The following is a 72,089-nucleotide window of genomic DNA, read 5'->3' as shown; positions in this document are numbered from 1 at the left end:
TGCCTTTCGGTGAGGTGGGAGTTACTTTGGAGGATTACGGCATGATTTCAGGTCTGTCGTGCGGGACCGAGGAGGTGGTGTGGCCGGAGACTGCCATGAGGGTGGACTCGGCCGAGGCGAGGAGATTGATCGGATGGAACTTGTCGCCGAAGGCTGTTGTAGTGCCGGGTTTGGTACCCAGTTCTTACGTTCGAGACTACTTTGCGGGGAAGACCCCGGCGCTGGTGACGATTGACGGGAGGGAGACGGCTCCTCCTCCTCCCCGTCTGGTGAGCAGAGGACTCGTCTGTGGCTTTGGTGGTTCCCGTCTTCGATTTACCTCGGAGACAAGGGCGAGAGGTCACGACGAAGCTTCTTCCCTTCCTTTCGACCCGAGTTCCCTAGGGTCTTTGGGGCCGGGTTCTCGCTTGTTCCGCGGTCCTCATCCGCTTCATGAGGGCCATGGTTCGTCCGGAGTTGATGGAGAAGGGGACTTCTCCTGGTGCTGTCGGACCTGGACTACTGTTGGAGGTATGAACCTTCCTTTAGACCCAAGTAAATTCCTTTCTTTATCAAACCACGAAAGATCGTTATTGATTATTCTGCTTTACAGGCGTGGGTGTACTCCTACTTCTCGAGTCTCGCGCCCAAGAGGACGGAGCCGCTGGAGAGGGCCTATCCTGTGGTGAGGGATTGGGTGATGTGCCGAACGAAGAGCACGCGTTCTTCTCACAACGTCTACCGGCGGGACGTGAACGCTCTCCAGCTGAGCAGCGTGAGTATCCCATTCGTATTCATTTATACTTCTTATACTTTGCCTTTAATTGATCATAGGAATGATCTTTGCCTTATCTTGTCATAGTGGGTGCCCAGACCTTGGGCGGAGTACGCTGGAGCGCCTCCTTTTGTCGCTGAGGTCCTTCGACCTAGGAGCCCGAGCCGACTGCTGTTGAGGACGTCGATGGGTCCTGTGTGGTACTTGGGCGAGCGTTTGGCTCGTCAGTCCTCTCGGGACGCATTGACGGTTCCCGTCGATCCTCCGAGGACGATGTTTAGGGAGCCTTCTGAGGCTGAGAGAGAGGCGGACTTGGCTGGTGCCAGTGGCGACGACCTTCTTCTTCTTGGCGAGGACTACTCAGCGTTCCTCTATGGGAGGTTGGCGTACTGGCCGGTAGTGGTGAGTATTTTTTTACCTTTTCTTGATTTGATTTTGAGAATTACGACGAAAGATCATCGATTAATGAGAGTTATTTGTCTTTGCAGGAGGTCGAGGCGGCGGGCATCGAGCCCCCAGTGTACCCCGAGACCCTCGAGTACACTGACGCGACCGGGAGGACGACGATCTCCGAGCTGCGTGACTTTGACGTAGGCCGTGACGGACGGATCTTGGCCTAGACGATCGGCGATCTCGATTCGGAGGGTGAGCCTCTAGCTTGTATAACTTTCGTGTAGGAACACATTTAATTGAGCTTGTTCAATTTGCTGAGAATTTCCTTTGAAAATGCAGGTCGCGCCGTCCCGGTTCGTGGCACTATGGAGGGTGGCCAACCGGCTGCGAGCTACTGCCATCGAGGCACTCGTCGGTGGTCGAGGTCGTTAGGTATGAACCTTATTTGATTTTTTTGATTTTTGATTTCCAATTTTGCTTGAATCGATTGACATGAGCCAATTTATTGCTGTTTACAGGGTGACCGCGAGCTGGAGCGAGAGTTGACCCAGTCTCGGGAGGAGACAGCTCGCGTGTTGAGGGAGCTCGAGGTTCGGGATGCCGAGATCGCTGCTCTTGTGGCGAGAGTTGCCGAGTTGGAGGGCGCCCATCAGTAGTTTTGTGTAGTTTTGTAGACTTGTACATTTAGACATTTGATTTTGAACGTTTTGGACTTTGTTTGGGGCGCAAGCCCCCAGTTTGCTTGTACATTTGGTTTGTTTGGCGTATATACGACGGCCTGAGTGCCTTTGCTGCTGGGTTGTGTTGCTTGTATCTGCAGGTTAGTTCTGAACAAGTTTGGTAGATAACGGTTTGCGCCATCATGCTGCCGAAATTTACATAGAAATCACGCAAAACATACATTTTTATATACATATGGCCTTAATTAGCGCAAAATGAGACTCAAAAAGAACACAAAAATGCAAAAATTTTGCCGGAAATGACCGGACGGTAGGGAGGGTTACCCCCTAAAAAAAAAGAAAAAATAAATCTATAAGTTAGAAAATGTAGAAGTGAAATTAAGAAACTGAAGTGAATAAAAATGCTGAAATTTGTTAATAATGAAAACAAATGAAAATTATTTCCAAATGAATTAAGATGAAAGTTATTTCCTAAAAAAGAAAATGAATTAAGTGTGATGAAATGGCGAAGGTGTTGACGTCGCCTCGAAATGCGTGCCTGCGAATTTAGGAAACCTGAAACATGGTAATCTTCCCGTATTTACCAAAATAAAACTCCGTAGGAATAGGAAATCATTCGTTATAGAATTAGGAAAGATCCAACGCGGAAATCACAGAAGTGAGACTGGGGAAGAGGCGCAGCAAGAGCTGTGTTCCTTTGAAGAGGCGCAGCAGGTGCTGCGCCTGTTCCCAAGCTGGTCCGTTCTGACGGATTTTTGGAAACAGCAATTAGTATAAATAGAAGCGTCGACGGAGCTCTAATTCACATAAATCTTCCGTCTCTTCTTCGTCTATTCACATAAAACTCTCAAAATAAATCTTCAAAAGAAAATTGTCATCATGAATACTCTGGAGATCCGCATGAAGGAATGGACCAACGAATTTTCGAATATGGAGAAGCATGACATGGGTGCTTATAACCTTGGGTCTTTGTTGAGTTTTAAACTCATCAAGGTTGTAAAACCGTTCTTGGATGCTTGCCTTGACTATTGGGACCCGAATTATCATGTTTTCGCGTTCTCGGGAGGTGACATTTGCCCATTTCCTGAAGAAATTGCTGCTATTGGTGGGTGGGACCTCGAACATTTACCTGCCATTCCTTCCACTTCACAAGGGTATAAGAGCAAATTTAGAGACTTGCTTGGACTGACCAGACTTGAGGTGGATCGTCTAGTTACCCCGAAAGGTGTGAGAATGTTGGATTTTATAGACCGATTCATCAACAGGGCCGACCCTACTGTTTCTCATGTTGCTAGGAGGAGGGCATTTGGCTTTTGTTTGTTGCATGTGTATGTCTTCCAAGGACACGTTGATGAAGACTTGAGAGGTGATCCCCGTCTTTTGGGCCTTATTGAGCAAATGGAGTACAGAGCCCACTTGTTTATGCCTAGGAGAGATTATTTTGGGTTTGGATAATAGAAAATCCAACCGCGATCTGCCGTTCTTGGGGAGTCCCGTCATTTTGCAGGTAAAAGACATCTCTCTTTTTTTTTTTTTTTTTTTTTTTTTTTTTTTTGATGTCTAATACCTGCTTTTGGTAGGTTTGGCTTATGGAACGGCTCCGATTGATCGAGCCCCCAGTTCATGCACTTTCCTATCATTCTCGTTCGATTGCGATGAGGACGCGGTTGTACATGGTGGACTTCACTCGGGTCTGCGATTATTGGAAGAACAAGCTGAAGAATGATGATGGTCCGTTGATTAGGTGGGTTGTACTGTGGTGGCACCTCAAGTCTGTCACTGGAGTGTCTTCTTTGGATCCCACTAGGTCCGTGCGCATTCCTGGATTGGAGTTTATGGTTTGCATCTTTCCGGAAAGACTGATGAGGCAAGTTGGGCTGAAGCAGATGATCCCGAGGCTTGACACCGTCCCGCAGACTGCTATGGCGCTTACTACCGAGAGCCGAAGGGAGTGGGCTATTAAATGGGCCCAAAGAAACATGTGGTTCTTGAGCTTCTCCGCCAATGCTTTATGGGTGTCGGATTCTTATCTGAGGTGGAGAAAGGCTGCAACTCCGGAAGAGCGCGAGAGACTGAGGAAACGCGAGCCTGTTGACTACAAGGTGCGCGAGGGAGAGAAAGAGAAGGAGAAGCATCTGACGGAGGGAGAAGAAGAAGCCGGGTTTCAGGTCATTCATCCTTCGAAGAAATCAAAGACTACTCCTGTCGCAGAAATGGTGGTTGGCAAGAATGGAAGAGCCAGGCCTCGAGAAAGACCGTTGGTGATTAGGTCTGAAGTGGTGCAAGAGCGCCCAGCTCGAGGTCGTGACAAGAAATATGACAAGAATGACAAGGGCAAAGGGAAGATGGAGGAATAGCCCGAGTCTTTATTTATTATTATTTGGTTATTATTATTATTGTTGTTGTAATAAAAAGGAGGGATTTTTAGAATCCTAACCTATTCTATTTTTATTATGTAACGTACTATTATTATTTAGGAAATGAATGAAGTAAAAAGGTTAAATGGTTATGAAACCGTTGGGATTTTCTACTCATTATTCTTGTCGAATTTCAAATGCAATGCAAATGTCCTTCTATTTACATTTTAGATATAATGGGTTGAATCCTGTGAAGGATTGCCTACGTATTCACTTGAAAAGCGAAATCAAACCCTTGCGCGTAGTTCGAGTAAATGTAAAAGAATAATTGTTCGAAGCAAGAGCTTGTAATGAACATAGAAAATAAGCATGAGCTTTTGCTTACTCTGGAGGTGCGAATTTAGTTTATTTGATGATATGAGGATGACAATTTTGTCAAAATGCAAGAGCATAGTGACATTTAGCTTATTTCAGCTGGGCCAGGGGCCGTTTATTTAGTGCCACAAGAGCGACACGTGGGGTTACGCGAGGCGCGTTTTTGTTCCTATTCTAGGCATAGTACCGTTTCAGTTGGTCAAGGTTTGTGGGGTTTGAAAACTCATTCTCATCTAGGTCTGTGATCCTAACCGCACCCCCTGGGAGTATGGATTTGACTAGAAATGGTCCGGCCCAATTGGGTTTGAACTTTCCCCTTGGGTCGACAGGTAAAAGAGCTCTAACCGATTTGAGTACTAAGTCTCCTTCTTTGATGTTTCTTGGCCTAACCCTTTTGTTGAAAGCCCGTTTGATACGTGCTTGATATGTTTGGACATTATGTAAGGCGCGTAGCCTCCGTTCATCCAGGAGGATGAGTTCTTCATATCTATCCCTCTTCCAATCGGCTTCCGGGATTTGACTTTCTAGTAGGATACGCAGGGATGGTATTTCTAGCTCGACTGGTTGTACAGCTTCCATGCCGTAGGTCAAATAGAAAGGAGTAGCCCCAGTGGGCGTCCTGACAGATGTACGATACCCCCATAAGGCAAAGGGTATCTTGCTTGGCCAATCTCTATAGTTGTCGATCATTTTCTTGAGAATCATGACGACATTCTTGTTTGCCGCCTCTACCGCGCCGTTAGTCTGTGGTCTATAGGGCGAAGAGTGGTGATGTTTAATCTTGTATTTGGCTAGCAATTGCTCGGTTTCAGCTTGGAAGTGTGACCCATTATCGCTAATGATCTCATGTGGGCAACCATATCGACAGATGATGTTGTTTTGTATAAACTTTGCCACATTTTTAGCCGTAAGACCAGTGTAGGAAGCCGCTTCTACCCATTTGGTAAAATAGTCGATTGCCACTAGAATGAAACAGTGACCTCCTGTTCCGGCTGGGGTTATCTTTCCGATTATGTCAATTCCCCATGCAGAAAATGGCCAAGGGGATGTCATTGTATAGAGCAATGAAGGAGGGACATGTTGCACGTTCCCGAAGATTTGACAATTGTGGCAATGTCTTACGTATTTGATGCAATCGGATTCCATTGTGGTCCAATAATATCCCAGACGTGTGATTTTCTTTGCCATCATAGGCCCACTCATGTGAGGACCGCATTCTCCGTCGTGGACTTCTTCCATCACCTTTCGTGCCTGTGAATGATCAAGGCAATGTAGGACTACACCAAGAGGTGTTCTTTTGTATAATTCTCCTTGCATCAGAATGTATTGGGAAGCTAATAGGCGTATAGCACGTTGTCCCCTCTTGTCCATATCCGGTGGATAGGTGCCACTAAGCTTGAAATTCAGGATCGCTTGGAACCAGGGTTCCTGTGCGATTTCCTCTTCATCGGTGATTTGGTGGACATACGCCGGCTCTGACCGTCGTTCGATGCACAAAGGCATTTCCGTCATGTGATCTGGCATATTTATCAAAGATGCAAGTTTCGCAAGAGCGTCTGCAAATTGATTTTTCTCCCGAGGTAGGTGTAGGTAGGTTACGTGATCAAAGAATTGAGCGACTTGGTCTATCCTAGCCTGATAGGGTGCGAGGCTTTCGCTTCGGATTTTCCAAGATCCTGTAACTTGGTTGATGATCAGTGATGAATCCCCATGTACTCGGAGGTTTTTAATGCCTAAGCTTACTGCCGCTTGTAGCCCAATGAGACAAGCTTCGTATTCTGCAGCGTTGTTTGTCACCTCGAAGTCGAGTTTGACAGCAATTGGTGTATGCTCACCTTCAGGAGAAATGAGCAACACTCCTATTCCGAATCCTCTTAAGTTTGATGCTCCATCAAAGTATAGGACCCAGGAGTCTACATCAGTTTGAAGTATATCCTCGTCGGGAAATGACCAAGTATCTACGGTTTGTGCGTCGTTGATAGGATTTTCTGCGAAGAATTCGGCGACGGCGCGACCTTTTATAACTTTCAGTGGTACGTATTTAAGGTCGAATTCTGAGAGCATCAGAGTCCATCTTGCTAGACGTCCGTTGAGGACGGGTTTCTCGAAGAGGTATTTGACTGGATCCATTTTGGAGTATATCTTGACGGAGTAGCTAAGCATGTAGTGGCGTAGCTTCTTCGTTGCCCACACAAGAGCGAGGCATGTCTTTTCGAGTTGGGAGTATTTGCACTCGTACTCCAAAAACTTCTTGCTAAGATAGTAGATAGCTCTTTCTTCACTTCCTACGGTTTGAGCTAGCATGGCACCCATGGCGGTTTCAGTTACTGTGAGATATAAACCAAGAGGTTGATCTCGTTGTGGCGGCATGAGCACTGGTGGTTTAGCCAATATTTCTTTGATTCGGTCAAACGCCTTTTGACAATCATCATCCCACATGGTGTGGTCTGTTTTCTTGAGTTTCTTGAAGATAGGCTCGTAAATCATTGTAAGTTTCAATATGAATCGACTTATGTACTGTACTTTTCTCAGGAATCCTCTGACTTCTTTTTCTGTTTGAGGTTGTGGCATTTCGATCAGAGCTTTGATTTTGGAAGGATCTATTTCTATACCCCGTTGGCTAACAACGTATCCTAGGAGTTTTCCAGATGTTACCCCAAATGTGCATTTTCTGAGGATTGAGTCTCATGTTGTACTTTCGTAGCCTTGCGAAGAACTTGCGAAGGTTCGCAATGTGTCCCTCTCTTTCCTTAGATTTGACGATCATGTCATCTACGTATACCTCAACTTCTTTGTGCATCATGTCATGTAGGAGTGTAGTTGCGGTGCGTTGGTATGTAGCTCCGGCGTTGATCAATCCGAACGGCATTACTGTATAGCAATAGGTTCCCCATTGGGTGACGAATGCGGTCTTATGCATATCTTCCATGGCCATCTTGATTTGGTTATAACCCGCATATCCATCCATGAAGGATAGTAATGCGTGGTCGGCAGTATTGTCCACTAATATGTCAATGTGAGGTAGAGGAAAGTCATCTTTCGGACTTGCTTTGTTCAAGTCCCTAAAGTCGACGCAAACACGGATTCTCCCATCCTTTTTGGGTACGGGTACTATGTTAGCTACCCAGTCAGAATACTCGGAAACTTTGATGAACCCGGCTTTGAATTGCTTGTCAACTTCTTCCTTAATATTTAGAGCCCACTCTGTTCTCATTCGTCGAAGCTTCTGTTTCACAGGTTTGAAACCTGGCTTAATCGGAATCCTATGTTCGGCAATATCCCTGTCGATTCCTGGCATGACTTTGTAGGACCAAGTGAAAACGTCTTTGAATTCATTTAGGAGGTCTATGAAATCGGCCCTTTCGGTAGAGCTCAAGGTAGTCCCTATCCTAAGTTCTTTGGGTTCTAGTTCGGTTCCTACATTGATGGGTTCGGTGTCCTCTATTACTGGTCCCCCTTCCCCTTCCTGTAGTATTTCTTTGGCTACGTAGGGAGGTAGTTCGATTGAGTCTGGGTCTTGGTCATCCTCAGTATCATCGTAAACAGAATTGCACTCAAGATAACACAAAGAGTAAGCAGAACCTGATTTATTCATATTAAGATTTGAGTAAAGTTGAAACAAAGAAGCCAACTAATCCATGGTTAGTGGCGGCAAAGGGACAGTGGTTGGGGCATTTCCCGAACTACTGTGACTACTCGAGGCTAAGCTAGGACAAACGAAGGGAGTGGGGATGACAACAGGAGTAGACTCTCTAATGACTTCTCTAGACTCCGACTATGACTCCGACTCCGACTCGAACTCATCGTCTTCTGGTTCTCCTTTAAACATCTCTCCTTCTCCAGTGGTGAGCTTGAAGAGTCTTCCTTGATTGTTGGTCTATTTGATCGATTTTCTCCATCCTTTCTGCTGCTTTGTATCGGTTTTTGTGATCAACGCGGTGGGGTTGAAGCGATCGTCTTGAAGTATCATAGTAATGATCTCATCCTGCGCGGCCCTAACGAATCGATCTTCTCCAAACAATAGGCTAACAGCTTGTTCGTCTAAGCAAGGTGCTTGACGGGTTTTGACGGTAGGAACCGTTTCTAGAGGGATGAAGTAGCAATCGTGAAAGATCTCGATTCCGGCTAACTTCCTCTCAAGATAATGCCAAGGTTCGGGAAATTCGTGAAAGAGCTCTGAACTTCCTTCTTGAACAAAGTATCCATTTAAGGTAGGGAGATATGGCCTCATTTGGACTCCTACGTGCTTGCGGTTTTGGACTAGGGCAAGCATTTCGAGAACTTCTTCTTTTGTAGGTTTGTATCCTAGTCCAAGTGGTATTCTTCTTTAGACAAATGACAGTGATGTATAGAGCAAGGTTGTGACTAGCGCCAAAAGGTGGCAAGTCTTCGTCTGAGAAAGTAATAGGATTACTTAGCTTAGGTGATTCTTGGAAGACCAAGTTGACTACATCTTCAGGAGTGGAGTTATGTGCTACGTTTAGCTTGGCCAAAGCTTGCAGTAAAGCTTGGCGATGTGGGAATGAGCTTGCTACTTAGTTGCCGACCGAAAGATCACCTTTGTTTTCTGTAATTGCTTGAGCAAATGATCAGTGGGGTCATCTTCGTTGTCATTTGGTGTGATGACGTTGGTTGGACCGTTTTGAGTAGTGCTTTGATATGGGCGACCCGAACGAGTTAGGTGGTCCACATCTTGGTCTTCACCATTTTGGACTATTTCTTTGACTATGGAGTTTTCAATGAGATACTCGTCCTCATCGTCATCGGCCCAAACCCCATTGACTGCGGCTAGTTCCCTCATTCTCATGATATCACCTTCTAGTCGTATGATTTGATCGACTAGTTTATCAACCACGGTGACTACTTCTTGCATAGTGGCATTTTGAGAGAAGATCAATGGTACACGTTCTTTGGGTATTGCGTTGGGATTTCGTAAAGTTGTTACCATGTTTTCTAATTCCCAAACTTGTCTATCTACACTCCTTGCCCATGTGATGAAGTCGGAAATGGTAGGGGAAATAGTAGAGTAGAGTCCTTCATTCTCGATTGCATGAATTTCATTTTTGGTGGGAGAAATGAGGTGTGAGCAATCTAAGGTAGATTCATCACTTGTGATCACTAGAACTCCAAGAGGATTCTGAGTGTTGTTGGGCTTACCTCCTGGTGGTATTGGGAGTCGACCATCTTCAATCATATCTTGAAGCACGTGTTTCAACTTGTAGCATTTTTCTGTGTCGTGCCTTTTGCCCCTATGGTATTCACAGTATGAATTTTCGTCCCAAAACTTGGATTTCTTTTCGGGTTCGGGAGTAGGTCCAATGGGTTGGAGTTTACCTTGCTTCATTAACCTTTTTAGAGCGTTGGAGTAAGTATCCCCAAGGTTTGTGAATTTCCTTGGTGGGGTAGTTTTCTTGGATGGCTCGAGAAGATTAACCTCATCGGTCTTACTAGTAGAGCCGTATGAACGACTTGTGGACCCTTGATATCCTCGACCTACCGTTTTGGACAAGAGTCCTTTACGGATGTCATCTTCAATCCTTGTCCCCAGTACGGTTAAGTCTTTGAAGGTTTTGATGTTTTGGTATCTCAAATGATTGGCATAGATGGGTTTGAGATTATCCACAAACTTCTCCACAAGAGTAGCCTCATCCGGGCGTTCAACTAGTTGAGTGCTAGTCTTCCTCCACCTACTTAGGAAGTCGGTGAATCCTTCTTTGTCATTTTGGGTAAGGACCTCTAGAGTACGCATGTTGACTTGGATCTCGGCATTATCCGCATATTGTTTAGAGAACTCGATTGCGGCATCTTCCCAAGTAGCGACCTTCTTGTGATCTAAAGTGTAGAACCATTGCTTCGGGATGGTGTCAAGAGATGAAGGAAAGATCCTTAAGAACATCTCGGGTTTGATGCCTTTGATAGACATGTAATCCTTGAAGGCACGAATGTGGTTCAAAGGGTTCTCGTGTCCCTTGAACTTAGGGATATCCGTCATGTTAAAGTTAGTTGGCAATTTGGAATTGACGGCTTCATACTTGCGATTGTTCTCCCTATAAATGTCATCCCCCTTAAGGTACATCAATTGCTCCTCTAGGTATTGGAGTCTTTTCTCAGCTGCAGTCGTCCCCATGAGAGGATTCTCATCCCTAGATTCATCATCGGAGTTACGTAGCACTTCACTTTCAAGAGGAGGTAACCTTCCCTCTACGGCATAGATACGGCCTTCGATGAGCTCAAGGCGGTCATAGGTTTGTTCTTGAGAAGATTGCATTTGGGCTAGCGCGGCTAGGATTCGATCATTACTATTTTGGAGTTGGTTGAAGTTTGCTTCATCACTTGATCCGGGCATCTTGGAAACTGGATAAGAGATCGGCGACGAATCAAAACACGATCGACCATTCTATCACACTTGCTAAAAGAGGAAAAGTTTTGACTCGTGAAGTGGGTGTGTGCCACTTGTGTTGAGTGAGCTTTGAAAAAAGACAAGTTTTTTTGAAAATGTGTGTCCTAGCCAACTGTAGTGTAGTTGTAGGAGTGGACTCGAAGTGAGGTTTTGAAATGGGTTTGTGGCCCGAATTTTGACACGACAAACGGACAGAGTTTTGACCGGATTTTGCGCTAATTGGAAGCCCTATTTCGAAATTCTTGTTTGAAAAGGGTTTTGATTTTTGAAAATTCGTCATGGTTTTGTTTAGAAGTGGTGATCACGTAAGGTTTACACATTTATACAAGCATTATAATGGGATGCTGAGTGCATTTAGAAGGGTTTTGGTTTAAAGTGTGGGTTGCCATACCGAACCATCAAACCCGAAGTCTGTGGAGAGGCTCGTGCCAAACAAGAGTAAGGCCGATTCCTAGTCCATTTCCTCAAGTAGTGAAGGCCCTTGATACAAACAAGAGTAAGCATCATGGTATGGATGACGTCAATCGCTATCCATCCTTAGGCCCAAATAAGAATTAGGACCGTTTAGACGGGACGATTGGTCGAATGGGTTGGGTTGGGCCTAGGAAGGCCGAATTAAACGATCTAGGAAGACCGAGTTATGAAAACCGACAATTGTCTTGTACAAACTATTCCCTAACCTTGTTCAAGTTTCACCCTTGGCTACACGTAAGTGTATTATCCCCAATGAGTCGCCAAACTGTGGACATATGGGCCGCCCACGGGGGCGCTTGGTGAAAACGAAACAAGCGTTTGCATTTTGTATGGAGTCGCCACCAATTTTTATGGGAAATTGGAACCGTTCGAATACCTCGTGTCATGTCAAGACACAAAGTAGAGACATGAACACTAAGAAATCGTTACCCTTAGCATTCTATGTCTAGAATGACTCTCGTGGATGCCAATGAACACGTGTGCTCACAGATATCTGGAGTAAGGGGTGAGGGTACGTATTAGGAAGCTCTTTTGATCGAACACCTAATCCCGCCCGCCTCGATAGCGGCCTCTACTAATGATTAGGGATATCATTTATACTTGATATATCGTCGGCTATATGCATGCAATGCAACATCCAAGTTTTAATCCTAGCATGTGAAGATTTAACTAAGTCGGTGAACAACTAGTTTAGCAAACAATTGGGTCGAAGTAGGATTTAATGTTGATTTACATGTGAAAACATACAAACAATAAAACAAATACAATAACTATGAATTACAATAATGAAAATCACAATAATTACATTGGGATAGGCGATTTATGTCGAAAATACCTTTAAAACGGATAATTTGAGAAAAAGAATAAAAGAAAGAATTAGCGAACAGAAAAGAAGGCGATAATACGGATAATAGTTAGTTAATACGTAGTCTAATTAAACTAAGTCAAGGCAGAAACGGAGTTCAGGGACAGAGCTCAGCCAGGAACAGGCGCAGCAGAGCTGCGTCCCTTGGAATAGGCGCAGCAGACGCTGCGTCTGTTCCTTGGCTCAGTTCTGGCTATGAAGCCGTAATTGCAAGCCGTTAATGTTAATTGGTGGTTTTAATGGTCAATTAAATTATTTACTCGGATGAAAGTGATTAACATGTTATTTAACATATGAATGGATCATAAAAACGGTAAAACATGAATGAGACGGATGCAAACGGATTAATTACATGATGAAATAATGATAGAAGTGAAAAATATTAATGAGTCCTACGAATTAAGTCAATTAACTACGTTAAATATGATGGATTAATGACGAATATGAGATGAATACGACAAAGGACAGATTAAACTATATCAAGGACGAATTCCAGAAACCCAACATGAACAAATTGAATCTCTACAACCCGGAATTGAACTTAATGACGAAAACCCACAAATATTGGATTATTTGGGATTTAAGTCGGATTTATGACAAATTAAACATGAGAATGACGGTGATTATAACATATGTGAATTATTATGATACTACGACGAAGAATTAACAGACGAAGCAAGCAAAAGACAGAATTTGAATACGAATTACAGAGGACAAACGAATCAGAAAGGAAGCAGGAACTGCGGCAGCCTCACGAAGAGGCGCAGCAGGAACTGCGCTCCTTCGAAGAGGCGCAGCAGTTGCTGCGTCCTTTCTCGACGGTTATCTACTGGACATCCGCAAAAAACAGGTTTTAACAAAGGGTTTTAGAAATCGGTTTTAACGAGGTATTTTCGACATAAACCTTACAATTGATGATACAAAAGATAAATAACAATAAATAAAAGAGGAATTATACACCCTCAGACTTACATGTTGACGAAACGAGAAGGACTAAGATATCGATTAGTGATGCTCGACGCGAATGCAAAGAAAGTGCCCTTGTAAGAGGAAAACGATTGATTGATTAAGTTGATTAAGTGTAGTTGGTCAAATTGGTCGGTCATGCAACGGAGAGGCTGGTACCCGGAAAGATCCGAGCTTACATGGTCGAAGGTTCAAGCACGTAGGCGCCAATAAGTAAGAACAAAGTCTAGAATGCAAAGGGAGAAGAGAAGGGCGGACACTCGCGTGAGAAATATGAGGAACGAAAGCTCCTATTTATACTAATCACGTGAAGGAATTAGGGTTTCGGAGACTCTTTGGAAGTGAATCTCGGAAAGATATGAAAAAGATACGAAAAAACATGCAGAAAGGGCCTGGGAAGAGGCGCAGCAGCCACTGCGTCTCTTGGAAGAGGCGCAGCACCTGCTGCGTCTATTCCCAGGAGGTTTCCTCCTGCTGAAGAAAGATTTCCGTGTTTGAGTTACGGTAGGACGGAAATAATTCGATTTCCTTAATATCTTATATGAATATTACGGGATATTATTTACCAAAAGATAAAATTTGTGAAATATGGAATAGAAATATCCGGAACATTCCCGAACATTCTGACTCGGGATTTAACAGTTATCAGAAAATGGAGACGGTTTTAGGCCCGGACTCCGAATGTACTCTAATTACTGTCAAAACGACCGTATCGGGACGTAGATGACAACCATGAGGTAGACATTAATATTTGAGCAATCACTTGAAGATAATCTTACGAACCGTCACAAATCGTTCCGCGTATCAAACATGCGGCCCAATCATCACCGGGTGGTTTGCGGGAGGTGCAGAAATGAGGTATCTACAGATCATCAGGTAATTTTTGGTGGTCCAAGAAATCGATGATAGGTTGGCGCCAGTCATCCTCATCAGTCGTGTAGACGATAATCATATATGTTGTATCTATATCTTCTACTGTTTCAAGTAGAGGTATTGCCCAACGATTGCAGACTGGCACTTGCATAGATTCTTCTGCCCCCAGTGCCAAAGTGGCTGCAAAGTTAGCAAGCGCGTCAGCCAACTTATTGGCACTCCTCGGTACATGACCAATATTGATGGAGTCAAGTTGATTAAGCAGTTGCAGCGCCTGTCGATGGTAGGGAATCAAGTCTTCCTTTCTTACCTCATACTCATCGAGGACTTGGCTGATCACCAATTGTGAGTCTCCGTAAATATCCATGTCCCTTACGCTTACTTCAATTGCCATTTGAAGACCTAATATCAAAGCTTGGTATTCTGCCACGTTATTTGAGCAAAATTGTGTGAGTGTAAATGAGTATGGCATTACATGGTTTTGCGGAGATATGAACACGACTCCTGCTCCAGCTCCGTCTCGCCTTGCAGCACCGTCGAAGTACATTCTCCATGGGGGTAAAATGTCCACGTAAAAAATTTCTTCTCCTGGTAGTTCGTTTGAAAGTTCCCACTCTGCTGGGACTGGATGATCAGCGAAGAAATCTGCAATAACCTGACCTTTTACTGCTTTTTGAGACACAAACACTAAGTCATACTGTTTAAGTAGCACTGCCCATTTCGCAAGTCTTCCAGATAAGACTGGTCTTGAGAGTATGTACTTGATTGGGTCAGCTTTTGAGACCACGTGTATGGTATGCGCCTGCATGTAGTGCCTCAACTTCTGGATGGCGAACACCAAAGCAAGACATATCTTCTCTATGGGAGAGTAATTTAATTCAGCTCCAACCAAGGTACGACTCAAGTACTAGAGTGCTCTCTCCTTGCGGTCTTCAATTTCTTGCGCACACATTGCCCACAGCGATCGTTCTTGTGCGGCGATGTATAGAATGAGCGGTTTTCCTGGAATTGGTGCCCCTAGCACTGGTGCACTGGCCAAGTACTTCTTGATGTTATCAAAAGCATTTTTCCATTTTTCATCCCACTGAAATGGAGCATCCTTTTTCATGAGATGACTGAACGGCTGACAACGTCCTGCTAGGTTAGAGATGAACCTTCAAATGTATGCCAAACGTCCCTGCAACCCGCGCAGCTCCTTTAACGTCTTTGGTTCTGGCATTTCCTTGATAGCTTTGATTTTCATCTGGTCGATTTCAATGCCTCTATGCCTTACCACGAACCCCAAGAACTTCCCGGATGTGACGCCGAATGCACACTTGAGTGGGTTCATCTTGAGTTGACATGTTCTAAGTCTCTCAAAGACGGTCTGTAGGTCTTTAACATGGTCTTTTCTTTTCTTTGATTTGACAACCACGTCGTCGACATAACACTCTATCATTTTATGCAACATGTCATCAAAGATCTTTTGCATTGCTCGCTGATATGTGGCCCCAGCATTTTTTAGTCCAAACGACATGACCATGTAGCAGAAGATTCCTTTTGGGGTTCGAAAACTTGTTGCTTCTTGATCTTCAGGTGCCATATGTATTTGATTGTAACCAGCAGTACAATCCATAAATGAGAGTGCTTCGTGACCAGTGGTTGCGTCAATCATCAACTCTGTAACTGGCAAAGGGAAGCCGTCCTTTGGACATGCATCATTAAGATCTCTGAAGTCGACGCATACACGTAGTTGCCCATTTTTCTTCCTGACTGGAACAATGTTGGCTATCCAGGTAGGATATCTGACTTCACGGATAAATTCAGCCTCAATGAGTTTGTTAACCTCTTTTTCGATTTCAGGTATAAGCTCCGTCCTAAAGCGACGTTGAGATTGCTTTCTAGGACTGATTCCTTTTCTGATTGCTAATCGATGAACTGCAATTTTTGGGCTTAGTCCAGGCATTTCCTTGTAGCTCCAAGCGAAGACGTCCTTGTACTCAACCAACAATTTGTAGTATTCCTCTTCTTCCTCTTTAGTCAACAGAGCACTGACGTAGATTGGACGAGGATCCTCATCAGTTCCTAGGTTTAGTTCTTTTAAATCATCTACGGTTGATTGTACCTCGTCTTCAAGTGTTTCGTGCCTTGTCGCCTCTACCTCTTCGCTGTCATCAGGTATCTCTTCTGCAGTGATATGATAAGAAGTCACAATTTCCAAGTCTTTTGCATCACGGGAGTGTGAAGATGGAAGTTTACACTCTTCAACATTATTTGAGGAGAGACCAGTGAGAACTAGTACTCGTCTTCGTGCTTTTAGTGGCTCATGCTGGATGATGTCCACCACTTGCAAACGCTTCATGCGAGAGGGTATTGCGCTTCTCAAGTCATCACTTATGCTTACTTCTTCATCGTTTTCTTCCACGGAAGTTGAGCACAGAAGAGTCTTACCACTATCATTATTGGAGGCTTCTAAATGAGTGAAGACCGTATTTGAACGAACACCTAAACGATCACTTAATGCACCTTTCTTTCTTGTACATGGCAGAGGGGTTGACTTAACTTCACTTGCTTCTCATTTATCCAGTCGAGTGAAGACATACGGAGGATTTGTTGTAGAGCTCGGTCTCCCCAACCTGTCGAATACAGAAGGACGGGCTCTCTGTGCAGGTGGACTTATCCTGTTGAAGACTGAAGATGTTTATGGTCTTTTAATGTCTTATGTTTCATGTTGGGGTTGGTGTCCTTAACAGTTAGTGCAAGGACTTATAAACCTCTAAAAGGATCAAAGGGCATACTTTTGGTATTATTATCAGTTGATCCACGTTTATCAATAACGGTTGGCTTGCTAGATAAGTTTGACGTTATTGTCATACAGATGGCGGTGATCAACTGGTCCCTAAAAGTCACACCTATAGGATACGTTCGAGAGATGTGACGGTATGAAAATACTGTCATGTAGATGCCAAAATTGACTAACCAGTTAGTCCGAGTTATTTTGACTAGTAATTAGTCAAAATGTGATGTTGAGATATTATATTTAATACGGATTAAATATTATGGGCTAAGGCGAATTAACCAGTTAATTCGTAAAATTAAATATAAGCGTTTTATATTTGATTAATGTATATTGAATATAATTATACAATACTTTTTTTTTAGGACACGTATTAATAATTCAGCTAACCCGTATTATTAGTTGATGCCTTAATTTCCGATAACCGATAACAGTTTATAATCAGAACGTGTTATATACATTTAGCACTTCGGATCGTACCATGAGTTAAAAATAAGAGAAAGTGGAAAGCCCACTCTCCCCAAAAGAAGCTCACGGCCGAACCATACAAAGAGGGAGTCTCTCCTCTTTGTAACCTAATGGTCATTTGCGAAAATACATTAGGGTTTTGGAGATTAATTTTTCTCTGAAACTGAGATCTCACATCTCGAGAAAAACTCACAACAAGTTCTCCCTATATTGCAAGGCAATCGGAGAACACGTTCTAGCACAAGGGCATATCTCGGACAAATCTTGGGTGCAACAATTAGGAGGGAATCTCTGTTGATTTCTGTTCTTTACGCCGCACTATAAGGACCCGAGGTTGATTCTAATTCCTTATCGTTTCTATATTGTATTTATGTTTTATGACGATATTCGCATGTTAAATTTACGTTATAGTCCTAAATTTAAAGGGTATTATACGGATATTTACCCACAAGTGGTATCAGAGCGAGGCCACGTAAATTTTTCCATGTGTTTTTCATAAAACGGTTTTGAAACGATGATTTTGTGCATTGAAAACCGTGCGGCTGTTTTACACGGCTGTCTTGGGTTGTATTTTCGATTTGTTCTCTTACATGTTGTTATTTTATACGGAGATTATAGCAACATGTCAAGTTTTGTCAATTGTTCAATTGTTTTGATGCGTTTTTGATCAAAATTGCAATTGATTTTGTCTCGACAAACTGTTTTCACGAGGGTTTTGAATTTTCAGCCATGTTTGCATTCGATCGAGCGTATTTCTACTCGATCGAGTGCTATTTCTCTTGTTTTTGCTCGATCGAGTCCCCTTTGTACTCGATCGACCCCTTTTCAAAACCCTACTGCTCGATCGAGTTGTCCTCGTACTCGATCGAGTAAGATTTGCTGATAAAGGTACTCGATCGACCACCAGTTTAGTCGATCGAGCACTTTCTGTTTGGCAACCCTCTCGATCGACTTGCACTTCAGTCGATCGAGCCCTTTCGTTCCTCGATCGAGCACCTGTGTCCCTGGATCGAGGAATTTCTGTTTTAACAGCTTTGAAAATTTATTCCTTTTGCTTTAAATTTTCTTTTGGCTACAAGATGTACATTATACGGATATTGTACACTCGCTATGATTGTGAAACGGTTCACACACGTACCATTAAGTTATTTTAAAGCGTATTTAAAGTAACGGATTGTAATGGATTAAAATTAAATGATAGAAGCGGTTTTATCACATGAATTTTGATCATTAAGAGGTGGTTTGGATAAATTTAACATAATTACGGAATTATGTCACGAATGAATTTGTTTTTAGTTGATGCATTTTTATTTATCGTTAATTATGAATGCCGTGAATGCCTTTTATTAAGTATTTATTTTTACAATCAGTTGTAACTTAGTGTGGCCTTAGTAGAACGTGTTACCGTAATGATGGAACACGGTCTTGGTTGTATTTTGAGATCTCGTATCTCCGTCTTGGATTTTTCACTTGTAATTACAGTTTTAATTAGAATGTAAATAGGTTTATATTTTGTAATTTCGATTGTAATTTTGAGAAGACCAAAGATGGAGACCGGATGCTCACTCCCGCTACTTGGATCAAGATGGAACATCAAGACAAGCCTTTCGGGTCCAACGGTGGATTCCAAAGTTGTATTATGTTCTTATACTAGGATAGGCCACACTAGGACCTTTTTATTTACGTATTGCATTCTTTTATTTATTTTTTCGCAACGATAATATGCATCATTTTCCGCCTAAAAACCAAACCACCTATTTATTGCATGAAAACTGACACATATAGAGGTCACGAGTTAGTTTTCATTGACATTCTCATGTCACACGTTTTAAAGCCATCATCTGAATTAATTCATTCACGACAGACGCTAGTTATTCGTTCACTTAAAATGAATTAAAACTTAGTTGATGGGATCTTCCTCGTATAAACCAAAATTGAGAACGGTCTTTATAGGTCAAACTCCAATGAGTCCCTTCTTCGTCGGTAGGCATAATATGACCCCCTCTACGTCGGGTAAGTTGGAACCGATTGACCTATTTTATCTCAACACTATGGTCACTCGTACGATCCTGTGACTATGGTGGACTATAGATAGGATTTACGGAAATCTATCGACCAAGAGTTCTTCCTGAAGAATTAGCTAAACAGTTGGCTTATCAATTTACGGAAATTGAGTCTTGGGATCACTTGTATCATTCTTGAGGGAGATCAATTATGCAAGTGCGAGAGTCTACATGTTAAAATGAATTTTAAATAGACTTAAATCACCTCGATGAGTTGCTTATTTCGTTTTGTTTTTCTTTCTTTTTCAGTGTAGATCACGTTTTTAATCGCTAATAACAAATGGTCTGGTTCTACGATAACCCAATGCCAAGTGCCACATTGGACCGTGAGTCCTGGCTTCGGATCTTCATGAATCGGATGAATCGGTCTACTCGATCAAGAATGATGGATCAAACTTCGCGGACGGGAGGCGGCATTACGGAATGCCGCCGCTGGCGACGGGAAGCTCAAATATCTCTTGGAGCCCATCCCGGCAAAACCCAGGTCCCACGGCTAGAGCTGCTGAAATCACCAAGTTTAATGATTTATGTATGGAAGCGGGTGCGATTAAAAACGTACTCATTTTTGCAATGGAACCCAATTTGCCGAAACGCTTCATAGCCCATGGTGCAAACAAGATTTTCACCACGCTCACCAAGGAATTCTCGAAAGCACCGAGAATCGTGACCTATGAGCATACCACTCGCTTCTTTGATGCGAGACTCGAAAGGGCCAACCAGTTAGCCCACACATTCTCAAAGCATGATTGAGAATGTCGAGAAGTCGGAGACCTTTAATTGCAACATCAGCGAGAACATTGTTATCGACCGCATACTTCACTCACTCCACGATGGTTATTCGCAATTTAGAGCGAATTACTATATGAATGATTTGAAGAAAACTCCCCATGAACTGCACTCCCTTCTCGTACACACCGAGAAGGACATGAAGTTCAGTGGGAGCATGAAACAAGATGTTCTCGTTGTGTCAAACAAAGGGAAAGGTAAGGGCAAAGCTCGTGCAAATCTAGCGAGTAGGTAAGGCGAAGTTCAAGAAGTCGGGTTCGGGTAAGAGTGGGCCTGGTGAGTCGAGCACCTCATCAAAGCGCGAAAAAGAGCAAGAATGAAAACATGGAATGCCATCATTGCCACAAGACCGGGCATTGGAGACGCACATGTCCTGTTTATCATGAGGACTTAAAAGCGGTCGTGTAAAACCCGTTGGTATGTCTTCTTCTTCTACTTTTATTCATATGATTGAGATTAACCACGCAAGTTACGGAACTTGGGTACTTGATACTGGTTGTGGTTCTCATCTGTGTAATCATGTGCGGGGGCTCCGAAACATCGAACCCTCGTAAAGGGTGAGGTGGACTGCGTGTTGGGAATGGAGCAAGAGTAGCCATCTCAAAGGGGACATATGTGATCCGGCTTCCCGGTGGATTTGAGTTGTCATTATATGACTGCTATTATGTACCTAGTCTTTCGAAAAACATTATTTCGGTTTCGCACTTGATAAACTTGGTTTTTCATTTGTAATAGAAAATAATACTTGCATTTTCTCATTACACGATATGATTTACTGACAAGGCGTCTCCATGAACGGAATTTATGTTTTAGATCAGACCACGGAAATATTACACGTAATGAATAAAAGGTTAAAGGCTGGTGACAAAGATCAAACGTATCTATGGCACTGCCGTATGGGACACATTAATGAGAAACGCGTTAAACAGCTCATCAAGAATGGAGCTATCTCGGCCTTTGATTTTCAATCATTTGGCACGTGTGAATCATGTCTCATCGGTAAGATGACTCGGATTTCCTTCAAAGGTGTTGGAATGCGCGCTGCTGACCTATTAGGGCTCATACACACGGATGTATGTGGTCCTATGTCAATCACCGCACGAGAAGGCTATAGGTATTTCATCACTTTCACGGACGATTTAAGTAGATATGGCTATGTCTACTTAATGAAGCACAAAAGTGAATCCTTTGAGAAATTCAAGGAATACCAGAATAGGGTACAGAACCTATTAGGTATAAAGATTAAAACACTACGTTCAGATCGTGGTGGCGAGTATCTTTCTCACGAGTTTGATCGACACCTAAAGGACTGTGGGATTGCCCTACAGTTAACTCCATCTGGAACACCTCAGTTGAATGGTGTGTCCGAACGGAGAAATCGAACACTACTTGATATGGTTCGATCCATGATGAGTCACACGATTTTACCTGATTCATTGTGGGGTTATGCTCTTTTGTCAGCCGCTCTAATACTTAACCGAAGTCCGTCTAAAGCTGTTGACAAGACTCCATATGAACTATGGAAGGGAACGGTCCCTAACTTGTCCTTTATACGGGTTTGGGGCTGCGAGGCTTATGTCAAGTGGAGACACGAGGATAAGCTCGGCCCGCGATCGGTCAAGACATACTTTATAGGTTATCCTAAAGGAACGCTTGGTCATTACTTTTATTCGCCAACCGAACAACGTGTTTTTGTTGCGGCTAGTGCGACATTCTTAGAGAAGGAATTTCTCGAGAATGCAAAGAGTGATAGAACCTTCGACCTGTCGGAGGTTCCAGAACCAAATACCGAGCAACTATTGGAGGAACCTATTCCTTCAATCCCGGCTGCGGTTAACATTCCTGAGGAACCTAGGAGGTCGGGAAGAGTCTCTATTCCTCCGGACAGATACATTGGTATGGTCGAGGAACATGACATAGATGACGTTCTACTCTTAACGAGTAGTGAACCCGCAACCTATAAAGGTGCCATGACTAGTTCTGACTCAAAGCTATGGCTTGAGGCCATGCAATCCGAGATGGACTCCATGTATGAGAACAACGTATGGGATCTTGTTGACTTACCTGCTAAGGTTCGTCCCCTTCAATGCAAATGGCTTTACAAGATAAAGCATTCTGTGGAAGGTCAACAAGATATCTACAAAGCACGACTAGTTGCTAAAGGTTTCACCCAAGTGCCAGGTTTGCACTACGATGAGATTTTTGCACCCGTAGTCATGCTGCGTTCCATTCGGATTATCTTAGTGATTGCCGCCTTTCATGACTATGAAATTTGGCAAATGGACGTGAAAACCGCCTTCTTAAACGGCTTTTTGGAGGAAGAGTTGTACATGGTACAACCTGAAGGTTTCATCGATCCAGCACATCCTAAGAAAGTGTGCAAGCTTAAGCGTTCCATTTATGGACTTAAGCAAGCATCAAGGAGTTGGAATCATCGCTTCGACCAAGTGATAAAAGAAAATGGATTCATTCGATCAGTCGAGGAACCATGTCTTTATATCAAGTCGAGTGGGAGCAAGATTGTCTTCCTAATATTGTATGTTGACGACATACTCCTGATTGGGAATGACATACCTCTCTTAACTTCGGTGAAAGTATGGTTGAAAAACCATTTCCAGATGAAAGATCTGGGAGAGGCACAAAGAATTCTAGGCATCCGCATCTATCGAGATAGATCACGACGGATGTTATCTCTCGATCGAGTCTTACATAGACAAAGTCCTAGAGAGATTAAGCATGACTAACTCCAAGAAGGGGTTCCTTCCTATGGCTCCAGGGGTGCATTTGAGCAAGTCTCAGGCACCAGAGACACCGGAAGAGAAAGAGCGCATGACACGGATTCCTTATGCTTCGGCAATAGGATCAATCATGTATGCCATGATATGCACACGTCCGGACGTGGTATATGCATTGAGTATGACAAGTCGATTCCAACAAAAAGATCCAGGTGAATCACATTGGCTGGCTATCAAGAACATTCTTAAGTACCTCCGGAGGACTAAAGATTGGGCATTGACTTATGGAGGCTCTCAAAAGCTATGCGCAACCGGTTCTGTGATGCTAGCTTCCAAACGGATCGATATGACTCGAAATCTCGATCCTGATTCGTTTTTACTCTTAATGGCGCTGATCAATCACCGGAAGAGTTCGAAACAAATCTGTTACAAAGATTCTACGACGAGTCCGAGTACTATGCCGCGTCTGAAGCTACAAAGGAAGCGATATGGATGCGTCAATTCTTACATGGGCTCTCCGTAGTGCCTAGTTCGAATGACCCGATCACCATCTATTGCGACAATAGTGGTGCCATCTTCCAAGCTAAGGAGCCAAAGTCTAGCAACAAATCTAGACATGTACAACGAAAAGCTCATCTAATCCGAGATTACGTGGAGCAAAAGGAAGTAGTGATAGAAAAGATTGCTACAGATGATAACATAGCAGATCCTCTCACTAAAGCATTACGACAAGATAAGCATGAAGGGCACGTAAATTCCATGGGAATCAAACGTGTTCCTAAGTTGTAGTACTCTTTTATGGATTAGATTCATTCTCCTTTGTACTCTATACGACATCATCGTTTTGATATTTTATATATATGTTGTTTTTCATGTGGAATTGTACGACAATTTTGAACACCACAAAGTGAACTGAACAAACATTATATTTTTAGTCCTTAATTGCCCACATGAGCTGATAACTCTGGCAATTATTTTGTGACGTTGGTTGATGGTGGGTTCAACGAGCCATAAGTCAACCAGTTGACTGACCAATCACAGAGGCGATTTATACGGATATTTCGTAGGACACCATTGTGACATCGACGTGGAGTCCTAAATGTTTTATAACATTTGCTGCCCTGTCGTGGATAGGACTTCCATGGTGATCCTTAGAGTCGAATCTTTTGACTATCGACTGTCTCTTGAGACTACGGCAGATTTTGGGTGACTTTGGTTTCTTTCTCACGGTCATCCGTAACAGGGGGCCAAGTAGATTTTTTTCTGGGTCATTTCATGCTGTGCTTAGATCGGAAGGAGTCGAGTTGAAGGAAATATTCAGCCTTTATCGTACTCGATATTTCTCGGGGCCACTCGAGGAGTCAGAATCGAAATGCATGGCCATGCTCGGATACAGATTCGTTTTATCAGTTAAGTTACTCTCTAGTCGGGGAAACCACTCTAGATACAGATCGATTGTAAAATACGACCTTTGTGGATCCGGATCTACAAATTGTTTTACATTGAGTGGGAGAAATTTTAAATGAATATGAGAATCGGTTATCGCACATACACTTGTACGGACAAGTGGGAGTTTGTTGGAGCTTGTGTCCTCCAGTTAGTGCGGATAACGTCATTGCACATACACTTGTACGGACAAGTGGGAGCTTGTTGGGGTTGGTGTCCTTAACAGTTAGTGCAAGGACTTATAAACCTCTAAAAGGATCAAAGGGCATACTTTTGGTATTATTATCAGTTGATCCACGTTTATCAATAACGGTTGGCTTGCTAGATAAGTTTGACGTTATTGTCATACGATGGCGGTGATCAATCGTCCCTAAAAGTCACACCTATAGGATACGTTCGAGAGATGTGACGGTATGAAAATACTGTCATGTAGATGCCAAAATTGACTAACCAGTTAGTCCGAGTTATTTTGACTAGTAATTAGTCAAAATGTGATGTTGAGATATTATATTTAATACGGATTAAATGTTATGGGCTAAGGCGAATTAACCAGTTAATTCGTAAAATTAAATATAAGCGTTTTATATTTGATTAATGTATATTGAATATAATTATACAATACTGTTTTGTCGGACACGTATTAATAATTCAGCTAACCCGTATTATTAGTTGATGCCTTAATTTCCGATAACCGATAACAGTTTATAATCAGAACGTGTTATATACATTTAGCACTTCGGATCGTACCATGAGTTAAAAATAAGAGAAAGTGGAAAGCCCACTCTCCCCAAAAGAAGCTCACGGCCGAACCATACAAAGAGGGAGTCTCTCCTCTTTGTAACCTAATGGTCATTTGCGAAAATACATTAGGGTTTTGGAGATTAATTTTTCTCTGAAACTGAGATCTCACATCTCGAGAAAAACTCACAACAAGTTCTCCCTATATTGCAAGGCAATCGGAGAACACATTCTAGCACAAGGGCATATCTCGGACAAATCTTGGGTGCAACAATTAGGAGGGAATCTCTGTTGATTTCTGTTCTTTACGCCGCACTATAAGGACCCGAGGTTGATTCTAATTCCTTATCATTTCTATATTGTATTTATGTTTTATGACGATATTCACATGTTAAATTTACGTTATAGTCCTAAATTTAAAGGGTATTATACGGATATTTACCCACATTTCATTCTTCTCAGCCTCTTCCAATGTGATATGTTGTGAAGATGTAGCAGTTCTGTTCCTACGAGCACTGATCTTCACGGGTGTGGGAAACTTATAACCAAGCCCCGCTTTAGTCTCTATAAAGCTTCCTTCTTGCTTGAACAACGCCTGTTGCGTTTTGTTAAGCCCATATGGTTCAACTTCTACAACTTTCCCAAGCGGAGTTGGTTTTGTAAAGTCGTAACCTGCCTTTGCCAGTAGTTTATATGCGTTGGAATCAAATATTCCCACATTCTGATCGCTTGATGATTGGTTTGATGAACAGACAAAATCGACTGGAGGAGGTCTCATAACTTTCATTTGGTTTGAACTTGGAAGACGTGTGGTGACTTTCGCCATCCATTCTTGCTTGATCATTGGGCTTGGTTTACTTTTGTCTTTAAGATCTCTATTTGTTAGACATTCTGCAAAAGGACTATCTCCTTCTTTGCGGCGAGACTTGGGAATATACCGCAATACTGGCGAGGTAGACTTCTGTGGCATTTCTTGCTTCTTGGGTGATGTAACGGGAGTAGATGCTTTACTAGCGTTGTCTATATCTTGCTTATCATTTTCTTTAACATGACTCGTAACAACATCTTTTTTGGTATTCTCTTTCAGCTTACCTCCTTTTCCAGTTGAAGAAATGGTAGTTGCCATGAACTCACTAGAAGTACCATTTTCCTCAAAGAACTTTGCGTCAGCGAAAAAAGAGTCAGCCTCAGTGAAAGGTTTGGCGTCTCCATTTATCTTCCTTTCACCGCCGCGATAATACTTCAAGCATTGATGGAGGGTTGATGCAACGACTCCATTTTCATGTTTCCATGGTCGACCTAATAATAACTTGAAGGATGTCTTGGCCTCGATGACATGCATGGAAGAGTGTTTCAGATGACAAGTCGCACATGCTAAGGCTTACACGAATCATGCCAATAGCCCGCTCTCCATTTAAGTTGAAACCGTGAATTACTGTTCGACTGCTAGAAAGTTCATCAACCGTGATGCCTAGCTCTTTCATGGTTGCTTTGGGCATGAGATTTACTCCTGAGCCTCCATCTATTAAGATTCTGTTGACTTTTTGTCCTCGAATGTAGCCTGACACATAAAGCGGCCTATTGTGAGGCTTGGAACCAAGAAGAAGATCTTCATCTGAAAAGGTCAAGGCTGCATTGCAGGAGACACATTGTGTTGACTGCTCTGCAAACTCTCCTACATCTTTCTTCTTACCAGCGTATAGTTCTGGTTTATCAAGTCCTTGGAGTATTATCTGACGCTTCTCTTTCGGCAGGTGAAAGATTTGTCTCCACCCCATATTTGCGGGAAGGGTGTTGAGAGCCTTTACAACTTCATTTTCCTTTTGAGGGTAAGATTGCAATTGTTGTGATGGTACCGCATCATCTGCATCATCTGCTTCATTTTCCTTTACTTTTTCTTTATCATCATGGCCTACTGCAGAAATGGTACATACGGTAACATTGTTCAAGAAATCTCTTGGAAGGAATGCTTCTAGAGCAATATGACTCAACGATTTTTGCTTAGGCGTATTGATAGGCAAGACACGTGGTTTGACCACTTTGTTTGGACTTCTTATCCCTATCATACATGCAGGACTTCATCTTCTTTGATTGCTTTTGTCGATGATGGACATGTTCGACTGCTTGCCATACTTGTTTCTTTGTCTTCTTGCGAGTGACTAAGGTCCACCCTTCGTCAACATCATCTACATTCTTCTCATCTTGAGGACCTAATCCTACTTTTGGGGATGTCGATGAAGATGGCTTTTGAAACCATATAGCAACAGGTTCAAGGCTCTCGAATTGCAACATGCATACATCCCACCCACAATGCGTCGTTGGCTCCTCGTGTTCCTCATGCTGCTCCAATACTGCAGTAGTTTTATTTGTAGTTGCTGTTTCATCCAAGTCAAGGATAATTTTTCCGTCTCCTGGAGAGCGCATAATTTTCTCTTTCATGTTATACACTTTTCAAGGGGATGACTTACCAGTCTATGATAGCGACAATAGTTGGGATCACTTGTCTTGTTAGCCTGGTCAGGTCTCTTGGACTCTGGCAGTTGTATAACCTTTTTGTTGGAGCTTGTGTCCTCCAGTTAGTGCGGATAACGTCATTGCACATACACTTGTACGGACAAGTGGGAGCTTGTTGGGGTTGGTGTCCTTAACAGTTAGTGCAAGGACTTATAAATCTCTAAAAGGATCAAAGGGCATACTTTTGGTATTATTATCAGTTGATCCACGTTTATCAATAACGGTTGGCTTGCTAGATAAGTTTGACGTTATTGTCATACAGATGGCGGTGATCAACTGGTCCCTAAAAGTCACACCTATAGGATACGTTTGAGAGACGTGACGAGATGAAAATACATCATGTAGATGCCAATTTTGACTAACCGGTTAGTTCGAGGTATTTGACTAATATTTAGTCAAAATGTGATGTTGAGATATTATATTTAATACGGATTAAATATTATGGGCTAAGGCGAATTAACCAGTTAATTCGTAAAATTGAATATAAACGTTTTATATTTATTTAAATGTATATTGAATATAATTATACAATATCTTTTTTTTGTCGGACATGTATTAATCATTCAAAAACCCGTATTATTAGTTGATGCCTTAATTTCCGATAACCGATAACGATTATAATCGACCGTGTCATATACATTTAGCAATTGGGATTCGGACCACTAGTTTATATGAAGAGGAAATGAGAAAGCCCATTAGGCTCCCTCTCACTCGGTTTGGCCGAACCATTCATAGACAAAAGGGGAGCTTCTCCTCTTGTCTAACCTAATTGATCATTTGCTAATCAAAATTAGGGTTTTGGGAATTGTGCCTCTCAGAACTCGGATCTCACATCCAACACAACTCACAAAAACAATCCTCTCAATATTGCAAAGGCAATTAGAGGATTTGATCTAGCACAAGGACATATCTCGGACTATCTTGGATGCATCGTTTAGGAGGAGGTCTAATTTGATCTCTCATTGCCTTATTGCACTAGGACCGAAGGTTATTTCTAATCTTTATCGTTTACTTGTTATTTTCGTTTTATGACTAAAATTACATATGAATTTTGCGTTATAATCCTATAATTAAAGGGTATTATACGGATATTACCCCACAAGTCGTATCAGAGCGAGGCCACGTAAATTTTTCCTATGTAATTTTCTTTAAACGAAATGAATCGATGATTTTTGTTCAAAAAAATTGTCTCGGCAGCACCTGTTTTTACACGGCAGAATTTTTCTTTCTTGTTGTTGCTGCGTTTTTTTTTGGATCATTGGGAACCGTGTCCATGTACACGGTTGTTGGTTGTGATTTTGTTTTGTTTTCATTTCGATCTTTGCATATTGTATTGTAATCGATATTCATTGCAATATGTTAAAGATCGATCAAAATGATTGCATAAAATTTCGTGTGGCTATTTTTTTTAGAAAACCGTGTGGCCTTCTTGATTCACGGCCTGTTTTTCTGTTTTTTTTTGCATCGTTATGCGTGCCACACAATTTTGTTAGATCGTTCGATCTCTTGTTTTCAATCGTTCTTCGCATGTTGTAATTTTAACGATAATGATTGCAATATGTTGAAGATGTTACAATTGTATTTTGTTTTAATCCGGATTAGAATAAATTGCAATTGTGTTTTAATCAAACCGTTTTGTTTTGATCTTTAGTTGCTCACGATTTTGAGCCGTGTAAATTTTTTTTTGGATTTTTAATGCTCTCGGTTTATCACAAAGATTTAAAAAAAAAAAAAAAAAAATTTTTGGTATCTTACTTGTTCACGTACAGCAAGACGAGAAAAAAAAAAAAATTTCTGTTTTTTTTTCGGCCTCTTTATAGCATAAAACGTTTTTTTTATTCTCTCGCTTGATGGTGAAACGGTTCACCCACGAACAATTAAATTACTTTAAAACAATTTAAAGTAACGGATTATATCGAATTAAAATTAAGTTGATGAAGCGGTTTTGTCACATAATTTTAATTATCTTTGGTGGTTTGGATAAATTTAACATAATTACGGAATTATGTCACGAATAAATTTTATTTTTAGTTGATGCATTTTATTTATCGTTCTTATTTATTTTGAATGCTATTTATTACGTATTTATTTAATTTTGCAACCGGTTGTAACTTAGTGTGGCCTTAGTAGAACGTGTTACCGTAATGATGGAACACGGTCTTGGTTGTATTTTGAGATCTCGCATCTCCTTTTTATTTCTTATAATTACAGTTTTTATTTAGAATGTAAATAGGTTTATATTTGTAAATTTCAAATTGTAATTTTTGAGAAGACTAAAGACGGAGACCGGATGCTCACTCCCGCTACTTGGATCAAGATGGAACATCAAGACAAGCTTCTCGGGTCCAACGGTGGATTCCAAAGTTGTTTTATGTTCTTTTTATTAGGATAGGCCACACTAGGAATTTATTTTTACGTATTGCATTCATTTATTTATTTTTCGTAACGATAATATGCATCATATTCCGCCTAAAAATCAAACCACCTAATTATTGCATGAAAACTGACACATATAGAGGTCACGAGTTAGTTTTCATTGACATTCTCATGTCACACGATTTTAAGCCATCACCTAAATTGATTCATTCACGCAGACGCTAGTTATTCGTTCACTTAAAATGAATTATAATTAAGTTGATGGGATCTTCCTCGTATAAACCAAAATTGAGAACGGTCTTTATAGGTCAAACTCCAATGAGTCCCTTCTTCGTCGGTAGGCATACTATGACCCCTTCTACGTCGGGTAAGTTGGAACCGATTGACCTATTTTATCTCAACACTATGGTCACTCGTACGATCCTGTGACTATGGTGGACTATAGATAGGATTTACGGAAATCTATCGACCAAGAGTTCTTCCGGAAGAATTAGCTAAACAGTTGGCTTATCAATTTACAGAAATTGAGTCTTGGGATCACTTGTATCATTCTTGAGGGAGATCAATTATGCAAGTGCATTGAGTCTACATGTTAAAATTAATTTTAAATAGACTTAAATCACCTCGATGAGTTGCTTATTTCGTTTTGTTTTTCTTTCTTTTTCAGTGTAGATCACGAACTTTTAAACTGCTAATAACAAATGGCTGGTTCTACTGATAACCCAATGCCAAGTGCCACATTGGACCGTGAGTCCTGGCTTCGGATCTTCATGAATCAGATGAATCAGTCTACTCGATCAAGAATGATGGATCAAACTTCGCGGACTGGGAGGCGGCATTACGGAATGTTGCCGCTGCTGACGGGAAGCTCAAATATCTCTTGGAGCCCATCCCGGCAAAAACCCGGGTCCCACGGCTAGAGTCTGCTTGAAATCACCAAGTTTAATGATTTCTGTATGGAAGCGGGTGCGATTAAAAACGTACTCATTTTTGCAATGGAACCCAATTTGCAGAAACGCTTCATAGCCCATGGTGCAAACAAGATTTTCACCACGCTCACCAAGGAATTCTCGAAAGCACCGAGAATCGTGACCTATGAGCATACCACTCGCTTCTTTGATGCGAGACTCCGGAAGGGCCAACCGGTTAGCCCACACATTCTCGGCATGATTGAGAATGTCGAGAAACGGAGACCTTTAATTGTAACATCAGCGAGAACATTGTTATCGACCGCATACTTCACTCACTCCACGATGGTTATTCGCAATTTAGAGCGAATTACTATATGAATGATTTGAAGAAGACTCCCCATGAACTGCACTCCTCCTCGTACGGGCCGAGAAGGACATGAAGTTCGGTGGGAGCATGAAACAAGATGTTCTCGTTGTGTCAAACAAAGGGAAAGGTAAGGGCAAAGCTCGTGCAAACCTAGCGATAGGTAAGGTGAAGTTTAAGAAGTCGGGTTCGGGAAAGAGTGGTCCTGGTGAGTCGAGCACCTCATCCGGCGCGACAAAGAGCAAGAATGAAAACATGGAATGCCATCATTGCCACAAGACCGGGCATTGGAGACGCACATGTCCTGTTTATCATGAGGACTTAAAGGCAGGTCGTGTTAAACCCGTTGGTATGTCTTCCTCTTCTTCTACTTTTATTCATATGATTGAGATTAACCACGCAAGTTACGGAACTTGGGTACTTGATCTTGGTTGTGGTTCTCATCTCGTGTAATCATGTGCGGGGGCTCAAAACATCGAACCCCTCGTAAAGGGTGAGGTGGAACTGCGTGTTGGGAATGGAGCAAGAGTGGCTGCCATCTCAAAGGGGACATATGTGATCCAGCTTCCTAGCGGATTTGAGTTGTCATTATATGACTGCTATTATGTACCTAGTCTTTCGAAAAACATTATTTCGGTTTACGCACTTGACAAACTTGGTTTTTCATTTGTAATAGAAAATAATGCTTGCATTTTCTCTTTACACGATATGATTTATGGCAAGACAGTCTCCATGAACGGAATTTATGTTTTAGATCAGACCACGGAAATATTACACGTAATGAATAAAAAGTTAAAGGTTGGTGACAAAGATCAAACGTATCTATGGCACTGCCGTATGGGACACATTAATGAGAAACGCGTAAAACAGCTCATCAAAAATGGAGCTATCTCGGCCTTTGATTTTCAATCATTTGGCACGTGTGAATCATGTCTCATCGGTAAGATGACTCGTATTTCCTTCAAAGGTGTTGGAATGCGCGCTGCTGACCTATTAGGACTCATACACACGGATGTATGTGGACCTATGTCAATCACCGCACGAGAAGGCTATAGGTATTTCATCACTTTCACGGACGATTTAAGTAGATATGGCTATGTCTACTTAATGAAGCATAAAAGTGAATCCTTTGAGAAATTCGAGAGAATACCGAGAATAGGGTACAAACCTATTGGGTAGAAAGATTAAAACACTACGTTCGGATCGTGGTGGCGAGTATCTTTCTCACGAGTTTGATCAACACCTCAAGGACTGTGGGATTGCCCTACAGTTAACTCCACCTGGAACACCTCAATTGAATGGAGTGTCCGAACGGAGAAATCGAACCTTACTTGATATGGTTCGATCCATGATGAGTCACACGGTTTTACCCGATTCATTATGGGGTTATGCTCTTTTGTCGGCCGCTCTAATACTTAACCGAAGTCCGTCTAAAGCTGTTGACAAGACTCCATATGAACTATGGAAGGGAACGGTCCCTAACTTGTCCTTTATACGGGTTTGGGGCTGCGAGGCTTATGTCAAGTGGAGACACGAGGATAAGCTCGGCCCGTGATCGGTCAAGACATACTTTATAGGTTATCCTAAAGGAACACTTGGTCATTACTTCTATTCGCCAACCGAACAACGTGTTTTTGTTGCGGCTAGTGCGACATTCTTAGAGAAGGAATTTCTCGAGAATGCAAAGAGTGATAGAACCTTCGATCTGTCGGAGGTTCCAGAACCAAATACCGAGCAACTATTGGAGGAACCTATTCCTTCAATCCCGGCTGCGTTAACATTCTGAGGAACCTAGAAGGTCGGGAAGAGTCTCTATTCCTCCGCATGATACATTGGTATGGTCGAGGAACATGACATAGATGACGTTCTACTCTTAACAAGTAGTGAACCCGCAACCTATAAAGGTGCCATGACCATTCGACTCAAAGCTATGGCTTGAGGCCATGCAATCCGAGATGGACTCCATGTATGAGAACAACGTGTGGGATCTTGTTGACTTACCTGCTAAGGTTCGTCCCCTTCAATGCAAATGGCTTTACAAGATAAAGCATTCTGTGGAAGGTCAACAAGATATCTACAAAGCACGACTAGTTGCTAAAGGTTTCACCCAAGTGCCAGGTTTGCACTATGATGAGATTTTTGCACCCGTAGTCATGCTGCGTTCCATTCGGATTATCTTAGCGATTGCCGCTTTTCATGACTATGAAATTTGGCAAATGGACGTGAAAACCGCCTTCTTAAACGGCTTTTTGGAGGAAGAGTTGTACATGGTACAACCCGAAGGTTTCATCGATCCAGTGCATCCTAAGAAAGTGTGCAAGCTTAAGCGTTCCATTTATGGACTTAAGCAAGCATCAAGGAGTTGGAATCATCGCTTCGACCAAGTGATAAAAGAAAATGGATTTACTCGATCGGTCGAGGAACCATGTCTATATATCAAGTCGAGTGGGAGCAAGATTGTCTTCCTAATATTGTATGTTGACGACATACTCCTGATTGGGAATGACATACCTCTCTTATCTTCGGTGAAAGTATGGTTGAAGAACCATTTCCAGATGAAAGATCTGGGTGAGGCACAAAGAATTCTAGGCATCCGTATCTATCGAGATAGATCACGACGGATGCTATCTCTCAGTCAGGAGTCTTACATAGACAAAGTCCTAGAGAGATTCAGCATGACTAACTCCAAGAAGGGGTTCCTCCCTATGGCTCCAGGGGTGCATTTGAGCAAGTCTCGAGGCACCGAGAGACACGGAAGAGAAAGAGCGCATGGCACGGATTCCTTATGCCTCGGCAATAGGATCTATCATGTATGCCATGATATGCACACGTCCGGACGTGGCATATGCATTGAGTATGACAAGTCGATTCCAACAGCATCCAGGTGAATCACATTGGCTGGCTGTCAAGAACATTCTTAAGTACCTACGGAGGACTAAAGATTGGGCATTGACTTATGGAGGCGAACAAAAACTATGCGCAACCGGTTACGCAGATGCTAGTTTCCAAACGGATCGAGATGACTCAAAATCTCGATCTGGATTCGTTTTTACTCTTAATGGCGCTGCATCACCGGAAGAGTTCCAAGCAAACGATTCTGATTCTACGACGAGTCCGAGTACTATGCCGCGTCTGAAGCTACAAAGGAAGCGATATGGATGCGTCAATTCTTACATGGACTATCCGTAGTGCCAAGTTCGAATGACCCGATCACCATCTATTGCGACAATAGTGGTGCCATCTTCCAAGCTAAGGAGCCTAAGTCTAGCAACAAGTCTAGACATGTACAACGGAAAGCTCATCTAATCCGGGATTACGTGGAGCAAAAGGAAGTAGTGATAGAAAAGATTGCTACGGATAATAACATAGCAGATCCTCTCACTAAAGCATTACGACAAGATAAGCATGAAGGGCACGTTAATTCCATGGGAATCAAACGTGTTCCTGAGTTGTAGTACTCTTTTATGGATCAGATTCATTCCCTTTTGTACTTTATACAACATCATCGTTTTGATATTTATATATATTTTGTTTTTCATGTGGAATTGTGCGACAATTTTTGAACACCACAAAGTGAACTGAACGAACATTATATTTTTCAGTCCTTAATTGCCCACATGAGCTGATAACTCTGGCAATTATTTTGTGACGTTGGTTGATGGTGGGTTCAACGAGCCATAAGTCAACCGGTTGACTGACCAATCACAGAGGCGATTTATACGGATATTTCGTAGGACACAATTGTGACATCGACGTGGAGTCCTAAATGTTTTAAAACATTCGTTGCCCGGTCGTGGATAGGACTTCCATGGTGATCCTAAGAGTCGATTCTTTTAACTATCGATTGTCTCTTGAGACTAAGGCCGATTTTGGGTGACTTTGGTTTCTTTCTCACGGTCATCCGTAACGGGGCCAAGTAGATCTTTTCTGGTCATTTCATGCGTGCTTAGATCGGAAGGAGTCGAGTTGAAGGAAATATTCACCTTTATCGGTACTCGATATTTCTCGGGGCCACTCGAGGAGTCAGAATCGAAATGCATGACCATGCTCGGATCTGGTTCGTTTTATCGGTTAAGTTACTCTCTAGTCGGGGAAACCACTCTAGATACGGATCGATTGTAAAATACGACCTTTGTGGATCCGGATCTGCAAATTGTTTTACATTGAGTGGGAGAAATTTTAAATGAATATGAGAATCGGTTATCGCACATACACTTGTACGGACAAGTGGGAGTTTGTTGGAGCTTGTGTCCTCCGGTTAGTGCGGATAACGTCATTGCACATACACTTGTACGGACAAGTGGGAGCTTGTTGGGGTTGGTGTCCTTAACAATTAGTGCAAGGACTTATAAATCTCTAAAAGGATCAAAGGGCATACTTTTGGTATTATTATCAGTTGATCCACATTTATCAATAACGGTTGGCTTGCTAGATAAGTTTGACGTTATTGTCATACAGATGGCGGTGATCAACTGGTCCCTAAAAGTCACACCTATAGGATACGTTTGAGAGACGTGACAGTATGAAAATACAGTCATGTAGATGCCAATTTTGACTAACCAGTTAGTCTCAGTTATTTGACTAATATTTAGTCAAAATGTGATGTTGAGATATTATATTTAATACGGATTAAATATTATGGGCTAAGGCGAATTAAGCAATTAATTCGTAAATTGAATATAAGCGTTTTATATTTAATTAAATGTATATTGAATATAATTATACAATACTTTTTTTGTCGGACACGTATTAATCATTCAGCTAACCCGTATTATTAGTTGATGCCTTAATTTCCGATAACCGATAACAGTTTATAATCAGACCGTGTCATATACATTTAGCAATTGGGATTCGGACCACTAGTTTATATGAAGAGGAAATGAGAAAGCCCATTAGGCTCCCTCTCACTCGGTTTGGCCGAACCATTCATAGACAAAAGGGGAGCTTCTCCTCTTGTCTAACCTAATTGATCATTTGCTAATCAAAATTAGGGTTTTGGGAATTGTGCCTCTCAGAACTCGGATCTCACATCCAACACAACTCACAAAAACAATCCTCTCAATATTGCAAAGGCAATTAGAGGATTTGATCTAGCACAAGGACATATCTCGGACTATCTTGGGTGCATCGTTTAGGAGGAGGTCTAATTTGATCTCTCATTGCCTTATTGCACTAGGACCGAAGGTTATTTCTAATCTTTATCGTTTACTTGTTATTTTCGTTTTATGACTAAAATTACATATGAATTTCGCGTTATAATCCTATAATTAAAGGGTATTATACGGATATTACCCCACACTTTTTCTTTAGAAGGTCATCTAGCATTCCGGCTAAGTCGTACTTCTTCGCTTGTAACTCTTTTAATGTGGGTTTGTCCCGCTGATAATTGTAAGCATATGAGTCCTTCTTCTTTTCATACTTAGGCTTTGATGAGATTTTAACGGGCGAGCCGCTGGTTTCGACGACCATTGTCTCCTTTCCTATCGACTTGAAGCCTTTATCTGTCTTTCTGAACTCCTTCTTTTCACTTGGCGTCTTAGAAGAGGTTGATCGAGCTTTGCCACGCCCTTTGATTGTAATTTCCATGTCGTGAGCGAGGGTTGCCAATTCTGGAAAGCTTTTCGGCTTGATTCCTTTCATTATATAAAGAATATCCCAGGTCATCCCGTTAATGCATATTTCCACTGCTGAGGATTCACTTAAGCGATCTTTGCATTGTAGACTCAATGCACGCCATCGACCGATGTAGTCGACGACAGGTTCATCCTCCCACTGTGCTGTGTTTGTTAGTTCACTCATGCTGACAATACGCCTAGTGCTGTAGAACCTGTTAAGAAATTCGTCTTCCATGCGACCCCAATCACAATTGACTCGAGTCCAAGTCGTGTACCAATCAAAAGCAATCCCTTTAAGAGAACGTCTGAACCGCTTGACTAGACGATCACCATTAGTTCCAGCATTGTTGCATGTCTCGACGAAGTGGGCGATGTGTTGTTTTGGATTTCCCTTCCCGTCGAATTGTTGAAACTTTGGAGGCTGATAACCAAGAGGCATGCGCAGACTGTCAATCCTCTTAGTGTAAGGCTTGATGTAGCGTCCAGTGCTTGTCGAACTTTCACCTAGCTGACTTTTAATTGTCTTAGCTATCAACTCCTGGAGTTTCTCTTGATGAAAGCGCCAATTTCATTGCCAAGTCTTTCCAAAGATCATCTTTGTCATCGTCCTTATCGGTATCATCATCCTTGTCGAGTCAGTGTGCTCACTTGAGATCTTTTTCTCGCGAAGCTCCACCACCACCTTTTGAAGTTCATCAATCTTCTTGTTCTTTTCTTCATTCTCCTTCATCATCTTTTCAAGGAGCTTATTCATGTTTTGGACTTGCTCCTCAAGTGTAGAACCGGAATCACCATGATCAAGCGATAGGAGTGGAGGCATCCTTCTTTTTTGGTGACGCCCTAGGTTTGCAAGGGGAAGCGTTTTTGTCTACCTTAGAAGTTCGAGTCTCTTCACGCGAAGGAGTAGAGGCAGCAAGGATTGTTGTAGCAGCAACAACTATGAAGGCAACAGAGATCTAGCGTGGCCTGGTAGGGACATGTGCAGAGCGTAGGCTAGTAGCAGAAGCGTTGATAGCAGCTTTTTTTGCCATTCCTCTAGTGCAGATGCCAACTGATTGCACAGCTGGGGAGGAAGCAGCAACAGGAGTATCCTACAGGATAGCTGCGTAGGTCTTCTTGGGGGTGCTGGAAGAGGTGTCTTGCTTGGTAGACATCTTCTTGTAGCGGTAGACTTAATTTGTAAAGTAGTAGAGATGAGAGGTAGAGAGTTTCACGTCGGGTTCACCAAATTTGTAACGTCAAATTTTGTATTGCGATAACTGAAATACAAAACAAGGAAACAAAATGAGTTTTTATTAATATCAGAAAAGTTCGTGTACAATCTCTAATAATCCTCTGATTCTAACTAAACAAACAGGGTACGCATGCACGATCCACGTAGGGGGTGCGCGTGCGTTTTGCAGGGGGTGCGCGTGTAGAGGGTGTATGCACTCTACGCGCGACGTTGACTTGTATTCTTGAGAGGGTCGAACGACTTGAGTCTCTCTTGAATGTTTGAATGTTTGAATATTCGAGTTTGAATGTTTGAATATTCGAGTTTGAATGTTTGAGTTTTCTTGCGCAGGCGGCACAAATTTGTTGTGCTTGTTGACTGCTTACGTTGAATTTCACGAGATTTTCAGAGAGAATTCCAGAGCTTTTCTTTTCTTCGAGTTTTTCTATCTCTTTTGAAATGAAATAACTTCGCTCTACTTATAGAGAAAAAGTTGGGCTTTCTCCAGCTTAGGGTTGCGGGCTCATTTCTCTGCCCATTTGCAATTTTAGCCCAATTTGACTTTTGTTTGGACCCGAATAACTCAAAATGACCCGAATTTGATTTAAAAGGAACAAAATAATTAAATTGAGTTAAAATGTTCATTATTAACTCAAATTAATTCATTTATTTAATTTTCGACACTTAAAATAAATTTTTAGTGCCTACAATCGTGACTGGAGTTTGTATGTTTTTGAATAGTTGGTTGAGGGTGTTCGTCATTTTAAGGAGGATAACAAAAAGAAATGTAATCTTACTGGATGCATACTTGTGTTAATGCTCTACTATTTTCATAGGGTTGATTTTAAAGGAGATGTGTTATCCCACAATTTACTCAACTTGAACGTGTATTGGTGAAATTTATCAGTTGAATATTAATTGGAATCAGATGTTGGTTGTTGGATGGTTATTGTTATTGTTATTTTTTATCCGTTGAATTATTATTATCCATATTGCCTATTTGTACTGTTGTTGTTTGAAAACCTGGACCAGAGGTGGCGGGTGATATTTGAAGAACCAGACCAGGGGTGGCGGTATATAAAAAGGGTGTCTCGGAGTTTTTTATTGTTTATATGGGTGTCTCGGAGTATTGATATATGGGTGTCTCGCAAGATGTGTGAATGTTGGATTTGTGAACGAGATTGAGCATTTGCATACTTGATTTGTTTTGTTGTTGTATTATTCTTATTGTTTAGATATTCATACTCAACCGTTGGGTTGACCGTGTATTCGTTAAACACCTGTGATGAACCAATAATTGGGGAGGAGATTGATTTCAGGTAATTGAGCTGGCTTAGAAGGGGAGCTGAAGGGAGAGAGGCTATGGCATTTACTTAGCTATCTAGATCACTTAGAATGAACAAACATTATTTATTATTCGTTTTATTTAGTTTCCGCTGCAGTTGTATTTTAATTAATTACAGTTATTTATTTTGGATTATGTAATAAGGCCATTTAAACCTTATATTTATTTAAAGTACTGTGGTTTCGTTTACCTTTGTATTCACTACCTCAAGCAACTGAGATGGTAACACTTTCATTTATCTGGGAATGCCTAGTAAATGCTCTTAAATAAATGGGGGTGTTACACAACACAGTCAACTACATGTTAAATATAAATTTAAGAGCAATAACTAAATGAAGTATTAAAACATTCATGCATAGCACAACACAACGGATTTACTGATATTACGAACACACATGGGCTCACGACCCTATTCCACTTACACGGATGCATTCACGAATTGCACACAGTACCAGGTCACGCTTCATCAGTTAATGTACGGACGAGTTTGGTAGGGATAAAAAGAACCTTTGAAGACCCCATTAGTGTGTAAGAGTTTTGGGTCGTGTGTTAGGCAGTCGGAATAGGTGCGTGACTCGCAGAGGATGTTTTTGTGCGGTAGTGTCGAAGAGTTAATTTAGTGGATTATATTGAGGATTTTGTAGTAAATCTTAGGTGGTGAGAGGAATGATTGGTGGTATGGAAATTGTTATAGAGAGAGTATTGGATGTGGGAGTAGTTATCGATGTTGGTATTAAGCGATAACCGGTTATCAGTGAAACGAGATTATGATAATGAAAGAAATAGATAAGGATCTAGTGATGGTTGGAACGGGGGCGTAACATTTGGCTTAAGAGGGGTTGGATGCCACTCCGCGGTGATAGCTATACATTTCGAGGTATATTTTGCGATAGGTTGTTTGAGGTAATTGTTAAGCATGAAGCATGAGGGGTTTTAGTTGTAGAATCAAGGATAAACTTGAGTGTTGATGTCGTTAAAAGCATTGATGGTGCTCGTGATATTAATTATTTGGTGATGCTTGTGGTATTACTTAGTTGGAAATGATTGGAGTTACGGGGTAAAGTATTAAGTGTGTATGATTGTGATAGTGTTAACAATTTGGAATGGTGGCAGTTTTGAGCGTGAGAGAATTTAGGGGATGTAGATCAGTTTAAGGGTGGTAGAATGTAACATTTCTTTTGGGTAGATGTTCTTGCTTGGTGAAATGTATTGGTATTAGATTGTTAGAGAGTGGCAAGGTAGTGAGATGGCGTTGGTGGTGCGTTAGTGTACATCGTGGTGGTTGTAGATCATGGTGGTTGTAGTACTTTAGCATATGTGATGATCTGGTTAGAATAGTATGATGGCATTTAGTGGTATTATGGAATTTGGTGAGTTGCACCAATGTTGTGGCGATATTGTGAGTGATGTGTTGATGTTGACCTTATTTATTGAGTTGGTGTTGTGTGTGGACGAGGGATGTTTGTCTTGTGCGGGTTTAGTGTGAACTTCAGAGACGAAGTTCATTTTAAGGGGGGAACACTATAATACCCTAAAGTCTTAGATGTGCACCCGACCGAGTAAGGGAGAATACCCGACACGAAATACGTTAATTTCCAACTAGTGTAATTGTGTAAATAAAAAGCAGGAAAAAGAAAGTTGTTCCGCTATCCAGAACTGTTATTGTGATTGCAATCTCTTCTTCAATCAAAAACCCTAAGCAAAAAAGCTTAATTGGCAGGAAGAATGGCAGCAGCAGTAGACCCACACTCATACACAGATAAAAGACAACCATTAACAACACACATATCACTATCCCTATACTTGTCCTTCCCAACAACAACCCTCCAATCATCAGCACTCCTGACACTGTCATCAGCACACACAGGCATCCTCTCCCTTGACACACGATCCCTTACCATCTCCTCCGTAGTTGACGCCGATGCCGACACACTCACCCCAATACCCTTCTCCTTATCCCCACACCCTGACCCTATCAAAGGCACACTCCTTACCATCCACCTCTCTTCCCACTCTCGTATCCTCATCGCTTTCACCACCTCTCCCTCCTCTTCCGCCCTCCAATGGCTTTCTCCCACTCAGACTTTCTCTAAAACCTCTCCCTTTGTTTATACTCAGTGTCAGGCTATTCATGCTCGCTCTATCTTTCCTTGTCAGGATACTCCTGCTGCTCGGATTACCTACTCCGCTCGCTTGAATCTTCCTGCCTCCTTGTCCGCTGTCATGTCCGCCCGACACCTTCACCGCCGCCTCCCTTTACCAGGTTACTTTTTTATTTTTTTTTAACTTTTTCTTTACTTTTTATTTGTCAAATGGACAATCATACTTTATGCGTTTATACTTTAGTGTGAATCAGATACCCACATTTCTGCTTTATCCCTTTTTAATTAATGAATTCCGTGATTTTTAGTTATCGGAATCTTCATTTTTGGCTTTAGTTTATTTATAGCTGTGGATTACCTAATTTAGGCAGGCATACTCTTTTAAATTACATTTGTTACGGTTTTTAGGGGAAAATGTTGTGGATGGATATGAGGGGGAATTTAAGTAAGATGGGACTTCCATTCTCCGCATTAATGCCGTATTTGTTTATTTGTCAGCTGGACTATATACATGCTATACTTCATGTTAAAACTGTGATGTGGACATGTCAAATGAGGGAGAAGAATGTTTGAAAATCCCTACTTGCTGTCATTGCGCTCTTTTTTGGTTAATTACTTGCTTGTTCAAAATCCAATTACGGAGTAAATGATTAAAGACCAAAGTAGAAACTCGATAATGGCATTCTAAACATGCTAATATGGGGAGAATTTTGTGTTATGCTCCACATACTTGAATGGAATGTCTCTTTTGCTACTTCACCTCTTTCCTTTCCTTTTCTCGTTAAACTTCTTGTTACAAAGTGTTCCTTTTGAATTATGGCCGTACAACTAGACTATTTTTTTTGTTTATTTATTTCACGCTGTCCAACATTTACCTATTGTTTGGATAATAATGGAGGCGTGGAGGAGAGGTGAGGGTGTCATTCTCTTCCGAATCGTTTTGATATTAGAATGATTCACTTGACCCAATCCTTATGAATAAGGGAAATTGCATCCCGACCCTCCCTTTCCTGTCTAGTTCTTGCGTCCAACCAACGGGTTACTCTGAGAAATTTGACTATTAAGCTTAGGTCAGCATTATGATACTACTGTGTTGCTATTCTAGGTGAGGCCGCTATGGCATGCGATGATTCTATGTGGTGTGCGGAAGATAGAGTTGTGGAAGAGTTTGTTATGGAGCAGCCAATACCGCCATACCTTTTTGCATTTGCTGTTGGACAAATTGGTTTTAGGGATGTAGGGCCAAGGACTAGAGTGTATGCAGAGTCTGTGCCGTCGCTGTTAGATTCAGCTGCACGGGAGTTTGCTGGAACTGAGGACATGATTAGGCAAGGGGAGAAGCTATTCGGGCCTTATGATTGGGAAAGGTTTGACTTGTTAGTTTTGCCTCCTAGCTTTCCCTATGGGGGAATGGAGAATCCAAGGATGGTTTTTCTAACACCAACGGTCATAAAGGGTGATGCAACTGGAGCCCAAGTTGTAGCGCATGAACTTGCCCATAGTTGGACTGGGAATCTAATTACAAACAAGAATAATGAACACTTTTGGTTGAATGAGGTATTACTTTCTCTGTACAAGTGTACATCTTTATCTTCTGTCCTAAGCTTTTTATCTTTTCTTGCACCGTGTTTTTTTTTTTTTTTTTTTTTTTTTTTGTTACAGATATTGCATTTTCCATAGCAACTCACAGCTTGTTTGGTATGATGTTATAAAATGGAAGGTTTGAATGAGTTGTGTGTAGTTCAAACTTCAAATGTCCCTTGTCAATTGGAGAGGTATCATGCGGTTCTCCTCATGATGTCTTAACTGCTAACAGAAGAGAGGTATCATGCGGTTCTCTTCATGATGTCTTAACTGCTAACAGAAGAGAAGAAAACCTTTTGAAAACTAGTGGCTGATTAAGATAATGGAAATTGAATTGACACTCAACTTAAAACACATTGCCATCATTATCATCCTTCAATTATGAATGGATCCCAAACCACTTGTTAGTGATATGGTAATGATGGTATATATATATATATATATATATATATATATATATATATATATATATATATATATAGAGAGATAGAGATATATATATAGAGAGAGAGAGAGAGAGAGAGAGAGAGAGAGAGAGAGAGAGAGAGAGAGAGAGAGAGAGAGAGAGAGAGAGAGAGAGAGAGAGAGAGAGAGAGAGAGAGAGAGAGAGAGAGAGAGAGAGAGAGAGAGAGAGAGAGAGAGAGAGAGAGAGAGAGAGAGAGAGAGAGAGAGAGAGAGAGAGAGAGAGAGAGAGAGAGAGAGAGAGAGAGAGAGAGAGAGAGAGAGAGAGAGAGAGAGAGAGAGAGAGAGAGAGAGAGAGAGAGGTATTTGAGTTCATAAGTTCTATTAAGGGCCCTTGGATGGTGAAAATGGATGGCCAAGATCAACCTCCAAAAAGTGTGTTTATGGACTAATATCACTCATTCTCTCCTCCCTCACTAATCCCCTTATACTAAGAGAATAAGAAAACTGAAAATTTTCCCGCCTAAATGCTATTATCTAGAAATTGGGCCTAACTTTATCTAGATATGTATTGGACCTAATATATGACCTTTATGTGTCACATACTCACAGTATCTTATCAAACACCGCAACTTTTATAGGGCTAAATGTGTTTTATTGATTATTATCTCATTTGTCCAATATATTTATCTTAAATGTCGTAAATATTATATTTAAAACGTATGCAGATTTTAATCATTTTATTAAAATCAGTGTGTGCTTTTCACTTTTTTATTCTTTAAATTTTTTACTCCGTTTAAATTGTTAGTCCGTATGTAGTAACAAAAATTACAAAAATAGTTATATGCTTCAAATACGTAAAAATAAGCATAAGTTTTGTAAATAATCTTATTTTTTTAATCATAAACTTATTCCGAGTAAAAATGAAAGATTATCTCTATTTTAATTTTTAGTATTTTTGCACATTAACAATTGTAGATAATTAAAAATAAAATTCAAAGTTCATTTATATACTATTATTAGCTCTAATTATTAAGTTCTCTACACATGACCATCTAAAATACCGTGCATTCGCACGGGCTCTACACTAGTCCTTCTAATTAATCACTAATTCACTATAACTTTCTTTCCTCTCATCCACTTCTCTCACATATCACACAACTCATCTCCTCTCTCAAACCCCAAAAAATAAAAAACCCAAAAAATCCAAATAAATAAAAAACCCCAAAAACCCAAATAAATAAATAAAACCCAAAAAATACAAATAAATCAAAAAACCCAAAAAATCCAAATAAATCATTCATTCCTCTCTTCCTCATTCACCACCACCCACCACTATCCCACCCGACACCACCCACCGCCCACCCACACCGCCACCGCCACCCACCACCCACCTCCACCACCGCCGTCGGTAAATTCTATAAACTCATTTTTTTTTTTTTTTCCAGATTTTGTGTTAAATTTGTTGTTTGAGGTCGGTTTATTTTATTTGTTAATTTTTGTTGGTTTTTGTTGTTATTTATTCTTTTCAAATCTTTTCTTGTTATACGTTTTTTTTTAAGATTTCGGGTTTTAAATATCGTTTTTTTTGTGATATACTTTTTTTCATCTAAGATCTACTAAAATATTTTTCATAAAATTTGTTGTTTTAATCTTAGCTATATTAAAATTCTTATAATTTGTTGATTTTTAATCTTATATTTCACATTTTTATAAAAAAATGATATAAAATGACTAAAGTATACACGATTGCATGGACAAAAGTTATCTTTGTTATGGACTAAAGTTATACAAAAATGGTCTAAAGTTATACAAAAATTGACTAAAGTTATACAAAAATTGACTACAGTTATACAAATAAGGACTAAAGTTATACAAATAAGGACTAAAGTTATACAAAAATGGACTAAAGTTATACAAATAAGGACTAAAGTTGTACAAAAATGGACTAAAGTTATACAAATATGGACTAAAGTTATACAAATAAGGACTAAAGTTATACAAAAATAGACTAAAGTTATACAAAAATTGCCTAAAGTTATACAAATAAGGATTAAAGTTATACAAAAATTGACTAAAGTTATACAAATATGGACTAATGTTATACAAATATCTACATTAGGAATGTGTTGAACTTCTACTCAATGAATGTATAACTCTAGTAACGATATGAATAACTTCTACTCAACGAATGTATAACTCCAGTAGAAATGTGTGTAACTTCAATGAAAGTATTTGTATAACTTTTGTTTTCTCATTTCTCTTTGTTGACAAATGAAAAAAAATATAATTATAACAACAAAAAATTACAAATAAAAACCAACACTATAAATTTGAATTTATATAAGTATTGTTTGTATAAATTTAGTCCATATTTGTACTTTAGTCCATTTTTGTATAACTCTAGTCCTTATTTGTATAACTTTAGTCCATATTTGTATAACTTTAGTCCATATTTGTATAACTTTAGTCCTTCATATGTATAACTTTAGTCCATATTTGTATAACTTTAGTCCAAAATTGTGTAACTTTACTTCAAAATCGCATAACTTTAGTCCAAAATCGTATAAATTTAGTCCAAAATCGTATAACTTTAGTCCAATATATAACCAAAATCCTAAAAACCATCAATACTAACTTTAAACCAACAATACTAGATCTGAAAAAAAAAAAGCCATTATCTAAATATCAAAATGTAATATAAGACATAATTGAAATAAAAAAATATAAAATAAGTAAATAACAACATAATAAGTAAATAACAACACACAACAAAATAGTATAAATTGTATAATTTTAATTTTTGAAGAATATAACTTTAGTCGTAAATAGTATAACTTTAATGTTTTAAGGGTATAACTTTAGTCGTAAATAGTATAACTTTAATGTTTTAAGGGTATAACTTTAGTCGGAAATAGTATAACTTTAGTTGTATTTACATATAGTTTTGAAAATTCAAAATAAAAAAAGTGATGAAAGTTCAGAAGAAGAAAACTAGATATGAAAACTAATAATAAAAAAAAAACCAAATAACAATAACAAAAAAAAAACCCATAATAACAGAAACCAAAAAATGGACTTTTGGAAGAGTATAACTTTAATTTAGGTTGGTCACATATGTGTGGTCGTTTAGTAATTCCCTGTCTGTTCAAATGTGATTAATCAGATCAGTGACCAGATTTGTTGCATCAAGCAAAGTTATCATTTAGTTCCATAAAAGGACTTTTGGAAGAGGATTTAATGACAACTAGAGGAAATTCCATTATACAAGCCCATCCTCGGAAAAAAATATTCACAGGGAACCAAAAAGGAACAAGAACCACAACATACCTGACCAATCTTTACTGTTATAATACAGTCAACTATTTTGCTTGAAACAGTGAAGAAGAGCAGCTGAAATAAAAAAAAAAAAAAAAACAAAAAAAAACCATGACAACCATAAAAAAAATCGAGATCGGACTCTCGCCGGTGGGGTGGAGGCGCGAGGGAGAAAGAGTAGTCGGTGGAGGGTGGTAGAAAGGTGGTGGGGTGGTCGAAGGTAGGGACAGTTGTGGTTGAGAAAGAGGAGAGGAAGGAGGGTGAGAAAGGTGATGGGGTGGTAGTCGATGGTGGAGGGAAGATGTGGTGGTGGGTTGGTGAACCGGTGAGGAAGAAATAAAGGCCGCCGGATTTGGTGAGAGAGGCTGCCGGATTTGGTGGGAGAGGCTGCCGGAGATGTGTGGGGTGGTTGGGTTGGTGAACCGGTGAGGAAGAGTTTTTTTTTTTTTGGTTTTTTTTTTTGTTGGGAATTTGAGAGAGAAATGAGATAGAGAGAGAGTAGGAGGGTGGGATAATAAGAGGAGATTAGGATAGGCTGAGTGTTTAAGGGAGCTTGAGTGATTAAGGAAGATGATTAGACGAGATTGATTTGTGGCCATCCATTGAGATGTAATCTCATCCCTCCATCCCTTCCATCCAAAGGCTCTTAGATAGACTTATGGACTTATTAGATGTAGTGGACTCATAAGAAAGGCTCTCTCTCTCTCTCTATATATATATATATATAGAGTAAAGTTCTTATAAGTCCCTTATATGTTTTGAGTCCTTAAGTCTTCACTATAGCCCTTGGATCATCCAATATGGATGGTGAAGATTGAAACCAAAAAGCACCATTAACACTAATTTATCACTCTCTCTCTTACCCATTTTAATTAATCACTAACAACATAATTAAACACTAATGCACTATATATATTTTCCACTCACTCACTTCTCTCTCATCTCACACATTTCACTACTCCTCTCTCAAAACCCCAAAAAATAAAAAACCCAAAAAAATAAAAAACCCAAGAAAAAAAAAACCAAAAAACCAAACAAATAAAAAAACCAAAAAATCCAAATAAATCATTTACTCATCTATTTCTCATTCACCACCCACCCGACACCACCACCGTCGCCATCCCCGCCGCCGCCACCACCACCACCACCACCACCACCACCACCACCACCACCACCACCAGGACGTTTTTTTTTTTTTTTTTTTTTTTTTTTTTTTTTTTAAATTAATGTTTAGATGTTTTTATTTTTTTGTTGTTTTTTTTTTCCGCAAATATCGTCTTGCTATACAATCTTGTTTCAAATTTGTGAGTTTCTTTTATTTTGATCTTAGATCTAATAAAATAGATCAAATATTATTTTCATTGACCCGTTTTTTTTTCGTTTGCGTTTTTTTTTTATTTTTTTTTCAATTTTGATGTTTTGGTCTTTTTTTGATATTTGTTATTTTTCAAATTTTCATATAAAAATGACTTAAAATGATTATATTTACATCGTCATGGACTAAAATTACAACCTCAATAAACTAAAGTTACACTTTTGTAGACTAAAGTTACACATTTGAGGATTAAAGTTACGTATTTGTGGACTGTAATTACACTTTTATGAACTAAAATTACACTTTTGTGGACTAAAATTACACTTCCGTAAACTAAAATTACAGTTTTATGGACAAAAATTACACGTTTGTGGACTAACATTACACTTTTATGAACTAAAATTACACTTCCGTGGACTAAAATTACACTTTTGTGGACTGCAATTACTCTTTTGTGGACTAAAATTACACTCATAAAATGATAAAAGATGCACACTATCAATGTACTAAAGTTACACATTTGTGGACTAAAATTACACTTTTGTTGACTAAAATTACACTCATAAAATGATAAAAGATACACATTATTAATTTACTAAAGTTACACTTTAGTGGACAATGATTGAAATTGCACAATCTCAATGACTCAAAAAAGATGAATTGTGTAACTTTAGTCCAAACTCTGTATTTTTACTCCGAATTTAGTCGTAAATAGTGTATTTTTAGTCCAAATTTAGTCGTAAATAGTGTATTTTTATTCCAAATTTTGTATTTTTAGGCCAAATTTAGTCGTAAATAGTGTATTTTTAGTCCAAATTTAGTCGTAAATAATGTATTTTTAGTCCAAATTTTGTATTTTCAGTCCAAAATTGTGTAACTTTAGTCCAAATTTGTGTAACTTTAGTCCAAATTGTGTAAATTACTAATAACTCCATTAGTTAGTCCAAATTGTCCAAATTGTGCAACTTTAGTCCATTGAAAATGTAACTTTAGTCCATTGAGAATATAATTTTAGTCCATTGAGAGTGAAACTTTAGTAATTGAGAGGGTAACCTTAGCTAACAAAAGTGTAATTTTAACAGACAAAAGTGTAATTGTAACCGACAAAAGTGTAATTTTAACAGCCAAAAGTGTAATTTTAAGCAACAAAAGTGTAATTTAAGCTAAGAAAAGTGAAATTGTAACAAAAAAAAGTGTAATTTTAGCTAACAAAAGTGTAATGTTAACTGACAAAAGTGTAAGTTTAACAGAAAAAAGTGTAATTTTAAGCAACAAAAGTGTAATTTTAACAGAAAAAAGTGTAATTTTAACAGAAAAAAGTGTAATTTTAATAGGAAATAGTGTAAATTTAATAGGAAAAAATGTAACTTTAATAAAGCAAAGTGTAATTTTAGTTCACAAAAAAAAGTGTAATTTTAATAGATAAAAGTGTAATTTTAATGGAGAAAAGTGTAACTTTAATAATAGAGAAAAATGTAACTAACAGAAAAAATGTAACTTTAATAGAAAAAGTGTAATTTTAATGGAAAAAAGTGTAACTTTAATAAGTGTAATTTTAATAGAGAAAAATGCAATTTTAATAAAGAAAAATTAAACAAGATCTAAAAGTTAACAACTTATTGAGATCTTTTTTTAGATCTAAAATTAAACAAATTATAATTTTTTTTCAAAAACTAAATCTAAAACAAAAATCACAATTTCTTTTCAAAAAAAAAAATAGATCTAAAATATGCTAATGTAAATAATGTACTTGTTTTATTAAAAAAAAAACACATTTAGTATTTGTTTTTAGAAAAGACTCACATCTCCACCATCACAATAACACCATACACAACTTTACTCGAAAAAAAAAAAAAAAAAAAAAAAAAAACCCAAAAATTTCAGATCTGACCGGAAAGAAAGAAAGAAAAAAAAAACCGAAAAGGAAGGTGACGGCGTGGTTGGTGACGGTTGTTAGAAAAGACTCACATCTCCACTATCACAACAACACCACACAACTTTACTCGGAAAAAAAAAAAAATCAGAAACTTCAGATCTGACCGGAAAAAAAAGAAAAAAAAAAAACGAAAACGAAAACGAAGAAAGGAGGAAGGTGGCGGCGTGATGGCGGGATGGTTGGTGACGATTGTGGTGGGTGTGCGGGTGGGGTGTTGGGTGGGGTGGTGTGTGATGGGTTGGGGTGGTGGTTAGTGGGAGAGAGGGTGAATTATTTGGAGTGATTTTATTGGGTTTTTTTTGGATTTTTTTTGGGTGATTTTTGGAGGTTTTTGATTTATTTAGATTTTAGAGAGATGAGAGGAATGAAATTGTGTGAGAGGTGAGAGAAATGGGTGAGTGAAAAGGTATATATATTTAATTAGTGGCTAATTGAGATGAGTTAGTGATTAATTAAAAAGAGTAGAGAGAGAGTGTTAGATTAGCTAATTAATTTTCATTTAGGAGGTTTGATCTAAGCCACCCATCTTCCTCATCCAAGGGCTTGGATGAGGACTTATGGACTCAAGGTTTGTGGGTGGACTTAGATGAACCAAATACTATATATATATATATATATATATATATATATATATATATATATATATATATATATGATCCTATAAGTCCACCTTATTTAGGTGAGTCCTTAGAGTCCTCATCCTAACCTTTGGATCTAAATAATGGATGGCTGAGATTAGAGCAAAATAAAGGTCTAAGATATAAATACCACAAAACCCTAGTCTCTCACATCCATTTCATTTCACTGCCTCATTTCTCACTTTTCACTTCTCTCTCTTCCTCTCATCTTCACATTTCCTCCCATCTCTCTACAACTCCAACACCCACCACACAATATCCATCACCTCCCTCTCATCCCGCCGCCGCCACCACCCATCACCACTCCGATCTTGTCACGCCGCCACCACCACTCCACTGCCGCCATCACTCCACGGTCCTCTTCCCCTTTCTTTCTTTCTTTCTTTCTCCTTTCGTTCTCCATTGGAGATTTTTTTTTTAATTGTGTCAAATATGGCGGTTGGTGTTTTTTTTTGGTGGCTGTTGTTGGTGTTCTTGTGGTGATGCCGGTATCGTGGGCAGATCTGTTTTTTTTTTTTTTGGCGGTGGTTGTTGGTGTTTTTGTGGTGATGCCGGTGGCGTGGTAGTGGGTCTCGTCTTATGGTGGTTGATGCCGCCAGATTTTCTTCCTCCGTTCTTTTTTTTTTTTCATTTCTCTTTTTTTTGATTGGCTTAGGGTGGCGGCGAGGGTGGTTGTAATGGTTTTTTTTTTTCAATTCGTTTTTTTTTAATTCTCTATTTTTTTTTAAAATTAAATTGTTGTGGTTGGTGGTCAGAATGCGGCGATGACGGTGGTGGTTATGTTTGTGCACAAGGTGGTTACACTAAAATTACACTCATTTCAGACTACAGTTACACTCCTTACAGACTACGGTTACATTCATTTCGGACTAAAGTTATATTCATTTCGGACTAAAGTGGACTAAAGTTACACTCATTTCGGACAAAAGTTACACTCATTTCGGACTAAAGTTACACACGTAAAGCACTACAATTACACCTATATCGAACTAAAGTTACACACGTAAAGCACTACAATTACACCTATATCGAACTAAAGTTACACTCTTAATGAACTGAAGTTACACTAAAAAAGGACTAAAGGATTACATTAAACTTAGTGTTAAAATTATATAAATTCAACCTATAATAAAAATTACATAAATTTCAATTTTAATATAAAAAAACTCTTAAAATACTAAAGTTACACTCTTAAAACAGTAAAGTTACACTCAAAAGTGTTGAAATTACATAAAAAAACAGCAAAGTTACACTCATAAAATGTTGAAATTACATAAATCGTTAAAATTACACAAATTCAAATTTATATATTCAAAATATTAAAAAGATAGCCATAAATTCAAAAATTTGTATAAAAAATAGCCATAAATTCAAATTTTATATAAAAAATAGCCTTAAATGATTAAAGTTACACTTATAAAGGACTGGAGTTACATCCAAAAATGAGTGGCTAAGATTAGGACTTAGGGACTCAACCAAATTTGTGGACTTATAAGAACTCATCTCTCTCTCTCTCTCTCTCTATATATATATATATATATATATATATATATATATATATATATATATAGAGGAGTTCTAAGGAGTCCAACATGTGCCATTGAGTCCATAAGTCCCTCTAAGGGCCATTGGATGGACTCAATGGATGGTTGAGATGAATTTGATTAAGGGCCATTAAAAAGAAAAGGAAAAAAATGTGGATGGTTGGATTGAGATGGGTGGTTAGAGATTGAAAATTACCAAAAAAAATTACCACTAATCAAATTTCTATACACTAATTAATTTTTCTTTCTCTAGCCCCTAATTAATCAGTTTTGAGTTTCAGATTTCAGAAATGTAAATGTAATATTGTATGAGTTTTACAAGTGTAAATGTGATTTTTTGTAAATGTGATGTTTTACGAGTGTAAATGTAACATTTTTAGAGTGTAAATTTGATTTTTTATGACGGAAATTTTGAATTTATATAATTTTAACATTTTACAAAGTGTAAATGTGATGTTTTACGAGTGTAAATGTAATATTTTAAGAGTGTAAATTTGATTTTTTGTGACGGAAATTTTGAATTTATATAATTTTAACATTTAACAAGTGTAAATGTGATGTTTTACGAGTGTAAATGTAACATTTTAAGAGTGTAAATTTGGTTTTTTGTGACGGAAATTTTGAATTTATATAATTTTAACATTTTATGACTGTAAATTTGATGTTTTGCAAGTGTAAATGTAAATATTTTAAGAGTGTAATTTTAATTTTTTAGGCAATTTTCTATATCCAAATTTGAATTTATATAATCTTAACATGTTACCAAGTGTAAATGTGATGTTTTACGAGTGTAAATGTAGTATTTTAAGTGTAAATTTGAAGGTCTGCGAGCGTAAATTTGAAGGTTTAAGAGTGTAACTTTGGTCCTTTGAGTGTGACTTTGGTCCTTTATAAGTGTAACTTTTGTCCTTTACGAGTAAAATTTTAGTCCGTCTACCAAAATACACCACCACCGTCGTCCTCCACCACCAACTCCTATCCACACAAAATATGAGTGCAAATCTATATAATTTTAACGAGTTTAAATGTACAGATATACAAGTGTAAATGTAAGGAAATATGAGTGTAAATGTAAAAAATATGTGTAAATGTAAAGAAATACGAGTGTAACTGTAAAGAAGTACAAGTGTAAATCTGAAAAATGAGTGTAAATGTAAAGAAATACGAGTGTAACTGTAAAGAAGTACAAGTGTAAATCTGAAAAATGAGTGTAAATGTAAAGAAATATGAGTGTAAATGTAAAGAATTGTGAGAATAAATCTGAAAATTGCGTGTAAATGTAAAGAAATATGAGTGTAAATGTAAAGAAGTACGAGTGTAAATGTAAAAAAATACGAGTAAAAATGTGGAACAATAACAATAAGACCAACACCAACAAATATTAACAACTAACTTTATTATGAAACTTAGGAAAAAAAACAGATCTTAAAAAGACTAAGTATCTGTTTTGTAGATCTAAGAATAAAAGTAGATCTAAAAATTTTAAAAAAGCTTTTCGAGTGTATCTATTTTGAATATTTAATAAGAATAAAATAAAAGTATCTCACAATATAAAAGAAGACGAGTTTTTTAAAGACGAGATTTAAAAAATATAAAACAAGACCATAAAAAAAAAAAAAAAGTTACGTTTAAATTAGAAAACAAAACAAGGAACACACAAAATCCTCCAAACAGACCACTTTCACAAAATCCTTCAACATACCACCTTCAAGACTTCACGTCCCTTCCTCCACCAACAGACCACCACCACAACTACAATCCTCCAAACCACCTTCACGTTCCTTCCTTTTTTTTTTAATCTTAGAAATAAAAGCTGCCGGCGCCAACAGTACCGACTTTTGTCAAAAAAAAAAAGGAAAAAAAAAACGAGTTTGAAGGGAGAAGAGGAGAAAGAAGAAAAAGGAAAAAGGGAGACCGAGATGCGCGTGGTGGCGGGCGGTGGGGCTCAGATCTGGAAAAAAAAGGGAGAAAGGGAGGGAGGTGGTTGGGCTAGTGGAGGTTGGGGTAGTTGAGGCGGTTTGACGGCTCGTGGGTGGTGGTGGCGGGATTGTGGTGTGGTAGGTGGTGGTTTTGGTGGGGGGTTTTTTGGGTGATTTATTTTTTTGGAGAGTGAGGGAGAAGAAGGTCGGGGTGGTTGACGTGGTGGTGGGGCGAGGGGTAGTAAGGTGGTGGACGGAGTAGGAGGAGCGGGCGAGGTTGGATGGTGGCTCTGGATGGTGGCAGGCGGAGTGGTGGAGGTGGTGCGTGGAAGGAGGATGAAAGACGATGGTGGTGGTTGGTGTGAGACGAAAGTGGGTTTTTTTTTTTTTTTGTGTTTTGATTTTATTTGTGTTTTAGTGAGAGGATTATTGGGAGGTTTTGATTTTATTTGGTGGAATGATATTTGTGTGATAGGAGGGAGAAGTGGGTGGAAAAAGAAAGGTTATATAGTGAAATTAAGGGTTGATTAGTGAGGTAGTGAGAGAGAGTGTCTTACATTAGCATTAATCCCTTTTTTTTTCACTAATCCCTTCTTTTTTCCCCTTCAATCTCAGCCCCTCATCCCATCTTTTTAAGGGTCCTAAAGAGGACTTATGGACTCAATGGATTTGGGTGGACTCATTAGATCTCATATATATATATATATATATATATATATATACATATATATATACACACAGAGGTTCTTATAAGTCCCTCATATATTTTGAGTCCCTAAGTCCTCACTACATCTCTTTGATCTTCCAATATTGATGGTTGAGATTGAAAGCAAGAAACCCACTTAACACTAATTAGTTTCCTATACACTAATTAATTCCACTTTCTCTCTCCAGCTTTAATTATAAATTCACTAATTGATTATTCTACACAATTAACAGTATCTTTTGTCTTCTTCTTTTGTCTTCTTATACTTTCAAGTTTATACAATTTTTTTTTTTTTTTGAGAGAGTTTATACAAATTTTATGAACTTTTACTGTTTTAAAAGTGTAATTTTAACAAAAAAAAAGTGTAACTTTAACAAAAAGAAAGCGGTTTTGACGTATATTATTTTGAAATTTCAAAATTTGAAGCAAGTTTACGACAAATTTTACGTTTTACGACAAATTTGAAATTTTGAAGCAAGTTTACGACAAATTTTGAGTAATATTATTTTGAATTTTTCAAATTTTAGCACAACTCATTGTAAATTTAGTGAGTTAGTGTAACTTTAGTCTTTTAGAAGTGTAACTTTAGTCCATTAAATTGTAATTTTAGTCCATTGAGAGTGTATCTCTACTCCATATTAAAAGTGTAACTTTAATCCATTGAGAGTGTAACTTTAGTCCATTGAGAGTATAACTTTAGTCATTTGAGAGTGTAACTTTAGTCATTGAGAGTATAACTTTAGTCATTGAGAGGGTAACCTTAATGGAGATAAGTGTAACTTTAATGGAGATAACTGTAATTTTAATAGATAAAAGTGTAATTTTAATGGAGAAAACTGTAACTTTAATAACAGAGAAAAATGTATCTTTAACAGAAAAAATGTAACTTTAATTGAAAAAAGTGTAACTTTCATAGAAAAAAGTGTAATTTTAATGGAGAAAAATGTAACTTTAATAATAGAGAAAAATGTAACTTTAATAGAGAAAAATGTAATTTTAATGGAGAAAACTGTAAGTTTAAGAAGTGTAACTTTAATAAAGAAAAATGTATTTTTAATAGAGAAAACTGTAATTTTAAAAAGTGTAATTTTAATAGAGAAAAATGTAACTTTAATAATGAAAAGTGTAACTTTAATAAAGATAAAGATAAGTGTTCTTAACTTTACTAGAAGATAAAAATCAACAAATAAAGAGAAAATATGGAAAAAAAAAGATCTAGGTTTAACTTTTTTAAAACTAGATCTAACTTTTTCATTTGTTTAAAAAAAAAAAAAAACAAATCTCCACCATCACAACAACAACACAACTTTTACTCGAAAAAAAATGATATTATGTGAGATCTAAAATTTTAAAAAATCAAATTTCTTTTCAAAAACTTACATCTAAAATTTAAAAAATATACCTAATGTCATACTAACACCCGAAAATAAAAAAAATGCATGTAACAAGACAAAAAAAACATAAACAAAATCTGAAAAAAAAATAAATAAACATTTATTACCTGAAAAAATGTACATAATATACATATAACAAACAAAGTAAATAAATAAATAAAAAAAAAAAAACAAAGAAGAAACCTGATCGTGAAAGGAAGAAGAGGAAGGAGAAAAAAAAAAAAAGAAAAAAAAACAATAACAATAACAACACCCACCCAGCCCACTAATTAAAAAAAAAAAATTTGGCAGATCTGGAAATCAAAAAGGGAGAAGAAAGGGGAGAGGAAGGCAATGGTTGGTGGGTGGTGTAGCGGCAGGGGAATGGTGTGGTGGTGGTGTGTCGGTGGCGGCAGGGGAAAGTAGTGGTGGTGTGGGTGGCGGTTGTGGGGTACCGTGGCGGTGTTGTGGGTGGTGTTTGTTGAGGAAGGCGGTTGTATGGGTTGTAGGTGGTCTCGGTGGTGGTGGGTGGGTGTAGGTGGTGCGTGGGGTAGCTGGTGCGTCGGGAGGTGGTGGCCGCTGATGGGTAGGTCGGTGGTGGTGGTGGTGGTGGTGGTGCAAGGTAGTGTGGGTGGTGAATTAATTTGTTTTTTTTTTTTGTTAGGATGAGAGTATTATTTGGGTTTTGAATTAATTTAGGTTTTAGAGAGGGAGTGGAGAAATGAATTGTGTGAATGAGAGAGAAGTTGGTGGAAAAATAGATGTTATATAGTGGATTAATATTTGATTAGTGTGGATTAGTAAAGTAGAGAGGGGGAGTGTTTAATTAGGCATTAATCCTCCTTTTTTGCTTCCAATCTTAACCCTCCATCTTCCTCATCCAAGGGCTCTAAGGAAGACTTATGGACTGAAGGGAAGGAGGAGGACTTACATGATCCTAATACTATATATATATATATATATAGAGAGAAGGGTTCTTATAAGGCCACTACATCTTATGAGTCCCTAAGTCCTTATAAGGACCTTAGGATGGAAGGGATGGAGGGATGAGATTACATCTCAATGGATGGCCATAAATCTCCCTTCCTAATCCATGTACAACTCCTCTCTAATTTGTATAACTCCATCCTCCTTCTAATTCTCCCAACTCACTCACCCACTCATCATCCATTTCATTCATTCATTTCTTCAATCATTCACCCCCTCTCTCCTAATTCATTCTCTCCCAACAAAAAAAAACCCAAAATTTAAAAACAAAAACCAAACAATAAAAACCCAATCAAAAAACTATTCTTCTTCTTGAATCTGGAAAAAAAAAACAACAATAAAGTAACATACACCTCCGTCTCCCTCCATTCGAACCGTAGCCACCACCACCACCGCAGCCACCACCACCACCGCAGCCTCCTTCTCTCATCCCGACACCATCCCGTCACTGCCTCCCATTTCCTCCTTCCTTCTCGGCCGCCATACACCACCCTGCCGGAACCGGCCTTCCCCTTGCCTCCCTATCCCGACCTCCCTCCGACCAATGACCCCGCAACACCCAGATCCCGACCTCCCTTTCTCGCCCCACCACAACATCACTGCAACCGCAACAACATCACTGCAACCGCAACAACAACAACACCAGCCTTTCTCCCTCCCTCCCTCCCTCCCCGCTCTCCCTTTTTCCTTTTTTTCGGTCTTTTTTTTCGTCACTTTTTTTTCGTCCTTTTTTTTTCGTTCCTTTCCTTCAATCAGTGTTTGATTTTTTGATTTTGTATTGTTTTTGTTTTGTTTATTGTTTTTTGGTTCCATTTTTTTTTGGTTTTGTTCCTTTTTTTTTTGGTTTTGTTCTTTGTTTTTATTCTTTTTATTGTTTTTGGTTCCATTTTTTTTTGGTTTTGTTCTTTGTTTTTTTGTTTTTGTACTGCGATTTTGTTTTTTTTTGTTCTTTGGTTATTGTTTTATTTTTGTTTTTGTTCTTTGTTTTTTGTTTTGTTTTTGTTTTTTGTTTTTGTTTTTATTTTTTATTTTTTTATTTGGTTGTTATTGTTATTTGATTTTTTGGACTAAAGTTATACATCTTGTCTATTAAAGTTATACACTGCGTGCATTAGAGTTATACACACGATATTTAAATTTGGTTTTTTTTTATTGTTATTTGGTTTATTTCAGATTTCGGGTTGGGTTGGGTTGGGTTGTTGGTTTTTTGGTTTTTTGTTTTTGTTATTATGAGTTTTTTTGGTTTTTGTTATTATTTAATTTTTTTTCAGATTTAATATTTGTTGATTAATTACGATTTTTCATATTTATTTGGTTTTTATAAAAGTTATACTATTTACGACTAAAGTTATACACTTAAAACATTAAAGTTATACACTGGGTGATTAAAGTTATACATCTTGTCTATTAAAGTTATACACTGCGTGCATTAAAGTTATACAATTTTGGACTAAAGTTATACAATTTTGGACTGAAGTTGTACTCTTATGTAATAAAGTTATACAATTTTGGACTAAAATTACACAAATTTGGACTGAAGTTATACAAATAAGGACTAAAGTTATACAAATAAGGACTAAAGTTATATAATTTTGGACTAAAGTTATACAAATTTGGACTACAATTATACAAAAAATGATTGAAGTTATACAAATAAGGACAAAAGTTATTCAAATAAGGACTAAAGTTATACAAAAATGGACTAAAGTTATACAAAAAAGGACTGAAGTTATACAAAAATAGACCAAAGTTATACAAAAAAGGACTAAAGTTATACAAAAATGAACCAAAGTTATACAAAAATGAACCAGAGTTATAAAAAAATGCACCAGAGTTATACAAAAATGCACCAAAGTTATACAAAAAATGGACTAAAGTTATACAAAAAATTGGACTAAAGTTATACAAAAATTAAACTAAAGTTATACAAAAATGAACCAAAGTTATACAAAAATTGACTAAAGTTGTACAAATAGTCAGTCCATATTTGTACAACTTTAGTCCATTTTTGTATAAATTTGGTTCATTTTTGTATAACATTGGTCCATTTTTATATAACTTTAGTCCTTATTTGTATAACTTTAGCCCATATTTGTATAACTTTAATCCATATTTGTATAACTTTAGTCCATTTCTGTATAACTTTGGTTCATTTTTGTATAACTTTGGTTCATTTTTGTATAACTTTCGTCCTTATTTGTATAACTTTCGTCCTTATTTGTATAACTTTAATCCATATTTGTATAACTTTGGTTCATTTTTGTATAACTTTGGTTCATTTTTGTATAACTTTAGTCTAATTTTTGTATAACTTTGGTCTATTTTTGTATAACTTTGGTTCATTTTTGTATAACTTTAGTCCATTTTTGTCTTAGATGAAAAAAAGTATCTCACAAAAAAAAAACGAGATTTAAAACACGAAATCTTAAAAAAAACGTATAACAAGAAGAGATTTAAGAGAATGAATAAAAAATGAGAACTAACAAAATAAAAGACAACTAAAATAAAATAAAAGACAAAAAAAATAATGAATGGAAAAAACAACTCAAAACATACAAATTAACACAAAACGGAAAAAAAAAAAAAAAAAAAAACGAGTTGAAAAAAAAAAAAAAGTCAGCGGCGGTGGGGTTGCGGCGGCGGGTTGGTGGGTGGTTAGTTGGTGTCGGGTGGGGTGGTGGTGGGTGGTGGTGAATGAGGAAGAGAGGAATGAATGATTTATTTGAGTTTTTTGATTTATTTGGGTTTTTTATTTATTTGGATTTTTGGGTTTTTTTTATTTATTTGGGTTTTTTTTTTTAGAGTTTGAGAGAAGAGAGAAATGAAATGTGTAAGATGAAAGAGAAATGGATGAGTGGAAAAGAAATATATAGTAAATTAGTGATTAATTAGAGTGGATTAGTGAATGAGGAGAGAGATGGTGAAATTAGCTTATAAACACACTTTTTTGGGGTTGATCTCATTCCTCCATCTCCCTCCATCCAATGGCTCATAATAGAACTTATAGACTTAATATATCTTTTGGCCTTAGTTGATCTCTTCTCTCTCTCTATATATATATATAGGATCCGGTGAGAACGCACTATATTCATGAAAATATATATATATATATATAGAGAGAGAGAGAGAGAGAGATTGGATTTGGTGATTTTGGTTCTTATGGTGTGTTGTGAGTTGGGGGAATCTCAGCCACTAGATTATATTAGAGATGAGTGGCCAAGATCAAATCTTACATGTCATATAAAACCATTGTCATTTACTTATTTTCTCTTTTTTCTAATGTTACTTTTTTTTTACTTTAATTTTTTTTCCTCTTTTTTTTACCTCGTGTTATTATGCTTTTTTTTTACCACTTTGATTTTTGTTTTCTTTTATGTTTTTCTTTAATTTACTCATTATGTTACCTTTTTTTCTTTTTTTTTTGTACCCGATTTTTTTTACTTGAAATTTTTTTTTCTCTTAATTTTTTTACCTCGTGTTATTATGCTATTATTGTGCTTTTTTTTTACCTAGATTTTTTTTACGACTTTGATTTTTTTCTCTTTTTTTTTTTTACCACATGTTATTGTCTTTGTTATTGTTATTCATTGTTATTGTGATGTTATTCTCATTACTTTAATTTTTTTACGACTTTGATTTTTTTCTCTTTTTTTTTTACCATATGTTATTGTCTTTGTTATTGTTATTCATTGTTATTGTGATGTTATTCTCATTATTCTTCGTGAATTTTTTTACGACTTTCCTTTTTTTTGTTCTTTTTTTTTACCACGTGTTATTGTGCTGTTATTCTACTGTTATTCTCCTGTTATTGTGATGTTATTCCGGTGTCACTTTGATTTTTTTACTACTTTGATTTTTTTTACTACTTTGATTTTTTACTCTTTTTTTACCGCATGTTATTGTGCTGTTATTCTGGTGTTATTGTGATGTTATTCCGGTGCCACTTTGATTTTTTTTACGACTTTGATTTTTTTTTCTTTTTTTTTACCACGTGTTATTGTGCTGTTATTCTACTGTTATTGTGATGTTATTCCGGTGTCACTTTGATTTTTTTTACTATTTTGATTTTTTTACTATATTTTATCACGTGTTATTGTGCTGTTATTCTGGTGTTATTATGATGTTGTTCCGGTGTCACTTTGATTTTTTTTTTTAGTACTTTGATTTTTTTATTCTTTTTTTACGTGTTATTGTGCTGTTATTCTGGTGTTATTGTTATTCCGGTGTTATTGTGATGTTATTCCGGTGTCACTTTGAAATTCAAAGTAACAATGCAAAGATTGCCTTGCTAAAATATAGTCACAATTAATTTCAAGTTATTATTAGCAAAAATTACACATACACGATGCGATCCAAATTGTCGAGAGTAAAAATTCTGATACAAAAGACATGTTCATAATTGATCAATGCTCATTACTCCAGCGAATTTGATAATAAAAACATTCTGATCCATGTATCAAACTGCCCATACAATTAATTTCAAGCTCAATAAATAGACTATGCCTCCATTATTGTTATCCTAGAATAGAGTAACACATCCAATTGAATAACGACATTAACACAAAAAAAGAAGTTCAAGACTTTATGTATGATGACCATTCATAAAACATCACCGCCAGCTCCAACTGTTCCTCGCCTTGTTTTTACTGCAATAGTTAAAAAACAACCAGAGCTGATGTAAAAGCCGACAAGAAAGAATGGAACCATATTGTTACAACATTCAATCAGAAAACAAAACAGACAATGATCTGCCAAAAACGCCAGATTCAAGGTTACTCAATAACCAACCATTCAGCTACTCTATCAAAATAGTTCTGATGAGCTTTAACATCGGCACATTTGTTTTGTTCATTGAGTATCCTGTATCTATCGTGAATTGCTCACCCAGGTACAACTCAAACTATGAAAAATGTTTATGAATTCATCTACAGCGTCTAAGTTTAAACTAAACAAAAATCAGGATCAGAAATCATAGAGATAGAAACAACTAAATTAGCTAAGAATGCAATTTGGTTTCAAGGAAATCTCGCACTCCTCAACAAGAAAACCCAAATTTGCAAGTCAATTTTTTTAACAATTCTGCAAATTAAACAACACAGAACAATTATGGATCAAGCTAAGTCTTAGAAATATCCCTAAATCGATTCTCTTACCATTTTCGAAATCAAAAATTGATTCCTGAATTGATCATTGAAATTATAAATTAGGTATGCAACCTCTAATGATTTCTCTTCGTCCTTTCGATGTCGCTCCTGTAATTCGTCCCTTCGATCTCGCTTTTGTAATTGCTTTGATATGTGCCCTTAAATTTACTTGGTTGAGCCTCGCTTTGGGCCATGGCATGGCTCGATTGTCGGTGTTGCGGTTGTGCTCAATGATGTGAGACAAGGGTGAGCAAAGTTGTGTGAAGCTGGGCGAATGGAGATGAAGGTGCAGTTCTGGGCTGCTGTAAATTAGATCGACGCTGATGGGTTTTGTCTGAGTTCATCCGGAAGTTGACGGCTGCTAGCTTTGTTTTATTTTTGTAATTCAATCCCAGCCGTTAGTTTTGCTTGATCTGATGGCTGATATTTGTGAGCACACAAACTCACAACTCACCTTAAGAACCAAACTCACGAGATCCCGCCTCTATATATATATATATATATATATATATATATATATATACACATATACAAGATACACTTTTTTTTTTTTTTTTTTTTACCAAATCTCATATACACTTTTGACTATCGTAGGTACACTTTTTTTTAGAATTCTATATACACTTTTTATTAACGTAGATACACTTTTTTTTTTTTTTTTTCTTTTAAATCTCAGATACATTTTTGACTATCGTAGGTACACTTTTACCAGAATTCTATATACCCTTTTTAATAATGTAGATACACTTTTTTTTTTTTTTTTTTTTTTTTTTTTTACAAATCTCAGATACACTTTTAACTATCGTAGGTACACTTTTTATTAGTATTCTATATGCACTTTTTAATAATGTAGATACACTTTTTTTTATTTTTTTACCAAATCTCAGATACACTTTTGACTATCGTAGGTACACTTTTACCAGAATTCTATGTACCCTTTTTAATAATGTAGAAACACTTTTTTTAACCAAATATCAGTTACACTTTTGACTATCGTAGATACACTTTTTACCAGAATTCTATGTACCCTTTTTAATAATGTAGATACACTTTTTTTAACCAAATATCAGATACACTTTTGACTATCGTAGGTACACTTTTATATACACTTTTTAAGAATGTAGATACACTTTTTTTCTATCATATGTACACTTTTTACACGAATTATATATAAACATTTAAAAAAAGTAGATACACTTTTTTCTATAGTGGATACATTTTTTATACGTCATGTTAAAGCAGACACAAAAACAATTACGCAGTAATTAATTTATACATTTGCAAGTTGAAATCTGCAATCCCAATTTTAGAGAATCTGCTGAATGCGAACAAGAGATGCAACTGGCTGTTTCCCAGTTCCAATTGACGGCGTATAAGAAACAATAAGATCTTTATCATCTAGGGATAAGTTGGAAACTGTATCAAGAAATAGAGGAATAACATCTACAGCTGCTAAGCTAGCCTGCAGATAAAGATTAAGCTACAGTTAGATTCAAGACAGAAATAATATAAATTTTTGAATCTGATACTAATATATTTTCGACATTTACTTTCTCCAAACCCTTAAAAACAGACTCAAACCTACGCCAGCCCATTTGTACAAATGCTTTCGACTCAAACCACTTTGATAGTAAGTTCAATTTTGAGCAATACAAAAAGGTTCCTCACTGTAAATAACTTGACAGTGAAGATTGTAAGATACTTCCATCAAGACATGTTAAAAATCATTGTAAGATACTTCCGTTTGCGACCTTAACCAGCGAACAAACGCAATGACGCACGAACTACCATGGATCTCTCATAGAAACATTCAATAGTACGGCCACCTCATCGGGGACATAATCATAACCATGAGCTGACAAACTGCAAGTAAGTAACGAAAAATTAATCTAGTCCATGGAAAGTGGATACTTTGTTGAAGTAGTTTAATCGAAAAATTCACATACTGATTGAAAAAAAAGCCAAGAAATCAAAAAATGACGGCTGTGTTTTATAATTACAGACTTACAGTTGCTTGCCTATATAAATATGAGTGAAGTTAAAAGGTTGAAATTTTCAATTCAAAAGCATGATTTGTCAACTTAAAACAAGCAATTATCAAAAGTTACAAGTTCGAATTTTTATCTTAAAATTAGTCTTTGCAAGTAAAAAAAATTTGAACCTGCTTATCCGTGAGACGGTGACCGCATTATTGTGGCTGTCGGGTCGACATTCTACTTCTTTTCTTTAGATTGATCGAATGAAGGAGAAGTGGTTGGGCAAAGGAACGGTGGTGGGGTCGGCGGTAGCGTGTCGTCGGGGATCTTCAATGGTTCGTCGTTGTTGTTGGTAATCAGCGGCGGCGGCGGCGACAGTTGATGTGCTATGTTGTGGAAGATGCGATGGGATGATGGCAGGCAGTTGGTGATCGATATATTGGTGGTCGATATCGATGGCGGCGACAGTTATTGGGTTAGTAATGGGGAAGATAAGAGGTGGTTGTGATTTGAGGAGAAAGGGTTCGCCGGAGTTGTTGGTAAACGTCGCCGGCGACGACGACATTTGGTAGGTGGCGACGGCAGGTGGTAAGTGACGACGGCATGGTGGTAGATGGTGATTAGGGTTTGAGGAGAGAGATAATTGGGTGAGGAATAGAGAATGAGAAATGAAGTTTGATTGTCAGCTACAAAGAACGCGCGTGAAATTTAATAATAAATCTCGCCGAGTGATCGTTCTCACCGGATCCCACCTCCCTCTCTCTCTCTCTCTATATATATATATATATATGTATATGGGTGGGTTCAGGTACGAACTACCTTAACGTACGAACCGTACGAACTAGCTTTAAACCAGTATTTTTTTTTTTTTTTAACCAAATACACCTCTTCAGATACATTTTATATCATATGTAGATACACTTTTTCCACATTAAAATTCTAGATGCACTTTTACACTTTTTTAAACCCTAATTTTTTTGGGAGTTTTAAGACCAACTCCCGAGATACATTTTATACTATTTGCAGATACACATATCAGTATTGTCATATACACATGTCAATACTCCCAGATACGCATGACAGTAATCCTAGATACGCATATCAGTAATGCCAGATACGCATGTCAATACTTCCAGATACACATATTGTATGTGTATCCAGTAGTATTCATATACATATCTAGTAGTATTCATATACGTATCTAGTAGCATTCATACACGTATCCACCCTAAACACTACTTCCCACCGCCACGCACCCCACCGCCGCCACAACCCCACCGCCACCATCACCACCGTCATCGCCAGCACCGACCATGTCAGATGACGCCAGCGAGACATGACGTCGACAACCCTAGAGAACACTAAAGCTACAACACCTACCACCGCGAAATTCAACCCTGAAACCTTCCCTCTCCTTCCCACACACAATCAACGGATGTATAACAACCGTGAGACCGACACTGAGCCAACCACACGAAAACAATGGCTAATACAACTAGAGGTGATCAAATGGCCCAAGCCTATTGGCCCGACCTGGCCCAGCCCGCTTTTTTGAAGGGCTTGGGCCTTTTATTTTGGCCCAAAAAAGCCCAATGTACTTTTGGGCCGGGTTTGGGCCAAGCGTTTGGCCCAAATTTTGGCCCAGCCCGGCCCATATTTATTAATTAAGGAATATTTTTCTTATAAAATTTGTTTAAGTAGCGTAAATTTTATATATAATTCCTTATAAACTCATGTATATATTTATTGAGATTTAAAAACGATGTTTCCGTAACATAAATCATATCTACTAGATATGATTAAGCATTATAATGTGTCGATGATTGTCTTTTATTCTATTTTTGGAGATTAATTCATATGTATTTCATCATACTTTGTACGATTTTTTATACTAAGTGCACATTTAAAGTAAAAGTTGAAGGTATTATACTACTTATCTCGTTCGGTAAGTCGTAAATTTTAGGGCCCGAAAAGCCCATATAGACCCAAAAGCCCGATTTAGCCCATAAGGGCCGGGCTTGGGCTCGCTAAATAGGCCCTCTCATTTGGCCCGGTCCGGCCCAACCCGCACACGTGGGTCATTTTTATTATCTCGGCCCGGCCCAAGCCCACATAGGCCCGGCCCATGATCAGCTCTAAATACAACCACCATCGAGGAGAGTTAACTAGATCTACATCACCAACAACTGAATATATATATATCATCAACAACCGAACATATTTGGGACGTTAATGGTCGGAGGAGGAGAGTTGTGATGGTATACATCTCCGGCGACATGAAATGGGATAAAGAGACTTGAATGAATAAAATTTCAGATCTGAGAATTAAGTATCGATTTTTATCTATATATGTCGTTTTCATAGGACTATAGGAGAGTGTTGGTCGGAACTCGAGGCGAGAGAAACGGGGCGACGTCGTTGGAATCCGGCGTTGGTCTGCTTAGCCGGCGGCGGCAGCTTAAGATGTGTACTGGGGGAGGTTAATGAACATACGCCAGCGTCGATGTTGGGTAGATGTTCCCTAATTTTCATTTTGGATAATTAGGGAACATCTTATCTATGTTGTCAATGTGGGGATAAGGCTGCAAGCATCTAACCCTCCCTAACATCACCATTTGTAAAGAGCCTTTGATACAATGGCTTAATGTTGTTGTCTAGAATGCATGACCTATTTGTGTGCTTGTCTGCTTATTTGTTTTGTACCAATTACAAATATGTATTTTCAATTTCAGTTTCATTTATTTTGATTTGATTTGTGTTGAGTATCCATACTTTGTAAATAAAAAAAATTGGCCATTTGCATCCGACCGTCCCTTGCATCACCATGCAAGGGCCCTTGACATTGTTGTTGGTGGTGGTGGTGGTGGAAAGTAGATAAGTTGGTTGATGATATAACTATATAAGCTTATCTGTTTTGAGCAAATTGCTATTATTTCATATTTTATTTTGCTTTGATTTGTGTTTAATATCCATTGTTGGTTAATGAAAATAAGCCTACTTGTTTTGAATCAATTGGTGGAGAGTAACACTTTCCTAAGAGATAGGTTTATAGTTTTGAATGTCTGGAAGAGAGTTAAAACACTACACTTCGGATCGTTCCTCAAGCTTTTCATTCTCCCATGGCTGTTTCCAATTGTGACATTTCTTATTGTATATACATAGATCAGTTTATTCAGTTGATGTATTTCATTTTTCTTCATGTGACCAATTTTCAGATTGGTTATGTTCCATGGTTTTGCCTTTCATTTCTGTTCTGTTTGATTGTACACGTGTGCTTTTTGCACAAAAAATTAGGAAAGGAAAAATTGTTGAGTGGTCTTGCTAACAATTTTCCCATTTAGCCCTCCTTGCTCTCCCGCCCACTTTCCCTCACTCACCCCTTGCACACAACAATGACCACCATCCTCATTCTAACCACCACCTTCAACACCTACCATCCACCACTCATTATCTACATGCAGCTGGTCATTGACGATTTCAAAGGATGATTCATGTGAGCCAACCCCAAATCAGTTTGGGATTAAGGCTTTGATGTTGGTGCTCTTTGTTGTTGTCATGTCTTGCTAAAGTTTTCATAACAACAAAGTACTCCTTGTGTTGTCTTTGGATCTCTGTCGGGAAACTCACTTGGCTTCATTGTTTTATTTATCGATCCGACACCGAAACACGACCAAGGTATTAAGGTTTTGAAGTGTACCGCGGCCTGATATTGAGCTGATATTGGCCGTATTGATAGTGAAATGATGAAGATTAGACCGCGTTGTTTGATTCTGATTTCTGAGATCAACTCTATAACTGAAATTTAATACTGTGCTTGGGTTAGAATTTACTTGATTTTGAACCAAGTAATATGAGTGCAGAACATCTTTTCCGTGCTAAACTTCTGAATGCTGCAGGGTTTTACAACCTATGCAGAAAGGAGGATTGTTGAGGTTGTTCAAGGGGAGGATAGGGCTGCTCTGAATGTTGGTATAGGCTGGAGGGGCTTAAATGATGAAATGGAAAGATTTAAAGATAATCTCGAGTTTACAAAGCTTAAACAAAACCAGGAAGGAGTGGATCCAGATGATATTTATTCACAGGTTCCATATGAAAAAGGGTTCCAGTTCCTATGGCGCATTGAACGCCAGGTATGTGGTTGTTCAATCATTGATTTTCATAGATACTGGTTTCATCCCGTATATATATATTCTCGATCTGACTTTGATGGCCAAATGGTACTTCTCACAATATACAATAGCTACCACTTCTAGAATATGATCATATGAAAATAGTTGTTTTGATTCATCAAACATGACAATTTTACACTATATTTTCACAATATAATCAGATCAATTGTCAAAGTTGACATTTGTTGACCGGGTAGGGATGAAAGCAGTAATTCCTTTCACCTTTGCTGACTTCTATATGTTTTTGCAGATTGGCAGACCTGCATTTGATGAGTTCCTTAAGAAGTACATTGCGACATTTAAGTTCCAATCTATTGATACTGAGACCTTTTTGGACTTCCTAAAAGCTAATGTGCCTGGCATTGAGAAAGAGATCAATTTGGAAGTGTGGATCGAAGGCACTGGGATCCCTCCAGATGCCCTGGAACCTATATCTAATATCTACACTAAAATTGTATCACTTGCACATGAATTTAAAAATGGGAGATTGCCTAGAGAGGAAGAAGTTGCTGACTGGGGAGGACAGGAATGGGAACTGTACTTGGAAAATTTGCCCAAGTCTGTTGAAGCTTCCCAGGTACCTATTTCTCTCTTTCCCTAATATTGATGTTCTCATTGTCTTGTTATTCATTCCCGAATTTGTAGTGCCAAAGTATGAGCTACCTTTACGCTACTATGGGGTTCTGGCGACTTTGTATGCACGATATAATTGCAGCATTTTGCATTTGTCATATATCAAGTAATATTTTGAACTACCAATCTGAGTTCTGCTGCTGCTATAGATTAACGTGGATACTAGATTGCGTAGATTTAGATTCTAGATTACTATTGGGATCCTTTATTCTAATTTGTTTTTTTTATTTGGGTGGTTATTATTAAATATTAATTTTATGGTACGAGTACTAAACTGGTACCCTATGTTAAATGGAGCATAGTGCTCTAAGGGGCCATCATATAAGTACTGTTCATGGGATGAACAGGGTAGTTTGGAGTGGGATTGGTTAAAAGGAAGTGAAAGTTTATATTCTGCAATAGTGATTAGTGTGTTAATGCGTTTAATAGTAACATCTCAAAAGAAACACATTTATGAAATGCAGATCTCAGCTCTGGACAAACGCTACAGGCTGGCAGAGTCAAAGGACTATGAAGTGAAAGTTGCATTTCTGCAGCTGGCGATAACAGCCATGTGCCGGGATTACTACGGGGAGGTGGAGAAAACGTTGAAGGAGGTCGGGAGGATGAAGTATCTTCGACCACTTTACACACTACTGGTGCAATTTCCCGGACGAGAAGATGAGAAATTACTGGCTAAAAGGATATTCATGGAGGCTCGGGACACATATCATCCTATAGCTCAAGGCGTTGTTGAGGCTATATTGTCCAAGCATCTTTAAACGGATTTGGCAAATGTACCTGAAATAATTTGTTGCGTAACCTCCAATTTGGGGCTATAAGAATTGGGGGCCATTTTACTTTTAACATTGTAGGTTTTGCAATCCAGAATGTTGTGTTTAAACTTTTAAAGTAGCATAAACAACATTTAGAGCATTTCCTGTTCTTGTGTACATTAAAAGTGCATTTTTGAAATAATAGATTCTGGTGTCAAGGAAAATACATCGCATACTTATTTTTGAAATTAGTGGTCCAAGTCGGTCATTGACCTGAAGAAAATACTAGAGTAATTCGGATAAATGCTGGAAATATACTTGAAAAGCTGGCAATATAAACAGAAAATGAGCAATTATTAGGAGTAAAGGCCAATATAAGGACCTCAACTATCAGATTTTTTTCCGTTAAAGGACCTATGAGCTAACGCCGTTAACAACCTAGCTAATTTCTCTTTTTTTTTTTTTTTGATTAGGTAAGAAAACTAGGTTGATCCTCTAAGATAGGACCAACCTATCTCATCATTTCGAATAAGGGAGGTAAGTTGAAGCCACCGGCTATCAAACCACCTCAAAAGAGTTGGACATGAATCTCCAATAGAAGCCATGAAGTCAGCAACCTTGTTGGCTTCACGAAAGCAATGTTTAATTATCACTTCATTGAAAAAATGAAGGTCTAATTTCACATCCTTGATAATACTAGAAATTTCCCAAGGAATTTGCCAAGTACCTCGAATCGAGTTAATAACACATAAATTATCACCCTCCACAATTAACTTTGAGATTCCTAAGTATTTAACTGCTAAAATACCTTCTTTTAAAGCGAGAGCTTCCGCAACAAGGATACTGTTGGATCCGCATTTTTTTGCTCCCAACAAAACTACTTTACCATTGTGATCTCTTATAGAATATCCTAAAGCAGCTTTATTACCTTCTATTCTCGATCCGTCAAAATTTAGCTTTAGAAAACCGTTTCTAGGATTTTCCCACCAAATTTCTTTCTTACTAGAGTTGTTTCTAGTTGGCTCTTCTATCTCGGGATTGTTGAGATCCTTAAATCTAGTCACATGCCATGTCTTAGTGCTATTATTACATAAAGTAATAAGTTTGCTGATACTTAAATTAACATTATTAAAGATAATATCATTTCTATGAAACCATGCATTCCACTAAATAAAAATAATCTTAATGAAATCATCTTTTGGAATTAAATCTTTGAGATAATTAAGTTCGTTAGAAAACTTTGACTTGTAATATTATCATATTTTGACAAAAACTCGTTGAAACTTATAATGTTCAGGTCTTGGATGACAGAGCCAATCAAGGGACATTCGTAAAAGAAATGATCTTTGTTTTCAATAGGATTGTTGCATAGAACACAATGAGGTGGGACATCAATATGACTCTTAATAAGTCTATTTTTCGTTGGAAGATCGTCAACACATGCTTTCTAAAGAAAACATTTCAATTTTGGAGGAATATTCAATTTCCAAATCCACTGAAATTCACATTTGTCAAGAGCTTGATCGAACAAACCTTGCGCTAACCAAGTTGCTGTCTTGGTAGAAAAATTTCCATCTACGGACAGCCCCCAAATAAGGGTATCGGGAATATCATTATGTGGCAGTGGAATGTTAGTAATCTGATTAACAATATCATTATTCACTAAAATGGATAATTTACAAACATCCCATTGTTTGTCTAAGGTTATGAAATCTTTAACCAAAAGATTAGGATCACGGTTACTATCATCATCAACCATACTGCTTGTAAGTCCAATTATCAGACCAAAACTTAATGTTGCTACCATTATCTATGTAATACTCCGTATTTATAAGTCTTGGGGTACTCTATCGAGTAGGCCTTACTCTGTCGAGTAAGGGTAAGTTGCGTTTTAGAAAAGTTTCTGACCTGTAGGGTACTCTATCAAGTAGCCTTAGGTACTCGATAGAGTAAGGGGGTACTCTATCAAGTATCCTTAGGTACTCGATAGAGTAAGGGGGTACTCTATCAAGTAGCCTTAGGCACTCGATCGAGTAAGGGGGTACTCGATCGAGTACCTTGGGTACTCGATCGAGTGTCCGGTTTTACGGGGAGTTTTCTC

At 38.4% G+C, this 72,089-nt stretch overlaps 3 protein-coding genes across 3 annotated transcripts; 1 reads left to right on the top strand and 2 right to left on the bottom strand.

The window, feature by feature from the left end:
* Window positions 1-14,126: 14,126 nt before the first annotated feature.
* LOC141601486 (uncharacterized) lies at window positions 14,127-14,945 on the bottom strand. Its single transcript, XM_074421774.1, has one exon. It carries the CDS (start codon window positions 14,943-14,945, stop codon window positions 14,127-14,129), a length of 819 nt encoding a protein of 272 aa, XP_074277875.1.
* Window positions 14,946-15,044: 99 nt separating this feature from the next.
* LOC141601485 (uncharacterized) lies at window positions 15,045-27,588 on the bottom strand. Its single transcript, XM_074421773.1, has 5 exons — window positions 27,186-27,588; window positions 26,535-27,064; window positions 25,596-26,389; window positions 15,306-16,650; window positions 15,045-15,221 (listed from the first exon to the last, which is right to left on the bottom strand). Exons 1-5 carry the CDS (start codon window positions 27,586-27,588, stop codon window positions 15,045-15,047), a joined length of 3,249 nt encoding a protein of 1,082 aa, XP_074277874.1.
* Window positions 27,589-41,115: 13,527 nt separating this feature from the next.
* On the top strand, window positions 41,116-70,212 carry LOC141600015 (leucine aminopeptidase). Its single transcript, XM_074420163.1, has 5 exons — window positions 41,116-41,750; window positions 42,695-43,146; window positions 68,328-68,561; window positions 68,851-69,177; window positions 69,698-70,212. The coding sequence occupies exons 1-5, from the start codon at window positions 41,213-41,215 to the stop codon at window positions 69,992-69,994; spliced, it is 1,848 nt and encodes a 615-aa protein (XP_074276264.1). The 5' UTR covers window positions 41,116-41,212; the 3' UTR covers window positions 69,995-70,212.
* Window positions 70,213-72,089: the final 1,877 nt, after the last annotated feature.

This window comes from Silene latifolia, chromosome 9, assembly GCF_048544455.1.
Source record: "Silene latifolia isolate original U9 population chromosome 9, ASM4854445v1, whole genome shotgun sequence".
In the NCBI taxonomy this organism is placed as follows: domain Eukaryota; kingdom Viridiplantae; phylum Streptophyta; class Magnoliopsida; order Caryophyllales; family Caryophyllaceae; genus Silene; species Silene latifolia.
This window is presented reverse-complemented; position numbering and strand designations above follow the sequence as displayed.

Coding starts and splice junctions, on each gene's coding strand:
- LOC141601486 (XM_074421774.1), bottom strand. CDS start 14,945: ATGCAGGCGCATACCATACACGTGGTCTCAAAAGCTGACCCAATCAAG.
- LOC141601485 (XM_074421773.1), bottom strand. CDS start 27,588: ATGAAAGAGAAAATTATGCGCTCTCCAGGAGACGGAAAAATTATCCTT. Junction 27,065..27,185: donor TAAGAAGTCCAAACAAAGTG/GTCAAACCACGT, acceptor CCATTTCTGCAG/TAGGCCATGATGATAAAGAA. Junction 16,651..25,595: donor GAGGCTGAGAAGAATGAAAT/GTGGGTAAATAT, acceptor GCCATGTACAAG/AAAGAAAGGTGCATTAAGTG.
- LOC141600015 (XM_074420163.1), top strand. CDS start 41,213: ATGGCAGCAGCAGTAGACCCACACTCATACACAGATAAAAGACAACCA. Junction 43,147..68,327: donor AACACTTTTGGTTGAATGAG/GTATTACTTTCT, acceptor TGAATGCTGCAG/GGTTTTACAACCTATGCAGA. Junction 69,178..69,697: donor AGTCTGTTGAAGCTTCCCAG/GTACCTATTTCT, acceptor TATGAAATGCAG/ATCTCAGCTCTGGACAAACG.